Here is a 72,089-nt window from a genome sequence, read left to right as displayed (position 1 = left end):
AGGGCCTCTGCGTCCGGACAGTCGACTATCTGGTTTTTCTTTGTTAGGAACCGTGTCCAGAATTGTCTGGCCGATTCCTCTGGCTGCTGAATTATGTGGCTTAAGTCGTCGGCATCCGGCGGTCGCACGTAAGTGCCCTGGAAGTTGTCGAGGAATGCGGCTTCCAGGTCCTCCCAAGAACCGATTGAGTCTGCTGGCAAGATGTTAAGCCAATGCCGGGCCGGTCCTTTAAGTTTGAGCGGGAGGTATTTAATGGCATGTAGATCATCGCCGCGTGCCATGTGGATGTGAAGGAGATAATCTTTGATCCATACCGCCGGATCTGTTGTGCCATCGTATGATTCGATGTTTACGAGTTTGAAACCCTCTGGGATTTTATGATCCATTACTTCATTCGTGAAGCATAGCGGGTGTGCGGCGCCTCTGTACTGGGCTATATCACGACGCAACTCGGAAGAGCTATGTCTGTTGTGTTCGGCCCGACCGGATTTGTTGTATCCGGCGTGAAGATCATTGTCACATGTCGTAGGGCGCCTGCGCCATCCATAGATCGATCTTGTTTGTCTTGCCTTATCCTCCAGTATGTCTCGCAGGTCGGGCGCATTTTTCCGTGCCTTAGTTGAGCGGCGTCGGGGCATGGCTTGGGTGGAGGGCCGAGAGGCCTCTCTGTCGCGGCCGCGAGGTGGCCGGTCTGCCATGTCATGCGTTGGTGATGTAGGTGCTTCCTCCTCTGATCGGGGTAGTGACCTGCGCTTCGGGTAATTCTTGGAGGGGTGTTCGAGTTCATACTCTTCGGCCGCAAGGACTTCAGTCCATCTGTCAGCTAGCAAATCTTGGGCAGCTCTAAGTTGTTGCTGCTTTTTCTTGAGGCTGCTTGCCGTGGCTAAAAGCCTGCGTTTAAAATGCTCTTGTTCGGCGGGGTCTGATGGTATGACTAATTCATCGTCATCGAGGCTTGCCTCATCTTCGGAGGGAGGTGTATAGTTATCATCCTCGACCTCTCGGTCTGCCGCTCTCTCATGAGGGCTGGCTTCTCCATCTTCCTGTGCCAAATCTTGCTAAGGTGGGTGTTCTTCGGCGCTATCCGGGGTAGTATTATTTCCCGTGCTGGAATCACCGTTTTTGCTTTGGCGGGATTTAGAGCGGCGCCACTGACGCCGGTGCTTTGGCTATTTCTTGGGGGCGTCATCCCCAATTGTTCCATCGCCATCTCCATCTTTTGGAGTATCCACCATATATATGTCATATGACGAGGTGGCCTTCCAGCGCCCTACAGGTGCTGGTTCCTATTCGTCTCCTACATCGTCGTCCATGTCGTCGATGTCTTCGGAGCTGAAGTCAAGCATGTCGGTTAGATCGTCGACAGTGGCTACAAAGTGGGTGGTGGGTGGGCTTTGAATTTCCTCATCGTCCGTATCCCACCCTCGCTGACCGTAGTCCGGCCAGGGCTCTCCTGATAAAGAGAGAGACTTAAGAGAATTCAGGATGTCGCCAAAAGGCGAATGCTGAAAGATGTCTGCGGTGGTGAACTCCATTATCGGCGCCCAATCGGATTCGATTGGCAGGGGCGTGGGGGGTTCGTAGTCCGGGGAGGAGTCTGGATCCTCGGAGTCATGGGTCGTGCAGAATGCGGGGCTAGCGTTCAGCTCGATCGCTTTCGGGATCGTAGCCCCCGAGGTGACGTCCAACCGCTCGTCCTCGATTGGCGCAATAGGCTCCGAGTTTGGGGTCGGAACTGATGCGTGTGCGGCCTCCAGGACACTATCCGGGGGCAGAGCTAGATCATGCCTCTCGAGATAGTGCGGCGCGCTTGGCCGTGGCTCGAGTCCGTCGAAGATCAAGTCTCCGCGGATGTCAGCCGTGTAGTTTAAGCTTCCAAACCTGACTTGATGGCCAGGGGCGTAGCTTTCGATCTGCTCCAGGTGGCCGAGCGAATTGGCCTGCAGAGCGAAGCCGCCGAAGACGAAGATCTGTCCGGGGAGCAAAGTCTCACCCTGGACCGCATCGTTGTTAATGATCAAAGGAGCCATCGGGCCTAAAGGCGACGACACAGACGGAACTCTCAATGAAAGCACCAATGTCGGTGTCAAAACCGGCGGATCTCGGGTAGTGGGTCCTGAACTGTGTGTCTAGGCCGGATGGTAACAGGAGGCAGGGAACACGATGTTTTACCCAGGTTCGGGCCCTCTTGATGGAGGTAAAACCCTACGTCCTGCTTGATTAATATTGATGATATGGGTAGTACAAGAGTAGATCTACCATGAGATCAAGGAGGCTAAACCCTAGAAGCTAGCCTACGGTATGATTGTTGTATATGGAGTTGATTGCCTAAAGACTACAACCCTCCGGTTTATATAGACACCGGACAGGGTCAGGGTTACACAGAGTCGGTTACAATGGTAGGAGATCTTGAATATCCGCATCACCAAGCTTGCCTTCCACGCCAAGGAAAGTCCCATCCGGACATGGGACGAAGTCTTCAATCTTGTATCTTCATAGTCCAGGAGTCCGGCTGAAGGTATAGTCCGGCTACCCGAACACCCCCTAATCCAGGACTCCCTCAGTCATACTGGGCTTTTCATTTAATGGCGTACCCATTGGCTTCTGCGCCTCCACCACTTCGGCTTCCACATGTCAAGCGAACACGAAACGTCAGAGTACTTTTTGCACATACCACCCTGGCCATGTAAGAAGGGCGTCTATTTAAAGGGACTGGATCTCAGATCCCATTCCAGATCGAGCGGAAAAATCCTTAGAGCTTGCTAGGAGAAACCATTCCAGCATGGCTAGCATTCCCAGTTCTTCCTCCCACCCCCATGGCTACGGAAAAGGCGATTGGGGGAAATGCTCAGTATCCCATGGCCAGCTAAGTAAGCAAATGCAAGGATTCCTCCCCCCCCCCCCCGCCGTGGATCTAGTCCTTGTCCGGGCAGGATTAACCTCTTTTACGGGCGAAGCCCTAGCGAAAAATTTCCCCAATCCAGCCAGGGAGGAGGGGGTGTGCTTTACATCCTTCTTAATAAGAGGCGTCGGGTTTCCAATCCACCCCTTCCTCCGAGGTCTTCTGGAGTACTACGGGATCCAACTGCACAATCTCACGTTGGGCTCCATTCTGCACATCGCGGGCTACGTTGCTCTTTGCGAGCTATTCCTGGGCTGCGAGGCCCATTTTGAGCTATGGAGGAAACTGTTCTACCTTGTCCCTCACTTCCAGAAGGGATCTATATTTGAGGTGGACGGTGTCGAAATATGGCGCATAGCCGGGACCGGATACTTATCCGGCACACCTAAGAAGGCATCCGAAGAGTGGCCCCTCAGAGTGGTTCTATATTGAGGACGTCGCTCTCCCTGAGCCAGTCCGAATGGGCCTTCCCGAATTTACCAGTGCTCCATTGAAGAAACGCCACAGCTGGCACCCTCGGAGCCTCGAGGAGGAAGATAGTGTGGAAGTCCAACAATTAATGTGCAAGATAAGGACACTCACCCAGTCCAGATTATCAATAATTGAGGTAATGGCCACTTCCATAGTGCGAGGTGTTCAGCTGCTCCAATTCAGGGGGCTTCCCATGTGGCACTACAATGGGGGAGATGACGCCTCGCACTGTGGATGAAAGGGTGCGGACCGCCCTGGCCGCAATACTGGCCGATCTGTATAAAGGGGAGAAACAAGAGTTCACTCGTCTTACGCTCCGGGAAGGATTTTCTATGTACAATCCTCCTAGCTGGGTGAGTTTTAATCCCATCACTCTACTCAATCCTCACCCTGAGTCATGTTTAATTGGCATTAACCCTTCCATTTGTAACAGGAATGGCAGAAGGTTATAGCGGGGATCTATAGCCCCGCTCTGCAGTCGGAGAACCACAACCGGGACCTTGACCCCGGATACGAAGAGGATCCGGGCATATTTGTAGAGCTTGAGGAGGGAGTATTCTACCAGGCGAGCTATGATGGCACGGTAGTTCCAATCGTGGCCGACTATCATAGCCTCCTTCCTGCCTCACATGTAAGTAATCAGGAGACATCTCCTCTGAAAGGGCTTCCTCACTGTACCTTACCCACCGCACTATCTCGTGCTTCAAAGGGGAGGCGCTCGGCGCGCCATGATACACCATAGGCACTTCGTAAGAATGCGGCGCCTGCGCCAAACAAGTCGTCGAAAAGGAAGGCAGACGATAACATGGCCGAACCTTCATCGAAGAGGTATGGCTTTTTTTAAATATGCCTCCTGGTCGTCACATCAAACTGTGACATTATCCGCTGCATTTTATCAGTAAGAGCGTTCGCCGGACTATGTCCGGGGATCCTGTCGGTCGCGCCTCCACTAGTCAAATTCCAGACCCTGCCCTAAGGATGGGGGCTGACACGGGAGTGACGCTGGATTGTCCTTTCGCAGAGGATTCGGATGATATGTCCTTCACAAACTCTGAAGTGGAGAGCGCCATGAATCATCGGCGCCAGAGGGCCTCTCTTCACGACCCCGGTTTTACAAAAGAGGCATTTAATGCCTTTAGCTCGGCTGATGCATACATCCGAGCTGCTCGGGGCGGGCTTACCAGAGCCACGGACCAACATTTGAAAGATATGCGGGTAAGTACGCATTGTACAACCTTTGTAATCATATACCAGTAGCCCCCGAGACTTCAAGCAGTTGATACAACTGATTTAAGGATCATTGTATAATCAGACACTTACAGATAAAAACAACCTACTATCTCAAGAGTTGGAAATGTGTCAGACCTAGTTAGCTACGGCTACTACCGAATTGGAGAAATCCAAGGAGGCACTGCCTGGTAATGTTTCCCCCCATCAGAAAAAGTATAATCATATACCAGTAATATTAATTCTGTTGTGTTTCCGCTGGCAGGATCAGTATATCAACTAAGAGAGAAACTGAAAATCGCCCAGGCTGGTGAACAAGAGGCCAAAAGGCAACATGCAGCAGGTGAACGTGTGCTCACGCGGGTCATGGACGACAAGAACAAGCTGCAGGATTCCAACATCCTGATGGGCGAACAGCTAAAAGATGTACGAGCCCAGCTAGCTGACGCCGTCAAGGAGAATAGGAGGCTATGAGGTGGCATATTCAGTATGCTTTTGACCTTACCTTTATGTAATTCAGTGAAGAAATGGTCTTTCAGATTTATGTCTGCAGGTACGCTGACTGGCCGTCCCGAAGAGGAAATGTCTGGCTCTCAAGGCGACCTTCTGCAAGAGCTCTCCCAGCTGCACGAGCGAGCTCGGCAAGCAATGCGGAGCATTGCCAAAGCTTTGTGGTCATCCGCCTCTCCTCCAGGAAGTATGGAGGAGCTTGTGAAGCTATTCCAAGGAGCTCAGCGGCGCTTCCGATTATGGCAGATATTGGCCAGCCGAGAAGGTGCGCGAGAGGCCTGGGACATGGTAAAAACACGGTACACCAAGCTTGATCCGAATCATATGGCCCGGGTCAGACCTCGGGGGTTAGATGTAAAAGAAGTTCCAGTTAGTCTGGTATATGACCAAGTAAAGATAGCCGCCAAGTATTCCCAACAGGATTGTAAGCTAGATAACCTGTTGGATGACATAGAGGAAGAAGTCTTTGAGTCCAAGTGACTATGTGCTTCAATTGACAAATTTGTCCCTAGCCGGATTGTAAAACGATTGTCATGGCAGAGCTTTTCGCTTCGACCTCTGGACCCGAAGGCTCGGAGTGTTTCTGAATACCCGCTCAGTAATATAGACCAGGCATGCATGGAAACCAGGCGTAGGGGTCATAGTTGCTTGAACAGACAAGTTGTATCCGGCTAGCTATGTTATATTACATGTTGATTGTAAGAAACATCTTCCAGGGAGAATAGTTCCGTTAAGGGTTCCTTTCCCTGGGCGGATATGCATTAGTATGCATGTCCAAACTATGATTGAAAAATCACAGTATACATAACATCTGGGGGTTCATGGTGTGATGAAGGTAAAACGTCTTTAGTTCACCGACCGAATATTCCCTTAAGAACGCTAGCTTTCGGCTTCACCCAGTCTGAGGTACAAGTCCGGATGACCCGGCTGTAACAATCACAGAGGTGATCCCTTTTTGCCCTAGCCGAACAAACGGGAACATAGGGCATAAGCACAGGAGCCAGGCGACCCAGCTTGGCAAAAACTTAAGTCATAACAATGCATATAATGGCAAAGAAAAGGTACATATGCGGAAGAGGACACATATGTGTTGAGCTTGATGCTCGGAAAATAATAATAAGCTTCTATAAAAGAAGCCCCCAAGTATTATGAGTGTATACACTTAAGGATGTGCACATCAAAGGTGTGTGGTTTGGCCACACACGAGCTAAAGAGCTAGAGAAAAATTAAAGAGGGTAAAAAATGAAAACAAAGGGAGAAGAAGACGAACAAAGAGTACGGCTCTAGGCATAGAATCTTCGAACTCTTGCAGCATTCCACGGGTTCAGCTCTAGGCGATTGTGAGATGCATCACGAGTTCATGAACATTATAAGTCTTGGCCCACACCTCTTTGCTTTGATATCTGCGAGCCTGTTGTTGATAGAATGCAGAATGGGCCTTTGCAACGTCGCGCTCCTCCTCCAACGTATCTAGACTATCCTGCCGATCCAACTCGGCTTCTCTCTCTTCATACATGCGCACTCTAGGTGAGTCATGAATGATGTCGCAGGGCAAAACGGCATCTGCGCTGTACACCATGAAGAATGGTGTGTATCCGGTAGTGCGATTGGGCGTGGTCCGCAGCACCCAGAGTACGAAGTCGAGCTCCTCAACCCAATACTTGTCTGGTTCTTTCAGCGACCACACTAGCCTAGGCTTAATGCCTCTCATAATAAGACCATTAGCTCGTTCGACTTGACCGTTTGCTTGTGGATGATAGACCAAGGCGTAATCAAGCTTAATGCCCAGTTTAGCGCACTAGGATTTCACTTCATCGGCTGTGAAATTGGAGCCGTTATCGGTGATGATGCTGTGTGGGACACCATAGCGGTGCACGACAGCGGATATAAAGTCTATCACCGATCCAGCTTTGGCCGTTTTCACTGGTTTGGCCTCTATCCATTTGGTGAATTTATCTACCATGACTAGCAGATATTTTTCTTATGGCTTCCTCCATTAAGGGTGATACGTCTCCAACGTATCTATAATTTTTGATTGCTCCATGCTATTATATTATCTATTTTGGATGTTACTGGGCTTTATTTTACACTTTTATATCATTTCTGGGACTAACCTACTAATCGGAGGCCCAACCCAAATTGCTGTTCTTTTGCCTATTTTAGGGTTTCGAAGAAAAGGAATATCAAACGGAGTCCAAACAGAATGAAACCTTCAGGAATGTGATTTTCTCAATGAATGTGATCCAGGAAACTTGGAGTGTGCGTCAAGAAACAATAGAGGAAGCCACGAGGCAGGGGCGCGCCCTCCACCCTCATGGGCCCCATGTTGCTCCACCGGCGTACTTATTCCTCCTATATATATATATATATATATATATATCCACGTACCCCCCCCCCAAACATCCAGGGGCACCACAAAAACCTAATTCCACTGCCGCAACCTTTTGTACCCGAGAGATCCCATCTTGGGGCCTTTTCCGGAGCTCCGCCGGAGGGGGCATCGATCACGGAGGGCCTCTACATCAACTCCATGGCCTCTCCGGTGATGTGTGAGAAGTTTATTTCAGACCTACGGGTCCATAGTTATTAGCTAGATGGCTTATTCTCTCTCTTTGGGTCTCAATACAAATTTCTCCTTGATCTTCTTGGAGATCTATTCGAAGTAATCTTCTTTTGCGATGTGTTTGTCGAGATCCGATGAATTGTGGGTTTATGATCCAGATTATCTATGAACAATATTTGATTCTCCTATGAATTCTTTTATGTATGATTGGTTCATCTTTGCAAGTCTCTTTGAATTATCAGTTTGGTTTGGCCTACTAGATTGATCTTTCTTGCAATGGGAGAAGTGCTTAGCTTTGGGTTCAATCTTGCGGTGCTCGATCCCAGTGATAGAACGGTAACTGACACGTATTGTATTATTGCCATCGAGGATAAAAATATGGGGTTTATATCATATTGCATGAGTTTATCCCTCTACATCATGTCATCTTACTTAAAGCATTACTCTGTTCTTATGAACTTAATACTCTAGATGCATGCTGGATAGCGGTCGATGCGTGGAGTAATAGTAGTAGATGCATAATCGTTTCAGTCTACTTGTCTCAAAAGTGATGCCTACATACATGATCATACCTAGATATTGTCATAGCTATGCTCAATTCTATCAATTGCTCGACAGTAATTCGTTTACCCACCGTGATACTTATGCTCTTAAGAGAAGCCACTAGTGAAACCTATGGCCCCCGGGTCTATCTTCCATCATATTAATCTTCCAATACTTAGTTATTTCCATTTCCATTTATTTTACTTTGCATCTTTATTTATCTTTATCATAAAAATACCAAAAATATTATCTTATCTTATCTATCAGTTCTCACTCTCGTAAGTGACCGTGAAGGGATTGACAATCCCTTTATCGCGTTGGTTGGGAGGTTCTTATTTGTTTGTGTAGGTGTGTGGGACTTGAGCGTGATATCCTACTGGATTGATACCTTGGTTCTCAAAAACTGAGGCAAATACTTACGCTACTTTACTACATCACTCTTTCCTCTTCAAGGGAAAACCAACGCAGTGCTCAAGAGGTAGCAAGAAGGATTTCTGGCGCCGTTGCCGGGGAGATTCGCACCAAGTCAAGTCAAGCACAAATCAAGACATAGCAAGTACCCATCACAAACTCTTATCCACGCATTTCATTATTTGCCACTTGCCTCTCGTTTTCCTCTCCCCCACTTCACCCTTGCCGTTTTATTTGGCCTCTCTTTTCCCCTCTCCTTCCGTTCGCCTCTTTCTCCTTCCTGCCTTCTGGGTGCTCATTCTTTTTGTAATCTGTTGCCATCATGTCTGAAACTAGGGAGGTTATCATTGATAAGGATAATAATATGTAAAATTTTGATGCTATTGATGACCCTCTTGAAAATCCTACTATTTTACACACTAAAAAGTTTCGGATTGGTAGCGGTAATATTATTGGGAAGGGAGTTATCCAAGATTTCTTTATTTGTGCCGATGCTTTGCCTTCTATGGGCAGTTCTATTCTTCATAGAACTAGTAGTCTTGCGGACGCTATCGCCATGCTTGTAGTTGAACTTGAAAGACAATTTATGCACATGCATCCTTGCATACAAAGAATTTCCTAGAATTTTCTAACATTTGGCATTCTTCTGTTAAGCGTGCCGCTACTATCTTTTTGGCTCATGAATTCAGATTTATAAGAAGAGAGGCCAAAGAAATCTTTTCGCACTACTGGCCGTCCTCCCATAAAGGCAATCCTCTTTGATCAAGAGGAAATAATGCGTTTTCAATCTCTAGACTATGTTGCTTTTAATGAGAACCTTAGAAAAAAGGTTCGTACCAATGTTCTAGTTGATAGAATTTCCGAACTTAATAATGATTTTGCTATCCGAAATAATGACCTAGTATATTCTCTCGAGTGTAGGCTCACAAAGTTTTGTCAAAAGAACGCTTATAATGATGAATTGGTTGTGCAATATGAAGGGCCAAAGGAGGAACCTATACCTCCCAAAATTGATCTTGGGGACTTCTATCCCATTAAATTTAGCCCTTTTGACTACTTTTGCTTGCCTCAAGGAAAACTCACTGCTGAACATAGAGAATATGAAATGAGTTTTCGTGATCTATCCTATTATTATGCCAATACCTAGATCTATCTTCGCTTTTATGCCTAGCTAGGGGCGTTAAACGATAGCGCTTGTTGGTAGGCAAACCAATTTTATTTTTATTCCTTGCTTTTTGCTCCTGTTTAGTACTAAATAATTTATCCAGCCTCTGTTTTGGTTGTGCTTTTTGTGTTTAATTAGTGTTTGTGCCAAGTAGAACCGTTGGGAAGACTTGGGGAAAGTCTTTTTGATTTTGCTGTAAAAAACAGAAACTTTAGTGCTCACGAGAATTGCTGCCATTTTTATTTGGAAGGTGCTATTTAGTTAATTATTTTTTAAGATGATTAATACATAAATTCCTCACGTCCAGAAATTTATTTTAGAATTTTTGGGGTTCCAGAAGTTGCGCTAGCTACAGATTACTACAGACTGTTCTGTTTTTGACAGATTCTGTTTTTCATGTGTTGTTTGCTTATTTTGATGAATCTATGGCTAGTAAAAGAGTTTATAAACCATAGAGAAGTTGGAATACAGTAGATTTAACACCAATATAAATCAATAATGAGTTCATTACAGTACCTTGAAGTGGTGTTTTGTTTTCTTTCACTAACGGAGCTCACGAGATTTTCTATTTGAGTTTTGTGTTGTGAAGTTTTCAAGTTTTGGGTAAATATTTGATGGATTACGGAACAAGGAGTGGCAAGAGCCTAAGCTTGGGATGACCATGGAACCCCAAGGTAAAATTCAAGGACACCAAAAATCATAATCTTAGGGATGCCCCTGAAGGCATCCCCTCTTTTGTCTTCGTCTATCGGTAACTTTACTTGGAGCTATATTTTTATTAACCACATGATATGTGTTTTGCTTGGAGCGTCTTGTATGATTTGAGTCTTTTCTTTTTAGTTTACCACAATCATCCTTGCTGTACACTGCTTTTGAGAGAGACTCGCATGATTGGGAATTTATTAGGACACTCTATGTGCTTCACTTATATCTTTTGAGCTATATAATTTTTGCTCTAGTGCTTCACTTATATCTTTTGAGCTATATAGTTTTTGCTCTAGTTCTTCACTTATATCTTTTAGAGCACGGTGGTGGTTTTATTTTATAGAAATAATTGATCTCTCATGCTTCACTTATATTATTTTGAGAGTCCTTTATAACAACATGGCAATAATAAAAACTTTCATACAAGTGCATTGAATACTATGAGAAGTTTGATACTTGATAATTGTTTTGAGATATGGAGATGGTGATATTAGAGTCATGCTAGAAATACTTGTGTTAAAGTTTGTGATTCCCGTAGCATGCATGTATGGTGAACCGTTATGTGATGAAGTCGGGGCATGATTTATTTATTGATTGTCAGTGGTGGTCGGGGACGAGCGATGGTCTTTTCCTACCAATCTATCCCCCTAGGAGCATGCATGTAATACTTTGCTTTGATAACTTGTATATTTTTGCAATAAGTATGTGAGTTCTTTATGACTAATGTTGAGCCCATGGATTATACGCACTCTCACCCTTCCATCGTTGCTAGCCTCTCTAGTATCGCGCAACTTTCGCCGGTACCATAAACCCACCATATACCTTCCTCAAAACAGCCACCATACCTACCTATTATGGCATTACCTTAGCCATTCCGAGATATATTACCAAGAAACTTTCCTTCGTTCCGTTATTATGACACACTTCATCATTGTCATATTGCTTGCATGATCATGTAGTTGACATTGTATTTGTGGCAAAGCCACCGTTCATAATTTTGATACATGTCACTCATGCATCATTGCACATCCCGGTACACCGCCGGAGGCATTCACATAGAGTCATATCTTGTTCTAAGTATCGAGTTGTAATTTTTGAGTTGTAAGTAAATAAAGTGTGATGATCATCATTATTAGAGCATTGTCCCAGTGAGGAAAGGATAATGGAGACTATGATTCCCCCACAAGTCGGGATGAGACTTTGGACAAAAAATAAAAAAAAGGAAAGAAAAAAAAGAGGCCAAAAAAAGAGTGAAGGCCCAAAGAAAAAAAAATGAGAGGAAAAGAGAGAAGGGACAATGCTACTATCCTTTTTCCACACTTGTGCTTCAAAGTAGCACCATGATCTTCATGATAGAGAGTCTCCTATGATATCACTTTCATATACTAGTGGGAATTTTTCATTATAGAACTTGGCTTGTATATTCCAATGATGGGCTTCCTCAAATTGCCCTAGGTCTTCATGAGCAAGCAAGTTGGATGCACACCCACTTAGTTTCTTTTGTTGAGCTTTCATATACTTATGGCTATAGTGCATCTGTTGCATGGCAATCCCTACTCACTCACATCGATATCTGTTAATGGGCATCTCCATAGCCCATTGATACGCCTAGTTGATCTGAGACTATCTTCTCCTTTTTGTCTTCTCCACAACCACCATTCTATTCCACCATATAGTGCTATATCCATGGCTCACGCTCATATATTGCGTGAAGATTGAAAAAGTTTGAGAACATCAAAAGTATGAAACAATTGCTTGGCTTGTCATCGGGGTTGTGCATGATTTAAATATTTTGTGTGGTGAACATAGAGCATAGCCAGACTATATGATTTTGTAGGGGTAACTTTCTTTGGCCATGTTATTTTGAGAAGACATAATTGCTTAGTTAGTATGCTTGAAGTATTATTATTTCTATGTCAATATTAAACTTTTATCTTGAATCTTTCGGATCTGAACATTCATGGACATTAAAGAAAAATTACATTGAGAAATATGTTAGAAAGCATTCCACATCAAAAATTCTTTCTTTTATCATTTACCTACTCAAGGACGAGCATGAATTAAGCTTGGGGATGCTTGATACGTCTCCAATGTATCTATAATTTTTGATTGCTCCATGCTATTATACTATCTATTTTGGATGTTAATGGGCTTTATTTTACACTTTTACATCATTTTTGGGACTAACCTACTAATCGGAGGCCCAGCCCAAATTGATGTTTTTTGCCTATTTTAGGGTTTCGAAGAAAAGGAATATCAAACGGAGTCCAAACGGAATGAAACCTTCGGGAACGTGATTTTCTCAACGAATGTGATCCAGGAGACTTGGAGTGTGCGTCAAGAAACAACGGAGGAAGCCACGAGGCAGGGGGGCGTGCCTACCCCCCTGGGCACACCCTCCACCCTCGTGGGCCCCTTGTTGCTCGACCGACGTACTTCTTCCTCCTATATATATCCACGTACCCCCCAAACATCCAGGGGCACCATGAAAACCTAATTCCACCGCCGCAACCTTCTGTACCCGAGAGATCCCATCTTGGGGCCTTTTCCGGAGCTCCACCGGAGGGGGCACCGATCAAGGAGGGCCTCTACATCAACTCCATGGCCTCTCCGGTGATGTGTGAGTAGTTTATTTCAGACCTACGGGTCCATAGTTATTAGCTAGATGGCTTCTTCTCTCTCTTTGGATCTCAATACAAAGTTCTCCTCGATCTTCTTGGAGATCTATTCGATGTAATCTTCTTTTGCGGTGTGTTGTCGAGATCCGATGAATTGTGGGTTTATGATTCAGATTATCTATGAACAATATTTGATTCTCCTTTGAATTCTTTTATGTATGATTGGTTTATCTTTGCAAGTCTCTTCGAATTATCAATTTGGTTTGTCCTACTAGATTGATCTTTCTTGCAATGGGAGGAGTGCTTATCTTTGGGTTCAATCTTGTGTTGCTCGATCCCAGTGACAGAAAGGGAACTGACACGTATTGTATTGTTGCCATCGAGGATAAATAGATGGGGTTTATATCATATTGCATGAGTTTATCCCTCCACATCATGTCATCTTACTTAAAGCATTACTCTGTTCTTATGAACTTAATACTCTAGATGCATGCTGGATAGCGGTCGATGTGTGGAGTAATAGTAGTAAATGCATAATCGTTTCGGTCTACTTGTCTGGGACGTGATGCCTATATACATGATCATACCTAGATATTCTCATAACTATGCTCAATTCTATAAATTGCTTGACAGTAATTCGTTTACCAACCATAATACTTATGCTCTTGAGAGAAGCCACTAGTGAAACCTATGGCCCCCGGGTCTATCTTCCATCATATTAATCTTCCAATACTTAGTTATTTCCATTGACATTTATCTTACTTTGCATCTTATTTATCTTTATCATAAAAATACCAAAAATATTATCTTATCATATCTATCAGATCTCACTCTGGTAAGTAACCGTGAAGGGATTGACAACCCCTTTATCGCGTTGGTTGCGAGGTTCTTATTTGTTTGTGTAGGTGCGTGGGACTTGAGCGTGATCTCCTACTGGATTGATAACTTGGTTCTCAAAAACTAGGGAAATACTTACGCTACTTTACTGCATCACCCTTTCCTCTTCAAGGGAAAACCAACGCAGTGCTCAAGAGGTAGCAAAGGGGTCCTACCATATCAAGCCCCCAGACCGCAAAAGGCTAAGTAATGGGGATTGTTTGTAAAGCAGTAGGCGGCATATGGCTTTGATTGGCGAAAAGCTAGCGTCCAACACAGTGTTGGACAAGGTCCTGTGCATCTGTTCAGGCCGTCGGCCAAAAGAAACCTGTACGGAAGGCTTTACTTACAAGGGCCCGAGCCGCGGCATGGTGACTACCGAGACCAGCATGGATTTCACCCAGGAGCTGTCGTCCCTCTTCTTTGGAGATACATCTTTGAAGGACTCCGGTAGCACTTTTCTTGTAGAGCTCTCCTTCATGGACCTTATAGGCTTTTGAACACCGAACAATGCAGCGAGCCTCATTCTGATCCTCGGGGAGCTCTCGCCTATTAAGGTAGGCCAAGAAGGGTTCAGTCCATGGGGCAATTACTGCCATTATTAGATGGGCCGATGGTGTTATCTCGGTGGCTGAGCCCCCGACGATATCGGTATTGTGTTTGGAATCTGGGGGTATGATCAGATCCGGACTAGTGTTGTCGCTCTCATCCTGCCACACGATGGATGGCTTGAAGAGCCTTTCCAACAAGATGTTAGGCGGGATGGGGTCACGCTTGGCGCCCATGCGAGCAAGGACATCCGCCGCTTTATTGCTTTCTCGAGCCACATGATGAAACTCGAGTACCACGAACCGAGCTAATATTTTGAGTATGTCGTTGCGATAGGCCGCCATCTTCGGATCCTTGGCGTCGAAATATCCATTTATTTGGGATATTGCGAGATTTGAATCCCCACGCACCTCCAGGCGTTGTTCGTCCTGGTGGTAGCCATCCTAAGACCGTGCAACAAGGCCTCGTATTCGACTGCATTGTTGGAGTCTGTGTATAATATTTGGAGTACGTACTGGACTATGTCTCCAGTGGGGGACGTTAAAACGACGCCCGCTTCTAAGCCAGCCAGCATTTTAGAGCCATCGAAGTGCATAACCCAGTTGGAATATGTACCATACTCTTTAGGGAGTTCAGCCTTTGTCCATTCGATGACGAAGTCGGCCAATACTTGGGTTTTAATGGCTTGGCGTGGTTTGTATGTTATGTCGAATGGTAGGATCTGAATAGCCCACTTGGCAATCCGACCCGTAGCGTCGCAGTTATTTATTGTATCATTGGGTGGTACTTTGTAAGCCACCATGATCGAACACTCTTGGAAGTAGTGTCGTAGCTTCCGGGATGCCATGAAGACCGCATATGCTATCTTTTGGTAATGAGGGTACCGGGATTTGCATGGTGTGAGGACAGTGGATACGTAGTATACCGGTTTATGAAGTGGGAGCTTGTGTCTGTCCTCCTCTCGCTCAATGACGAGCACTGTGCTCACCACCTGGTGTGTTGCAGAGATGTATAATAACATCGATTCACCAACGTTTGGTGCGGCCAGGATTGGGTTGCTCGCTAAAAGAGCCTTTATTTCCTCTAGCCCGACCGTTGCCACTTCTGTCCACTCGAAGTGGTCGGTACGTCGGAGAAGGCAATAAACTGGCAATGCTTTTTCTCCTAGTCTGGAGATAAAGCGGCTTAAAGCTGCCACGCATCCAGCTAGTTTTTGGACCTGTTTAAGGTCTGTTGGTGTAGCCAATTGTGATAAAGCTCGGATTTTGGCTGGATTTGCCTCAATTCCTCTAGTGAAAACGATGAAGCCCAGCAGTTTTCTGGCAGGGACGCCGAAAACACACTTTTCCGGATTGAGCTTGATGTCATATGTCCGGAGGTTGTCGAATGTGAGACGCAGGTCATCTATTAACGACTTGACGTGCTTAGTCTTGATGACGACGTCATCCACATATGCTTCAACTGTCTTGCCGATTTGTTTCTCCAGACATGTTTGAATCATGTGTTGGTAGGTGGCCCGGCGTTTTTAAGCCCAAAGGGCATAGTGTTGAAGAAGAAAGGCCCGTATGGGGTGATGAATGCCATTGCGGCTTGATCAGACTCCTTCATTTTGATTTGATAGTATCCGGAGTATGCGTCAAGGAAACACAGTGAGTCGTGTCCTGGAGTAGCATCAATAATCTGATCGATGCAGGGGAGGGGGAAGGGATCCTTAGGGCAAGCCTTATTGAGGTCTTTGAAATTGACGCACAGGTGCCAGGATTTGTCCTTCTTTGGCACCATCACCAGGTTTGCTAGCCAGTCCGGGTGTTTTATCTCTCTAATGAATCTGGCCTCGATTAACTTGGCTAGCTCCTCCCCCATGGCTTGTCGTTTAGGTTCGGAAAAGCGCCGCAGTGTTTACTTGACCGGCTTATATCCCTTCAATATATCGAGGCTGTGTTCGGCCAGCCTGCGTGGGATTCCTGGCATATCAGAAGGGTGCCAGGCGAATATGTCCCAGTTCTCGCGTAGGAATGTTCGTAGTGCAGCGTCAACCATTGGGTCCAGCTGTGCCCCGATGGAAGTGATGTCTACTACACATCCTTGTTCTTGTAGACGTTGTTGGGCCTCCAAGTGCAGAGGTTTGTAGGACAGTAGCAAATTTCCCTCAAGTGGATGACCTAAGGTTTATCAATCCGTAGGAGGCGTAGGATGAAGATGGTCTCTCTCAAGCAACCCTCCAACCAAATAACAAAGAGTCTCTTGTGTCCCCAACACACCCAATACAATTGTAAATTGTATAGGTGCACTAGTTCGGCGAAGAGATGGTGATACAAGTGGTATATGGATAGTAGATAAAAGGTATTTTTAATCTGAAATTATAAAAACAGCAAGGTAACTAATGATAAAAGTGAGCGTAAACGGTATTGCAATGCTAGGAAATAAGGCCTAGGGTTCATACATTCACTAGTGCAAGTCCTCTCAACAATAATAGCATAATTGGATCACATAACTATCCCTCAACATGCAACAAAGAGTCACTCCAAAGTCACTAATAGCGGAGAACGAACGAAGAGATTATGGTACGGTACGAAACCACCTCAAAGTTATTCTTTCCAATCAATCCGTTGGGCTATTCCTATAAGTGTCACAAACAGCCCTAGAGTTCGTACTAGAATAACACCTTAAGACACAAATCAACCAAAACCCTAATGTCACCTAGATACTCCAATGTCACGTCAAGTATCCATGGGTATGATTATACGATATGCTTCACACAATCTCAGATTCATCTATTCAACCAACACATAGAACCTCAAAGAGTGCCCCAAAGTTCCTACCAGAGAATCACGACGAAAACATGTGCCAACCCCTATGCATAGGTTCATGGGCGGAACCCGCAAGTTGATCGCCAAAACAGACATCAAGTGAATCACGTGATATCCCATTGTCACCACAGATATCCACGACAAGACATACATCAAGTGTTCTCAAATCTTTAAAGACTCAATCCGATAAGATTACTTCAAAGGGGAAACTCGATTCATTACAAGAGAGAAGATGGGGAGGAGAAACATAAGATCCAACTATAATAGCAAAGCTCGCGATACATCAAGATCGTGCCAAATCAAGAACACGAGGGAGAGAGAGAGATCAAACACATAGCTACTGGTACATACCCTCTGCCCCGAGGGAGAACTACTCCCTCCTCGTCATGGAGAGCACCTGGATGATGAAGATGGCCACCGGAGAGGGATTGCCCCCTCCAGCAGGGTGTCGGAACGGGTCTAGATTGGCTTTTGGTGGCTACGGAGGCTTCTGGCGGCGGAACTCCCGATCTATTGTGCTCTCGGATGTTTTTAGGGTATATGGAGATATATAGGCGGAAGAAGTACGTCAGGGGGCCACGAGGGGCCCACGAGGGTGGAGGGCGCACCCAGGGGGGTGGGCACGCCCCCTGCCTCGTGGCCTCCTCGTAGATCCCTCGACGTGCACTCCAAGTCTTCTGGGCTTCTTTCCTTCCAAAAATGAGTTCCGTGAAGTTTCAGGTGAATTGTACTCCGTTTGATTCTCCTTTTCTTCGAAACCCTAAAACAGGGTAAAAACAGAAACTGGCACTAGGCTCTGGGTTAATAGGTTAGTCCCAAAAATGATATAAAAGTGTATAATAAAGCCCATAAACATTCAAAATAGTAGATAATATAGCATGGAGCAATCAAAAATTATAGATACGTTGGAGACGTATCAGCATCCCCAAGCTTAATTCCTGCTCGTCCTCGAGTAGGTAAATGATAAAAACAGAATTTTTGATGTGGAGTGCTACTTGGCATAATTTCAATGTGATTCTTCTTAATTGTGGTATGAATATTCAGATCCATAAGATTCAAGACAAAAGTTCATATTGACATAAAAATAATAATACTTCAAGCATACTAACTAAGCAATTATGTCTTCTCAAAATAACATGGCCAAAGAAAGCTATCCCTACAAAATCATATAGTCTGGCTATGCTCTATCTTCACCACACAAAATATTTAAATCATGCACAACCCCGATGACAAGCCAAGCAATTGTTTGATACTTGATGTTCTCAAACTTTTTCAATCTTCACGCAATACATGAGCGTGAGCCATGGACATAGCACTATAGGTGGAATAGAATGGTGGCTGTGGAGAAGACAAAAAGGGAGAAGATAGTCTCACATCGACTAGGCGTATCAACAGGCTATGGAGATGCCCATCAATAGATATCAATGTGAGTGAGTAGGGATTGCCATGCAACGGATGCACTAGAGCTGTAAGTGTATGAAAGCTCAACAAAAGAAACTAGTGGGTGTGCATCCAACTTGCTTGCTCACGAAGACCTAGGGCATTTTGAGGAAGCCCATCATTGGAATATACAAGCCAAGTTCTATAATGAAAGATTCCCACTAGTATATGAAAGTGACAACATAGGAGACTCTCTATCATGAAGATCATGGTGCTACTTTGAAGCACAAGTGTGGTAAAAGGATAGTAGCATTGTCCCTTCTCTCTTTTTGTCTCATTTTTTTATTTAGCCTTTCTTTTTTATGGCCTTTCTCTTCTTTTTTTATTTGGGTTCTTTGGCATCTTTTATTTATTTTCGTCCGGAGTCTCATCCCGACTTATGGGGGAATCATAGTCTCCATCATCCTTTCCTCACTGGGACAATGCTCTAATAATGATGATCATCACACTTTTATTTACTCACAACTCGGTACTTAGAACAAGATATGACTCTATATGAATGTCTCCGGCGGTGTACCGGGATGTGCAATGATGCATGAGTGACATGTATGAAAGAATTATGAACAGCAGCTTTGCCACAAATACAATGTCAACTACATGATCATGCTAAGCAATATGACAATGATGAAGCGTGTCATAATAAATGGAACGGTGGAAAGTTGCATGGCAATATATCTCGGAATGGCTATGGAAATGCCATAATAGGTAGGCATGGTGGCTGTTTTGAGGAAGGTATATGGTGGGTGTATGATACCGGTGAAAGGTGCGTGGTACTAGAGAGGCTAGCAAAGGTGGAAGGGTGAGAGTGCGTATAATCCATGGACTCAACATTAGTCATAAAGAAAAAATATACTTATTGCAAAAATCTACAAGTTATCAGAGCAAAGTATTATGCGCATGCTCCTAGGGGGATAGATTGGTAGGAAAAGACCATCGCTCATCCCCGACCGCCACTCATAAGGAAGACAATCAATAAATAAATCATGCTCCGACTTCATCACATAATGGTTCACCATACGTGCATGCTACGGGAATCACAAACTTCAACAAAAGTATTTCTCAAACTCACAACTACTCAACTAGCATGACTCTAATATCACCATCTCCATATCTCAAAACAATCATCAAGTATCAAACTTCTCATAGTATTCAACACACTCATAAGAGAATTTTTATTATTATTAATCTTGCATACCAAACATATTGGGATTTTAAGCAAATTACCATGCTATTTAAGACTCTCAAAATAATCTAAGTGAAGCATGAGAGTTCATCTATTTCTTCAAAATAAAACCACCACCGTGCTCTAAAAAGATATAAGTGAAGCACTAGAGCAAATGACAAACTACTCCGAAAGATATAAGTGAAGATCAATGAGTAGTTGAATAATTATGCAACTATGTGAAGACTCTCTAACATTTAAGAATTTCAGATCTTGGTATTTTATTCAAATGGCAAGCAAAGAAAAATAAAATGACATTCTAATAATGGCAAACATCATGTGAAGAAGCAAAAACTTAGGATCAACCGAAACTAACCGATAGTTGTTGAAGAAGAAAGGTGGGATGCCAGCCGGGGCATCCCCAAGCTTAGAAGCTTGAGACTTATTGAAATATTATCTTGGGATGCCTTGGGCATCCCCAAGCTTGAGATTTTGTGTCTCCTTAATTCCTCTCATGGTTATCATTATTATTTAAAGCATACGTGTCATCACAATAATCATCATAGATAGGAGGCATGCTTTCATCATAATAAATTTTCTCATCAAAACTTGGGGGACAAAAAATATCATCTTCATCAAACATAGCTTCCCCAAGCTTGTGGCTTTGCATATCATTAGCATCATAGTTATTCAAGGAATTCATACTAACAACCTTGCAATCATGCTCATCATTCAAATAATTAGTGCCAAACATTTTATAGATTTCTTCTTCTAGCACTTGAGCACAATTATCCTTTCCATCATACTCACGAAAGATATTAAAAAGGTGAAGTGTATGAGACAAACTTAATTCCATTTTTTGTAATTTTCTTTTATAGACTAAACTAGTGATAAAACAAGAAACTAAAAGACTCGATTGCAAGATCTAAAGATATACCTTCAAGCGCTAACCTCCCCGGCAACAGTGCCAGAAAAGAGCTTGATGTCTACTACACAACTTTCTTCTTGTAGACGTTGTTGGGCCTCCAAGCGCAGAGGTTTGTAGGATAGTAGCAAATTTCCCTCAAGTGGATGACCTAAGGTTTATCAATCCGTAGGAGGCGTAGGATGAAGATGGTCTTTCTCAAGCAACCCTGCAACCAAATAACAAAGAGTCTCTTGTGTCCCCAACACACCCAATACAATGGTAAATTGTATAGGTGCACTAGTTAGGCGAAGAGATGGTGATACAAGTGGTATATGGATAGTAGATAAAAGGTATTTATAATCTAAAATTATAAAAACAGCAAGGTAACTAATGATAAAAGTGAGCGTAAACGGTATTGCAATGCTAGCAAATAAGGCCTAGGGTTCATACTTTCACTAGTGCAAGTCCTCTCAACAATAATAGCATAATTGGATCACATAACTATCCCTCAACATGTACCAAAGAGTCACTCCAAAGTCACTAATAGCAGAGAACGAACGAAGAGATTATGGTACGGTACGAAACCACCTCAAAGTTATTCTTTCCAATCAATCCGTTGGGCTATTCCTATAAGTGTCACAAACAGCCCTAGAGTTCGTACTAGAATAACACCTTAAGCCACAAATCAACCAAAACCCTAATGTCACCTAGATACTCCAATGTCACCTCAAGTATCCGTGGGTATGATTATACGATATGCGTCACACAATCTCAGATTCATCTATTCAACCAACGCATAGAACCTCAAAGAGTGCCCCAAAGTTCCTACCAGAGAATCATGATGAAAACATGTGCCAACCCCTATGCATAGGTTCATGGGCGGAACCCGCAAGTTGATCACCAAAACATACATCAAGTGAATCATGTGATATCCCATTGTCACCACAGATATCCACGGCAAGACATACATCAAGTGTTCTCAAATCTTTAAAGACTCAATCCGATAAGATTACTTCAAAGGGGAAACTCGATTCATTACAAGAGAGAAGAGGGGAGGAGAAACATAAGATACAACTATAATAGCAGAGCTCGCGATACATCAAGATCGTGACAAATCAAGAACACGAGAGAGAGAGATCAAACACATAGCTACTAGTAAATACCCTCAGCCCCGAGGGAGAACTACTCCCTCCTCGTCATGGAGAGCGCCGGGATGATGAAGATGGCCACCGGAGAGGGATTGCCCCCTCCGGCTGGGTGCCGGAACGGGTCTAGATTGGCTTTTGGTGGCTACGGAGGCTTCTGGCGGTGGAACTCCCGATATATTGTGCTCTCGGATGTTTTTAGGGTATATGGAGATATATAGGCGGAAGAAGTACGTCAGGGGGGGGCACGAGGGGCCCATGAGGGTGGAGGGCGCGCTCAGGGGGTGGGCACTCCCCCCTGCCTCGTGGCCTCCTCGCAGATCCCCCGACGTGCACTCCAAGTCTTCTGGGCTTCTTTCCTTCCAAAAATGAGTTCCGTGAAGTTTCAGGTGAATTGGACTCCGTTTGATTTTCCTTTTCTTCGAAACCCGAAAACAGGGTAAAAACAGAAGCTGGCACTAGGCTCTGGGTTAATAGGTTAGTCCCAAAAAAGATATAAAAGTGTATAATAAAGCCCATAAACATTCAAAACAGTGGATAATATAGCATGGAGCAATCAAAAATTATAGATACGTTGGAGACGTATCAGGAAGCTGTCTTCTTAGGGTTCATCGGGTGGACTTGAAATTTCACTATTTCGTCTGCTGGTTTGAAGGAGGTGGATTTGGGACGCTTATCAAGGATTACGTCGTCCCTATCCACCGTAGTGTAGTGCGGTTAACTCTTCGGCCGCGAGGGCCTCACACAGTGCCTCGAGGGACAGGGATGTTGTTTTGTTTTCGGCGCGGAGGGCTATGCCCGGGTCACTAGAAAGAGTGATAATACCGTTGGGCCCGGGCATCTTGAGCTTCATATACCCGTAATGAGGTATATCTTGAAAGCGTGTGAATGCATCTCGCCCCAACAGGGCGTGATATCCATTGTTGAAAGGGGCCACTTAGAAGGTTATCTCTTCAGACCGATAGTTCTCCGGCGTGCCGAATACCACGTCAAGTGTAATTTTCCCCGCGCATCGTGCCTCCTGGCTGGGAATGATCCCTCGGAAAGTCGTATTACTATGCTCGATGCGGCTCTTGTCTATTTCCATTTTATTCAGTGTGTCCTCGTAGATGAGGTTTAGTCCGCTGCCGCCATCCATGAGCACTTTAGTGAGCCGAAAGCCATCCACAATTGGGTTGAGGACCAAGGCGGCTGGTGCCCGGACTAACCGGATTTTTGGTTCGTCACTGGCGTTGAAAGTTATGGCCATGTCGTTCCAGGGATTTATTGTTGTGACTTGGCAGACTTCAGCGAGGTCGCGGAGTGCCCTCTTGCGCCGATTGTTTGGAGGGAAAGTATCAAAGACTGTCAATACTCTGTGGTCGTCATATTCCAGGGGGAGTTGCTCCGCGGTGTTTTTGGTGAGGATATCCTCGCCGCTATTGGCCACTTGCCGGATTATCCAACATGCTCTAAGGTTGTGGGTTGGTATGGTATCGGGTGCCGTGTGTATTTTGCATGGCCTATCGAGCCATTCCTCCAGAACGGTTCCGCATCCCGTAATGGGTTTAGTTTTATTTACTATGGGTTCAGGTGCCCTGCGAGCATCCATTTTTCTCGCCCGAGGGGTTGGGTGGAGACCGGTGGCTCCCAGCGAGCTGTTTGAGTTTTCAAGGCGCTTTCCATTGCGCGGTACTTCTGAACTATAGTTGCCTAGTCCGTGAAGTGTAATACGCGACGGAGGTTGATGGCGTTGAGGATTCCTTCTTCCATGCAATTATTGTAGAATACTGAAATCGCGTCCTTGTCGCGACAATCTTTAATCTTGCCTTTGACAAGGAGGAACCTAGCCCAAAAGTGATGGACTGTTTCCTGAGATAGCTGTCGTATGCACGTGAGGTCGCATATATCCGGATGACCGGAATTTCTTGTTGAATATTGCATTTGGTGGGTGGGTGGCTTTAAATCCGAACCCTAACCCAATTTGGAGCCTGGAGTTTGAGAGGCTTCCGAGCTTATTAGTTCGGGTTCCGGGATGTCAAATGATTTTCCGGGCCCCACGCCCGATTCTTGATTTGGATGGCTTGGAGTGTCGTTCCATAGATAGGTATCCGGCTCTTCAATCTCAGAAATCCGAACATAGTTCGTCTTCAGCATAGGGGAAGAATTATTGTTTTGCTCTTCTACGACCGCTATCTGATGGGTGATCGGCGGAGATTTGATTTCTCTCTGATCAGGTTTAAGCCCAATCTGATCATAGTTAGTAGCGACCCCCATGGCGGTGATGCGATCCAGGAGTTCGTTTAAAGACGACCACTCCGCCGGATCCATCTGTTTGGAGTTTGGAGTATTCGGAGTCAACACGGAGGCGATTTTCGATGACCCGAGAAGTCATCGTCAGCTTAACGGCCGAACGGGCGGTCATGGTAAAGCCACCCAGCCAGAGGGTTTGGCCTGAGGCCAGAGCTCCTCTGGAGGTGATACTGTCTTTGATAACGAGGCGAGCCATCAACCCTAACTTCGACGTCATAGTGGAACTCTCAATGAAAGCACCAATGTCGGTGTCAACACCGGCGGATCTCTGGTAGGGGGTCCCAAACTGTGCATCTAAGGTCGATGGTAACAGGAGGTAGGGGACATGATGTTTTACCCAGGTTCGGGCCCTCTTGATGGAGGTAATACCCTACGTCTTGCTTGATTGATCTTGATGAGTATGAGGATTACAAGAATTGATCTACCACGAGATCGTTGTGGCTAAAGCCTAGAAGTCTAGCCTATATGATTGTGATTGTCTCTATGGACTAAACCCTCCGGTTTATATAGACACTGGAGGGGCCTAGGGTTATACAAGGTCGGTTACAGAGAAAGGAAATAATACATCCGGATGCCTAGCTTGCCTCCCACGCAAAGGAGAGTCCCATCCGGACACGGGGGGAAGTCTTCTATCTTGTATCTTCATGGCCAAATAGTCCATCCCATGTCACACAGGCCGGACGCCCGAGTACCCCTTAATCCAGGACTCCCTCGGCTCTCATATGCATTGTTGTTGATCTAACAGAGAGCCCATATTACCTTGTCTTCTCCTTTAAATAAATGTTTGTAGATTCTAGCTTAGTCCGATGCACGTGCACTATTATCATTTAGCCACATCGTTCGGTCATGCAAGTGAAAGGAAATAATGACCATATATGATGAAATGATTGAGATGAGGAAAAGCTGGTATGAACTCGAGCTATCATGTTTTTGTAAATATGATTAGTTCATCGTTCTTGATTCAGCCTATTATGAATGAAACATTTTTGCAATGACAATTTGAGATTATAGTTACTCATGCCATGCTTAATTGGCTAGGAGTTTATAATGGTTTACCTTGCGTGCCAACATGGAAATTAAAATGGTTGTGATGTAGTATGATAGGATGCTATCCTCCTTTGAATGATTCGAGTGGCTTGACTTTGCACATGTTCACGCATGTAGTTGAAACAAAATCAACATAACCTCTATGATATTTATGTTCATGGTGATTTATATCCTCCTCATGCTTGCATTCAATGTTGGTTAATCTCACTGCTTGTTTATGACTGATGTCGCTCTCTACTTGGTCGCTTCCCAGTCTCTTTCTAGCCTTCACTTGTACTAAGCGGCAATACTGCGTGTGCATCCACTTCCATAAACCCCAAAGTTATTCCATATGAGTCCACCATACCTACCTATATATGGTATTTACCTATCGTTCCAAGTAAAATTACATGTGCCAAATTCTAAACCTTCAAATAGTAATTTGTTTTGTATGCTCGAATAGCTCATGTATCAACTAGGGCTGTAAATATCTTCCATGCTAGGTGGGTTATTCTCACGATGAGTGGACTCCGCTCATCATTCACGAGAAAATGGTCGGTAACCAGGATGCCCAGTCCCTTTCTTAAAGCAAATCAAATAAAAATAATTGCAAACAAAACTCCCCCGGGATTGTTGTTAGTTGGATGGTACCCGTTGTTTCAGACCAGCCGTGGAGTGTGTTTGTTGGTGGTGGGGAAGTATAAACTCTACCATTCTGTTCGGGAACCGCCTATAATGTATGTAGCACGGAAGATACCGAGATCTCTTAGTTGTTATGTTGACAATGAAAGCATACCGCTCAAAATATTATTCCGCTCTATTTCAAAACTCGACCTCTGGCATCTCTACAAATCCCTGCTTCCCTCTACGAAGGGCCTATCTATTTACTTTTATTGTTGAGTCATCATCCTCTTATAAAAAGCACCAGTTAGAGAGCACCACTATCATTTTTATGCATTTTTATTAATTTATATTGAGTATGACTGTGACTGGATCTCTTTTACCATGAATTACAATGTCTAGTCAGTCCTTGATCCTCAGGGGTGCTCTGCATTTATGTTTTGCGTGCTCAGAAAGGGCTGGTGAGATACCATCTTGTTATATCATATCGTGATTGTTTTGAGAAAGTGTTGTCATCCGAGGTTTATTATTATTGCTCGCTAGTTCATTATTAAAGGAAATATGCCCTAGAGGCAATAATAAAGTTGTTATTTATATTTCCTTATATCATGATAAATGTTTATTATTCATGCTAGAATTGTATTAATGATAAACCACAAGTATAGGGGATCAATTGTAGCCTCTTTCGATAAGTAAGAGTGTCGAACCCAATGAGGAGCTAAAGGTAGAACAAATATTCCCTCAAGTTTTATCGACCACCGATACAACTCTACGCAAGCTTGACGTTCGCTTTACCAAGAACAAGTATAAAACTAGAAGTACTTTGTAGGTGTAACGGGATAGGTTTGCAAGAATATAAAGAGAACATAAATAAAAACTAGGGGCTGTTTTAGGTAAAGAAGCAATAAAGTTAGTATAGCGAGTGTAAAGTGGTGGTAGGAGTTGCGAAATTGTCCCTAAGCAATTGACTATGTTACTAGACCGATATCAAGTTTTATGTGGGAGAGGCCACTGCTAGCATATCATCCCTAACTTGGAATTCTATGCACTTATGATTGGAACTATTAGCAAGCATCCGCAACTACTAACGTTTATTAAGGTAAAACCCAACCATAGCATTGAGATATACTGGTCCCCCTTCAATCCTGTATGCATCAATTTATATGCTAGGTTGAAGCTTCTATCACTCTTGCCCTCCAATACATAGTCCTATCAACATACAACTAACCCTATGGTGTGATCCACACGTGCGCTCATATGATGGGCACCAAAGGACAGCAACATAACCACAAGAAAATTAAACCAATCACAGCAACTCACCAATTACCGATAGGACAATGAAATTCTACCGAGACATCATAGGATGGCAACACATCATTGGATAATAATATGAAGCATAAAGCACCATGTTCAAGTAGAGGGTACAGCGGGTTGCGGGAGAGTGGACCGCTGTAGATAGATGGGGGAAGGTGACGAAGATGTTGGTGAAGATGACGGAGGTGTTGGTGTAGATCGCCGTCACACGATGATGGCCCCGGCTGCGCTCCGACACCACCGGGAGAGAGGGGGAGAGAGCCCCCCTCCTTCTTATTCTTCTTCCTTGACCTTCTCCCTAGATGGGAGAAGGGTTTCCCTCTGGTCCGTGGCCTCCATGACGGCGGAGGGGCGAGAGCCCCTCCAAGATTGGATCTGTCTCTCTGTCTCTCTCTGTTTCTGCGTTCCAGATTCTGCCCTTTCACCGTTTCTTATATTCCCGGAGATCTGTAACTCCGATTGGGCTGAAATTTGGACACGATTTTTATCCAGATATTGTCTTTCTTGCGGAGAATGAAGGGCACCGACCGCCTTACGAGGTGGCCACGAGGGCCTAGGGCGCGCCTGACCCCCTGGGGTGCGCCCCCTGCCTCGTGGCCCCCTCGGGCATCGTCTCGCATTGATTCTTCTTCCCAAAAATCACATATATTCCAAAAAACTCTCCATCAGTTTTTATCCTGTTTGGACTCCGTTTGATATGGATTTTCTGCGAAAAAAACATGCAACAAACAGGAACTGGCACTGGGCACTGGATCAATATGTTAGTCCCAAAAATAGTATAAAAAGTTGCCAAAAGTATATAAAAGTTGTAGAATATTGGCATGGAACAATAAAAAATTATAGATACGACGGAGACGTTTCAGCATCCCCAAGCTCAATTCCTGCTCGTCCTCGAGTAGGTAAATGATAAAAAAAATTATGTGGAATGCTACCTAGCATAATCTTGATCATGTAATCTAATCATGGCATGAATATTAAGACACGAGTGATTCAAAGCAATAGTCTATCATTTGAAATTAAGACAATAATACTTCAAGCATACTAATAAAGCAATCATGTCTTTTCAAAATAACATGGCGAAAGAAAGTTATCCCTACAAATCATATGGTCTGGCTATGCTCCATCTTCACCACACAAAATATTCAAATCATGCACAACCCCGATGACAAGCCAAGCTATTGTTTCATACTTTTGACGTTCTCAAACCTTTTCAACTTTCACACAATACATGAGCGTGAGCCATGGATATAGCACTAGGTGGAATAGAATATGATGATGGAGGTTGTGTGGAGAAGACAAAAAAGGGAGAAAGTCTCACATCGACGCGGCTAATCAACGGGCTATGGAGATGCCCATCAATTGATGTCAATGCGAGGAGTTGGGATTGCCATGCAACGGATGCACTAAGAGCTATAAGTGTATGAAAGCTCAAACTGAAACTAAGTGGGTGTGCATCCAACTTGCTTGATCGTGAAGACCTAGGGCACTTGAGGAAGCCCATCGTTGGAATATACAAGCCAAGTTCTATAATGAAATACTAGTATATGAAAGTGATAACTCAAGAGACTCTCTGTATAAAGAACATGGTGCTACTCTGAAGCACAAGTGTGGTAAAGGGATAGTAACATTGTCCCTTCTCTCTTTTCTCTCATTTTTTTCATTTTTTTCTCCTTTTTTTATTTTTTTCTTTTTTTTGTAGGATTCTTTGGCCTCTCTCTCTCTTTTTTGGGCTTCTCTGGCCACTTTTATTTTGATAACCTCACATGGGACAATGTTCTAATAATTATGATCATCACACTTTTATTTACTTACAACTCAATATTACAACTCGATACTAGAACAAAATATGACTCTATATGAATGCCTTCGGTGGTGTACCGGGATGTGCAATGATCTAGCGTAGCAATGACATAAAAAAGGGACAAGCCATGAAAACGTCATGCTAGCTATCTTACGGTCATGCAAAGCAATATGACAATGATGCTCAACTCATTTATATGAAGATGATGGAAGTTGCATGGCAATATATCTCAGAATGGCTATGGAAATGCCATGATAGGTAGGTATGGTGGCTGTTTTGAGGAAGATATAAGGAGGCTTATTTGTGATAGAGCGTACCATATCACAACATTTGGATGCGCAGGCGAAGTTTGCACCGACTCTCAAAGTGAGAAAGGGCAATGCACGGTACCGAAGAGGCTAGCAATATGGAAGGGTCAGAGTGCGTATATTGACTCAACATTAGTCATAAAGAACTCACATACTTATTGGAAAAATCTATTAGTCATCAAAACAAAGTACTACGCGCATGCTCCTAGGGGATAGATTGGTAGGAAAAGACCATCGCTCGTCCCCGACCGCCACTCATAAGGAAGACAAGCAATAAATACCTCATGCTCCAACTTCGTTACATAACGGTTCACCATACGTGCATGCTACGGTAATCACAAACTTAAACACAAGTATTTCTACAATCCACAACTACCCACTAGCATGACTCTAATATCAACATCTTTATATCACAAAACTATTGCGAGGAATCAAACATATCATATTGAGTGATCTACAAGTTTTATGTAGGATTTAATGACTAACCATGTGAATGATCAATTCATGTCATCTCTCTAAATAGATATAAGTGAAGCAAGAGAGTTAATTCTTTCTACAAAAGATATGCCCACGCTCTAACAAATATAAGTGAATCAAAAGAGCATTCTACAAATGGCGGTTTTATATGTGAAGAGAAACATGCAATCCAAACTTCAAATGATATAAGTGAAGCACATGAAGCGTTCTATAAAGCCATACTCAAAAGATATAAGTGAAGTGCAATGAGCATTCTATAAATCAACCATGTACTATCTCATACCAGCATGGTGCATCAAAGGAAAGTGAAAACTAAATGCAAAAGACGCTCCAAGATTTGCACATATCGCATGAACTAAACGAATCCGAAAACATACCGATACTTGTTGAAGAAATATGGGATGCCTTCCGGGGCATCCCCAAGCTTAGACGCTTGAGCTCCTTGAATATTTACTTGGGGTGCCTTGGGCATCCCCAAGCTTGAGCTCTTGCCTGTCCTCCTTCTCCTCACATCGAGACCTCCTCGATCTTCGAACACTTCACACTACAAAAAAAGACACATCCGTGACATTTTGGGCCGAATGAATTTTTTTTCTGTCATACATATGACACTTCTATGACGATAATTGTGACAAAACCTAGTATCATCATATATGTGGTGGGCTCCTACTTCTATGACTAAAAATCATGACAGAAAATGGGCTTTTCGTCCTGGGCGGGCCGGAGATGCAGCTGCATGACATTCTTTGGGCCGTCCATGACGGAAAAAACCGTGGTAGAAGCGAGGGCGAGGAAAATTTCAGGGAGTTCCCGGTTACGGTGGGAGGTCAGGGGCCGAGTGATGCGTGTTTCTCTCATACACGTACGCGCGTGTGTGCGAGGCGTTGGCTCTAACTGAACCCGAGCGAGGCGTTGGGCTCTAACTGAACCCGAGCGATTGCACTGCAGGCTACGCGTTACTGAACCTGAGCGATCGATCAGTGGCTGTTAACTGAACCCGATCGAGCGATTCCTTTGCTACTGCTGCTAACTGAAGCCGATCGATTGGATGAACAGTGAGTGTTGCGGGGGGGGTTGGATGAACAGTGAGCAGTGGCGTTGCCTCTGGATGAACTGGACCCCGTGGTGTGGAGGGCTAGATGAACAGTAGATGATGGAGGGGTGCCCGTGGAGGGGTGGTTGAACAGGACCTCGTGTTGTGGAGGGCTGGATGAACAGTAGACGGTGGAGGGGTGGTTGAATAGTAGCCGGTGGAGTAGCGCGCGGTGGAGGCTGGATGAACAGGAGCCCGTGGAGGCTGGAGGAGGTCGACGGTGGAGATGAACAGTATCTCGTGGAGTCCCGTTTTCTGGTACACCACACCCCTCCCGATGAACAGGACCCCCGTTTCGACCATAGGAGGTCCGTTTCGTCCATTTTGCGGTATGCCACACCCCTCCCGATCAACATGACCCCCGTTTCAACCGTAGGAGGTCTGTTTCGTCCGTTTTGTGGTACGCCACACCCCTCCCAATCAACAGGACCCCCGTTTCGACCGTAGGAGGTCCGTTTCCTCCATTTTGTGGTACGCCCCATCCCTCCCGATCAACAGGACCCCCGTTTCGACCGTAGGAGGTCTGTTTCCTCCGTTTTGCGGTACGCCACACTCCTCCCGATCAACAGGACCCCCGTTTCGACCGTAGGAGGTCCGTTTCCTCCGTTTTGCGGTACGCCACACCCCTCCCCATGAACCCGACGCATTCCGTTGCCTCCCCATGAACACGATGCATTTCGTTGCCTCCCCATGAACACGACGATGACGATGTTTCTCCGTTCCGACCCAGCCATGTACACGATCCCTCGTCGCATGTATGTGCGAGTAGGCGTTCGAGACCCTGCCCGTATGTACGTACGTGGCTGTATTTCTTTCTTGCACCCTGTCCGCTGTACGTAGGTGTACATGCTACGTGCGCGCCTCTACTACGACACGTACGCGCCTCTACTACGACACGTGCGCGCCTCTACATCGACCAGTATATATGTACGAACATGTTCGCGACCAGAATGACAACGCTATGTACGCTTCGACCAGGTGGGTCCTGACTGTCAGCCACTTCCTTGCCTGCGAAGATGTAGCTGGTGGGTCCCAGCAGTTAGGGGGGCGAATCGTTTTTTTTTGCCCGGACGCACTTCCTTGCGTGCGATGATGTAGCTGGTGGGTCCCAGCAGTCAGGGGGCGAATTGTTTTTTTTTGCCCGGACGCACTTCCTTGCGTGCGAAGGTGTAGCTGGTGGGTCCCAGCGTCAGGGGGGAAACGTTTTTTCGGGAAATACGGTGGCCCATCGGGTGGGTCCCTGCTATCAGGTGGAGGAATCATTATTTTCCGCATAATAAGGAGGCACTTCCTTACTGCCGCCGTGGACCCAGCTGTCAGCCTCTCCATGTATAGTCCACGTCCGATGGAAGTCATTCCTTGACCACGCCGCGCCAAGAGCACCAGGGCGGTGGACGACGGCGAGGCCTAGGAAGGGGACGACGCGGAGCCGGTGAAGACGCGGCAGTGGATGCCCACGCGGAGAGGAGTATGAGGGTTCACTCGTTCCTGCGGTGTGAGGCTGCCGTCGCCGCAGGGCTTGGCCAGCAGTGGGAATAATAGGGGGCGGTGAGGCCTCCGTGGCAGCACAGCCGGCCACGGGAGGCAGGAGCAGGCGGCATGACCGGCGCTGCTTTGGGCGGCAGGAGCAAGAAGACCAGAGGTTGAAGAAGGACTACGGCCGTTGGATGGACATCGTATGGTCACTGGAGCTAGAATCGTTCATATTGACTAAGTTGACAAAGCCCTCCGTCCCCGTCAACTTAGTAGGCCCACAAGTCAGCCTCCCACCAAGGTGGGTCCCAGCTAGCAGGGGGGTATTCATTTTTTGTGCGTAATAAGGAGGCACTTCCGGTGGGTCCGAGCTGACAGCGGGGGGAACGTTTTTTCGTGAAATACGGTGTCCCGTCCGATGGGTCCCAGCAGTCAGGGGGGAAACGTTTTTTTTCTTGAAATAAGGTGGCCCGTCCGGCGGGTCCCCGCTGTCAGGTGGAGGAATAATTATTTTGCGCGTAATAAGGAGGCACTTCCTTGTGGCCGCCGTGGACCCAGCTGTCAGCCTCTCCACGTACAGTACTCTTCCGATGGAAGTCGGTCGTTGACCACGTTGACCAAGCCGCACCGAGAGCACCAGGGCGGTGGACGACGGCGAGGCCTAGGAAGGGGACGACGCAGAGCCGGGGAAGACACAGCAGTGGAAGCCCGCGCGGAGAGGAGTACAAGGGTTCACTAGTTCGGCTGCGGTGTGAGGCTGTCATCGCCGCAGAATAACAGGGGGTGTGGGTGAGTGGAGGGATGGCCTGGCCAGTGGTGGGAGTAGTACGGGGGCGGTGAGGCCTCCGTGGCAGCACAGCCGGCCACGGGAGGCAGGAGTAGGTGGCACGACCGGCGCTGCTTTGGGCGGCTGGACCAAGAAGACCAGAGGTTGAAGAAGCACTATGGTCATTGGATGGACATCGTACGGTCACTGAAGCTAGAATCGTTTATATTGACTAAGTTGACAAAGCCCTTGGTACGCTCAAACTTAGTAGGTCCACAGGTCAGCCTCCGAAACAGTGCGCCCCAGATGTCAGGGGGAGGAATCATTTTTTGGGCGGCCGAAGCTAAGAATATCCGAGAATGAAGAAGAAGCACGACATCCGTGGGATAGACATCCAACGGCCACTGCTGCTAGAACCATGTGTTGACTATAATAAGTTGACAAAGCCTTGCATACGCGTCAACTTATTTTTTTAGGGGACGCGTCACTTAGTAGGCCCACAAGTGTGTGGCAGAGAACTTATAGTCCATTTGCGTTTTGTAAGAATGTACAGCCCATTTTTGAATTCTAATGGAATTTACAACGCCTCATTTACAGTTTGTTAAAAGTACAACCCATTTTCTAGCTAGGACAACGATTAATAATTTCAACCAACCGTTGAAGACAGAATTCAATAAAATTTCCCACATTTTGATGGGATCCGAAATATTTTTATCCCGAAATTTCTAGTCAGATTAAATATAAATTTGTATTACGTAAAAATCCAACGAAACATTGCGCGAGCAACAATGAAAATTTAAGATTTTCAAAATCCATAAATAATATTTTATAAACTAATTGCGTGTTTGGTGCATTTTTTATAGTTACTGCCCAGTTTTTATAATTACGTTCCATTTATTATTTTTAAAGCCCATTTTCCTGTTAAGCCTAATGCATCCCTCCTAGGAAAGATTTACAGCCCAGTGGAGCGGAGAATAACAAGTTGACCTTGCCTGGGTATTCCTCAAAAGACGTATAGCTGGGCTAGCCTTTTTCATCTCGAAAAAATTAGTATCTGGGCTAGATATCTGGCCTGGGCTAGACGGGCCACAGCCCGCCCAGTTAATACCCTGCTCTCCTCTGAACAACAACGTAATCATCGCCAAGAAAAACTCTGCAGTGCTCACGCCTCAAAAAACACAAATACTACTCGAGCTGCCTGGTCCCAGCTGTCGGCCGCACCTTGTGAAATTCTCTTGTTTATATTGACTGCATAGGTTGACAATGGTGTGGGACCGTGATGTCAGGAAACCAGGAGAAAGCAAAAAAATATAGTTGTACATAATAAGGAGGCACTTGCGTACATACGGCTATGGCCCTAGTGAGTCCCTAGTGTCATCCAGTCAAAATAAAGTCATCTCCTGAATCCTCATGTTCATTGACGATGTTAACAATGCTCAGCGCCACGGCGAGCGCAACAACTCAAAGGAGAACGGAGAGGGCCTCGCGGGCCCTACGGATGGTCTGATACAGCGCCCGCTGCTCATTCAGGAAACTGAGACGACATGAAATGGTAAGGCCGCACTTGGGAGCTCTGGTTTATTTCAAACCTGTATTAACATACAAGTGTAATTTACTCGTCATCGGAAACAACGCATAAAATATAGGCGTAATGAAACCAAGGGCCCGAGGTCTGTAAGTAAAACCGGCGGGTTACGCGTGTAATTTGAGAGACCAGTGTATATTTTACGAGCACTGCTATATGGACGACATTACCAGACGATACATGCACGACATGCGTAGCATGCCATCCATGGGCAAGGCTGAAACAGCAGCTAACGGCTGGATTAGCAATCGTCCGAGTGTCGTTCTGCGTTTTTATCGTGTGTGAAGTACTTCCGATATTTTACTAGTCGAAATCGACCAACCAAGCGCCTTCGCCCAAGACCATCTGCTTTAATTTACAAGCGGTTTTGGTTGGAAAACGACGATCCAATCACGGCCTAATATCATGAGTTGGTCGGAATATCATATGGTTTCACGTCTAACCTACCCGACTTGTCGTATAGGCTATGAATGAAACATCAGACGATGAACTTCTTAAGCACGAAAACAACAGAAGAGGATGATCTTCTTAACAAGAAAATCACTGGCATTAGATCGACGTGCAAAACAATACGAAACATTATTCTCAGGAGGCACGGTGAACAGCTCGTGATGCCGCATGCCACAACATTCCAAGCTCAACTTTGCAATCAAACACAAGGCCTGACATTACATAGACAATATTCAGAACAAACTCTTAACACAGGAATATCTCAGCAGAGTAACTATTTACTTCTAAACTGAACACATGAATAGGAAAAACACTCGACGCTGCTCACAGCAAGGGCGTCCCACTCAAACATATAAAATGCATGTCTTCTGGCTAACATCAATGAGCAAATTTTGACAAGGTTTTCCAATTCCAATATATTAAACTAATGTCTTCTTGCTAACATCAATGATTAAACTTTGACAAGCTTTTCCCATTCAAAATATGTAATGCCTACGATCCTGGAGTCCTGTCGTAGCTTCTTGTACTTGTTTGGGAACTTTTTGCCCAGGGCACTCCACGTGTTGTTAAATTGCCAATGGTCTCTGCAGACTAGTCATGTCACCGATGTCTAATAATACTCTGTAAAGCTTCTCGGTCATTCCTTCTGTAATGTAGCGCAAACAGTGACTGCTTCTTTCTGCAAAGTGGAACGACCAACTGGACCCAGTAATGCAGCAATTTCCCTTACACATTGGCTCCTTTTGTGCAGTTCAACTAAAATTGAAGTCATAATAAAATCGAGCTTTAATTTTCATATCCCTGTGAGCAACAATAGGTATAAGGGAAACAATTACTGAGAAATAACGGTTGATGACTTGTACTCCCAAAAGAAAAGCATCTACTGATCTACTTTATCTTAATGGGAAACAAAGCAGGAGAGTAGCAATTCTCCATCAGTGTGATTCATTCATATTGACTAAGACATTATCTTAACAATGACTTGTTTCAACATGTATAAAGAACGACAAAGCAGAAAAGTCATTCCTAAAACAATGCAACTGATTCATTTTAATAGAGACATTATCTTAACAATACCTTGGTTAAACATGGAGAAAGAACTACAAAGCAGGATAGTACCATTCCTAACAAGTGTTGCAGTTTTGAACTAAGATTCAGTAGTTAATTAATTCTGAGAGTGGCATTGCTTAATTTTACCAGCGGCATTAGATTAACGAAAAGCATAAACAGTTCCAGGGGAGAGTGGGCGCAACAACAGTATGTGCTTCCATCTACTTATAAAGGGGGTGATGCAGAGTTTGTTGTAACAAAGCAACAAGCATCATGTCTGGGTTGGTCCCATTTTTGTTCACTACTTAATGGGAAAAGACAGCAATACAATAGCTTAAATTCAACATTTATTTAAAACAGTACCAATACAAGTAGCACAACATCTCAGAGCACACTGCACAATCATGTGGATGAAGGCATGTACTGACCTTTCATGAGACGGACAAGATAAAATACGAATCTGCCAACACGAATAGGAAATCCAATCTCGTTTTGTGCAGTTGCACTGAAATCAAGCAAAGTGTTTCATGTAGCGAAGCAAAATGTCGCAATAGCAACAAGTTGAACAGATATTCCTATTTAAACAGAGGCAAAAAAAGGAATCAATTATTGGCTAATAAAGGAGGATGAAACATGCGGCCACAAAAATGGTAATCCCACCAATCCCTAACAAGTGTTGCAGTTTTGAAATAAGATTCAGTAGTTAATTCTGAGAGTGGCATCAATTACTGGCTTATAAACGGGGTGATGCTGAATTTGTTGTAACAAAGCAACAAGCATCATGTCTGGGCTGGTCCCATTTTTGTTCACTACTTAATGGGAAAAGACAGCAATGCAATAGCTTCAATTCAACATTTATTTAAAACAGTACCAAAACAAGTAGCACAACATCTCAAAGGACACTGCACATCATGTGGTTGAGACCAAGAATTGAAACAACTCGCCACGAAGACTGGAAACAAATCTCGATCTCCTTTTGTGCAGGTCCACCAAAATTAAGCAAAGTCACCGGTGTGACATTCAAGTTGAACTGCACAAAACACTCTTAAAACATAAGTGTTTCGAGTAGCGAAGCAAAATGTCGCAATAGTAACAAGTTGAATCGATACCCCTGTTTTAATAGAGGCAAAAAAGGAAAAAATTACTTGCCGATAAAGGAGGATGAAACAAACGGTGATAGAAAGAAGCATCTAACTTATCTTGGATGGAAAACAAAGTAGGACAGTAGCATTTCTAAAACGGTTGCATTGATTCATATTAACAGAGACATTCTCTTGAAACAACATTCGTTAAAAATGTAATTTACTTTTAACAGTGGCATTGCTTCAATTTTCCGGTGGCATTCTTAGATTAACAACAGCAAAATAGCTGTATGGGACATGCCAGCACCATGTGCGTCCACACGTATAAATGGGCGATGCAGAGTATGTAGCCAAGAGGCATATATGCGCTGGTCCCATATTTGTTCTCTTTGAACCTTCTTCCTATGTGAGGGCAGCAAATCTAGTCCTGCGCAAACTACCAACCCCCTAGTTTCTTTCCCCTTTCAACAAAGAGATCGGTTCCTTACAGATGTGTGTAGTGGGTTACCCCCTTTTTCCCTTTTCGACCTACAAAGCGGCTGATAGCCAGTCTATACTACTTTCCGCCCTTCCTTTCCTCATTGAACCACGTCCTAGATTCTTGCTCCAGCCCACCACACCCTTCTTTCCTCTTTGAACCAAGACCTAGATTCGACTACAGATTGAAAACGATCCACATGCAGCTAGAGCAACGACGGTTTCAAAGAAACTTATACCTTAAGGTCGTCGGGATGTGGCAAGGCGTGCGACAGGAGGCCGGATCTTCCCACACTACGTACAGCAGCCAACAAGAAGGGGTCGGTGGCCCTCCCGCAGAGGCACTGGGTGAAAGATAACATCGCAGCCGGTAGTGGATTGCCTCCCTCGCTAAAGGCAATAGAGTGAACATTGCACCTCCTCCCCTTCCCGGTGCGACGGGATACGGACGCCTCCTTCACTAGCTGTGAGGGGGGAAAGAGAGACAAGAGGCCAATGTAGTCTTTTTTAGATTTGGTGAAGAGAGGGTGAGAGACTGTGAATATAGCAAACCCTAGCAAATGAACGCTGGGCCTCCAGCATGTAACATATATGTAGTGCGGCGAGCGTGTGGAGAGTGCAAACCCTAGCGAACACGCGCTGAGGCACCCACTTATATATATATATATATATATATATATATATATATATATATATATATATATATATATATATATATATATATACTACTGTAGTACAGACTAAGCTCTGGTGCCTTCACTGCACCAGCATTTCTTCATTTAACCAGTGATAGTACTACCACCATATGGACAATGACCGCACAACCACCATGTACTTTTTGTCGAAACAACATGTATACCTCCACCGAGGCATAAATCAGGACAACTATTCGAGTGGCATTTCCTCTATAATAGTACTAGTAGGTGATGTTGGACCAGCCGACGAACCCTAGCTACTATGCATGGGGAGATAGGGAGTAGTCGCATAGAGGAAAACCCGCATGCAGCAACCTGGGGAGCTGGACCAGTACAAGAAGTTATACCTCAGGTGGGCGAGATGTTGTTTAGGCGGGCGGGCGGGATCTGCCCACATGACGGCAGCGAACAAGGGCGCGGAGGATCTTCGTCCGCACCAGCGCCGGCTCCGAGAGGACGGTGCACATCGGCTTCCTCCGTCACCGACGGCGACAACGTCAACGCTGCATCTCCTCACCTTCCGCAGCGTACAGGATTCGGCCGGATCTGTGACCACCGGTGAGGAGAGAGATAGAGTGGACACTGTCATCTTGTTTTGATATGGAGAGGGTGAGAGAGCGAGACGCGAGAAACTCTATCAAACAAGAGGCTATAATGGAGTAAAAAATCTCTCCGTGGCAGTGGTTTTAAATAGAATACACGCGTTCCCGGAAAAAAGAAACGAAAACTGGCGGACAATTTTTTAAGGGTCTGTCTAGGACACATCTAGATTGACATAGTAATGTCACATCTAAGTTGATGTCCACTCTGTTTGTGGTCTATTTTTTTCCTAGTTTTTTTGTTTCTTGTTGCTACATTATATACTTGTGGGAGCATAGATGTGATATCCTTAAATAACATCTAGATGTGAATTAGACAAACTGATTTTCTAACATACCAAGAAAGAAAACTCGATCAAAAACACGCCCCCGCTTCCAGGTCGCGAGAGTCGTCGCGCACACACACATAGACATAGACATGCATATCCGTGTTTACGTAAAATTCCATTTCCATCTCCATCTCCAATCATATTTGTCCAACTGGCACATTATTTACATTGTTAATTATATACGCAGCAATATTAACGTACATCATCTCTTGTTTGCGCACGTCCGGACCGCTGCCATGGCTGGTCCTGACCAACCTGTTGGTGGGAACGACACCTATGGGATCACAAGAATCCCTAGTACGGTTTGCGGGGCGCGGGGTCGTGAGAAGAGCGGACCAAACAGATAGTACACAGCTTGTTTATCCAGGTTCGGGCCGCGAGGATGCGTAAAACCCTACTCCTGCTTTGGTGGATGTATATTCCTGTTCTTGAGCTAGCTCTGGGGCATTAGAAGCTCCAAAAAGCCGAATCCTTCTCCTGGTCGCCTCAGGCCTCCTTTTATAGAAAAAGGGGTTGCCACAGTGGCACGCAGGAGGTGGAAAGGGTACAGTGATGCGAGGTTATCCCTTGCATTACATGACAAGGCGCATTTGATGCGTCTTGCTTAGGTGTCCTTGCTTTATCGGGGACGGGGGAGAAACCTGTCTCGTCCATCGCCGCTCCTTCTTGTGTCGACACATGCCCTGGCCAGCGACGCCTGTGATGCCATGTAGGCAGGCAGGCAGCTGAGGTGGCGCAGTGGAGGGTCTTCACGAAGATCTGCATGCTGCCACGTAGGTGCTTGCCCAGCTGGTTGGGTCGGCAGCCGCATGCGTACGGTGGTGGAGGTTTAGTCGGCGTGGGCCTAATGGTGGCCCTGCGGATGTTCTTGGAAAGGGCCTTGTCGGGGCGCCTGCTGTCATCCCCGGCAAGGCGCTTGCTGGGGGCCTTGTGGTCTTCCTCGGCTGGGATCCCGCCAAGGGTCGTCATCTTCTATTGTACGTATCTAATCTTAAATGTCTTCACAAAGATCTGCATGCCACCACGGGGATGTCTCCCGAATCCTTGCCCCATGGGGGCAGTGGACTCAAGGGTGATTTGCTCCGTAGGCGTGGGGCGAGTTGCCGCGGCAAGGGTCTTGCCGGGGTTGCTAAAACTGTCTCCCGGCGAGGATCTTGCCGGGGGAGTCCGCTTTGTCTCCTTTGTTCTTCGTGGTTTTTTCCTTGGCGTCGTCCTAGTTCCCTTGAGCTTCGGTCTTACCCTGGCTCACCTCCCTTGCCTTGCTTGGTGTGGTGGTGCCCGCGGCCTTGACTGCCCGTGCACATTTATAGGGGTACAAAAAAAGTGTAGCCCTCTTTTTGTACACCGACAGGAGCCCCCGGGCCTGGGCCACACATAAGCGCAATGTGTTGTTGGGCTAGGCCCAAAAACGGTGCGCGGGCAGGCGGGGCGGTTTTTACCGCGGTAAGATTCTTCGCGCGTTGCGCTTCCCACGACTCGTGCGCGTGGCGCGGCGTGGGGAGGTGGGCGTGACGTGGGCAGCATGGGTGGGGTTGGTCTCTGCACGCATGCGTCACATCGTAGTAAAGGGGCGGTTCGTGCCTTCCCCATAAACGGAGGGAGGCGTGGAGGCGCGACCCATTTACTGAATGGAGCTGAGGTGCGGTCTTCAAGGCGTCCACTCCCCACGATCACGGGGTGTGTGTCGGATTTCGGGTTCCGGCAGACCCTTGAGGTTCGAACGCTGGGGTGCGCGCGGAGATTTCGCCTTCTACCTACCTGCACCCCTCCGCCTCGCTAAGATCTAAGCTATGGAAAGAACAGCACAAGAGACACAGGGTTTATACTGGTTCGGGCCACCGTTGTGGTGTAATACCCTACTCCAGTGTGTGGTGTGGTGGATTGCCTCTTGGGCTGATGATGATGAGCAATACAAGGAAGAACAGCCTCGCGAGGGTCCGTTCTTGGCTGGGGGTATGAACTGCTAGGAGGAGTTCAGTCGCCCTTCTCTCTCTGTGTGTGTGATGCTACTCGATCTGATCCTAGTTAGTTTCTCTCTTCTTGATTGCCCCTCTACCCTGGGGGTGGCTAGTCCTATTTATAGGCAAAGGCCCTGGGCCTCTTCCCAAATATTGAGTGGGAAGGGTGCCAACAATTGGCCATTTTGAAGGGGAACATCTGGTACACTTATCCTGACTAAAGTTGCTCCTCGTCTGCCAAAGGCTCTGGTGGTGACGCTGGCTTGGGCTCCACAATGACTTCCTCCCTGCCGTTGGACTGGTCTTGGTCTCGTTGCACCGAAACGGGTGCCTTTGCTTGATGCTCTCGCCCGCGCTTGCTCCCTTTGCACCAAAGAGGAAAGGAGGACACTGTGCGGCTGGCGCCCGCCTGGCGCCTTTGGTTGTCATGGCTTGCATCACGGGCACCTCGCGAGGTACCCCGCCTTGATCTCTCCGCCTCCTCGCGAGCCAGCCTGATTAGTCCGTGCCTGAGGAAGTTCCGTGTCATCCGCCTCGCGAGGCTTGGCCCCTCGCGAGGGTCTTGGGTCTGTGTTGATGAAGATGGGCCATGCTGGGGCCCCCTTTGAGCCACGCCGCGGGCCGCAGGCAGGCAAGTCTGGGGACCCCCGTTCCCAGAACGCCGACAGTAGCCCCCGGGCCCAAGGCGCGCCCGGACTTGGCTGTGTAGGAAGGCGAAAGGGCAAGAGCGAAGCGCCGCGGGCCCTAACAGCCTGCGGCCTTGGGCGCTGCGTGGCGGTTGATTGGACGTGGGCGGCACTGTTCCCCCACGCCCCCTTATTTTGCGCCATGCTAGGCGGACTCGTAGTCGTACACAGCCGCTCCCCTTTCTGTTGCTCGAGCGCCCTCTATCCTTCCTCCTCTCGAACTCCAGCTTCTATTTTCAACCCAATCTCGAACCTTCCCCCCCCCCCTTCCCATCGCCATGGCTCCGACGAAGAAGGGAAGAGGGAAGAAACCCATGCCTCCGCCTTGCTCGCCGCTGTTGGCGGCCCCCGCCGAGGGCCTGGGCAAGGTCAGCTCGGCCCTGGCCACTATCTTGAACGAATGCGGGAGGACGATGGCCCGGCCCGCGTCCCACTTCTCCATCGACAAGATAGTCACCGAGGTCCACTATTTTGCCGACGCCCTGTGGGCGGGTTTGGTTCCCCCCTTTTCTGATTTCTTCAATGCCATGCTTTCCCACTATCAGATCCACATGATGCATCTGGGTCCTGAATCCATCATCCTCCTTTCGGTCTTCGCCTTTGTTTGCGAGGCAATGATGGGCATCCTTCCTTCGGTTGCCTTGCTGCGCCACTTCTTCTCTCTGCGCCTTGTCGACCCTACCCAATGCTGGGCGTGCGTGAGCTTCATTGCCGCGTCTGAGACAGCAGCCTCAGGGATTGACTTCAAGCTCCCTCTGCCCGCGGCTGGGTTCTGCGAGCGGTGGCTGTATGTGGATGCAGGGTTGCCCAGCCCCCTGCTATCGGAGCCAACTTCGCCTGCTGTCCCCAATTCAGGCTGGGGCCAGGAGACACTTGAGATCCCCCGGCTCGTCTTCGTCTGGCACCGCTTCGCGTTCTTGAGGTCGCTTGGCATGACAGCGCCCAAGGTGGTGAAGGAGTTCCTGCTTCACCGCATTGCTCCTCTCCAACGCCATTCCCACCAGATGTGGGCCTTCAGCGGGCGTGATGATCGTATGAGGCTCCAGGAAGAGGACCTAACGCTTGAAGTGCTGAGGACAGTGCTCTTGATCCTGACTGGGGACCCCAACCCTGGCAGCATCCAGCAGGGAGGGGCCTTGCTGTACCTCTGCCAGAACAGGGGCGATTTTGTGAATCAGATGCCTATCTTTGATTAGTGGGGGTCGCGCCCCGCCGGCCTCCGGGGGCCTCGCGAGAACCCAGTGATGGTGACTAACCTTCCAGTCGGCCAAGGCGACTCTTCCTCGGGTGGCGGAACAGGGAGGCGTGAGGCGCCAGAGGCCGAGGGGGCTCCCGGCGGGGTGACAGCGCCGGGAGATGCTCATGAGGGAGCAGCTCTTGGGGCCCGTGCCGCTGAGACTAAGGGCGGCAAGAAGCTGCCCTCAGCGCCCTGTGACTGAGGCCCCTGAGGTTCCAGCCGCTTCTCTTGGCGAGGCGACTGGCAATGCGCATCAGGCAGGCGCCCCTGACGCGGATCGCCTTGACGCTTCGTCCTCGTCGCAGGTTGATCCCTGTGCTCAACTCTTGGGCCGCTTCCGCATGGAATTTGAGGCCCTCCGGAAGAGAAGGGAGGCCCTGGGCGACGATTACCCTTGTCGCCTGCTGAAGCGTAGGAAGTACTTCGCCAGTGATGAGTAAGCCTTCTCCTTTTCTAGCTCCCGATCCTTCTGTTGCTTTTACTGATCCTTGCTCCGCAGGCCCCTTCCAGCCGAGCTCGCGGAGATGGCTGAGGTGCCATCCCCCTTGGCTTCGCTCCCTCTACCGTTCTCAAGCTCTCCGAGCAGCAGAGCCCTTGTGGTGAGGGCGATCGGAGAGGCGAACCGTCCCGAGGCGCATCGAGGCCCTGCGCACCTCGTGATCCTCCTTTGCGGGCCTTCTCGTGGCATAGCCAGCCTGCCGTGGGCTTCTCGCCTGGTTGTGGACTGCGACTGGCTGAGGCGCTCCCTGCGCTCTTCATCTGGGGACGGGCTGGCTCCAGGCCGGGCTTCTGGCGTGGCGTACTCGGCCGCCGCGAGGGTGCCAGCCCCCAGCCCCCTGCCCGAAGGGGGAGTGCTGATCCGTGGCCCCCAGTGCTTGCTTGGGGCAGATGATGGTGTGGAAGACGTGCTCGACCGCGCCCGGGAGCGTCGCGCTCTTCGCCAAGGAATCCTTCGAAGGGCGGCTGACGCGGTGAGCCTGCTTGGTGAGGAGCTTGCTTATGAAGACGCGCGCCTTGAGGCCGAGGGCCTGCGCCTGGCTGCAGAGAGGCGCGAGCTGGAGGGCGCCATCGCCCTTGCGCGTAATCAGCGTGATCTTGACGACAAAGAGGCCAAGGCGTCGCTGGTGGCCTCTCGGGAGGCCTGATCTTGGGCCGCTGAGGAGGCCCGGGAAGCTGACTGGCGGGGAGAGGCGGCCGAGGAGTGGGCTCGGGAGCTCCTAGCCTGGTGCCACTCACTGGAGGAGCAAGTGGAGCTGCGCGAGGCAGCCCTCGCATCGATGAAGGTGGCCTCTGGCGACCCAGCAGAGCTCCAAAAGCGTGAGGAGGCGTTGACGCTGGAAGCCGCCGAACGTACCCGCGAGTACGAGCGTCTGGAGACGAGGGAGCGCTTGGTGACCCAGGCAGATGATGATGTCACTGCACTGGAAGCCCGTGTCCTGGAGGAGGTCGGACGTCGGGTGGCGATGGCGCGCTTGGACCTCGAGCGCAAGTCCGAGGAGAGGATGGGGTTGATCCGGGCCGAGGCTGAAGGTAGGACTGCTGCCTTGAGGGCCAAGCTAGAGGAAGCGACGCGGCGGGCCGATGCTCTTCAGGACGCCCTTGAAGTAGCGCAAGGGGAGTCAACCACCTCCGAGGCCGAGGTGCTCCTTCTTCGCCATCGGGTGGAGGAGGCTGAAGCCGTCGCGCGCCAGAATGCGGACGAGATATGTCAGCGGCGTATCCTGGAGCATGAGCACGGCCCCATGCTCACCACGCTCCGGGAGAGAGCCAACACAGCCTTGGGCAACATCTATGAGGCGGCTGTTGGCGAGCCGCACGCAATCAACTACGCCGGCAACCTTCAGTTCTTCACCGACGTGGTGACGCGGCTGGAGACGCGGTCGGTCAGGGCCGACAGGTTGGTGGAGGGGAGAAGCCGCGCCCTGCTCGGGCGCGCCTTTTCTCGCGTCTTTAGCCATCTCCGAAACATGGATCCCCACTTCGATTTCGACGCCGCCATCGCCCCAGTCCCCCAGGCCGTCCGAGACGACCTGACGCACTGGGTGGAAGACAATGTGGATGCTCTTGTCAGGGCCTTTGCTTCAGACGACGACGGCGTAATCGTGGCTGCCGACGGTGTGGTGAACGGCCCTGACGCCGCTGGCGGCGACGCAGACAGCGATGGCAAGTCCAGCGACGCCAGCAACGGTTCAGGTGGTGCTCCTGAGGATGCATTGGGGGATTTATCCGACTGATCATGCATCGTTCCTATTTCCTTACCCTGCATGAATAGAACTCAGGTTTTGGCCTGATGGTTGTGAGGGCATTTTGGGAGGGGAGCCCCTCATGTAAAACTTGTGTTCATCATATTAGTAGATGTTACATTGCACATGCGCCCGCGCCAAGTGGTTGGCTAAGCGACGCGCTGGTTTGCTAGTTTACCTTCGTCCCGTGCGGGCCCTGAGGTAGCCTGTGGGAGGCTGTGGTGTCCCGAGTGTTCCCTGATCGAATCCGTAGGATCTGCAGTAAAAAACCCTCCTGAGAGGACGCGGCGGCGCCAGTCTGGGCTGCGCGCAAGCTAGGCCTCACCCGGCTCGCGAGGGGCTCACGAGGAGAGGCAGCTGAGGCGAAGTGGTAATCAAAACGTGAGAAATTGCTCGAACGAGACTAAGCACCCCTTCCCCGAACACACACAAATCTCAAATTCGAATCCAACTTGAATCCAGCGGGGGAAAGTGGCAACCAAAGGGAAAAGCAATGAAAGCAGACAAAAGGCCGCGTCCGGCACCTAATGTAGTCTTGGACGTCTTCTCACCAGCGCGGAGCTAAGTGCTGCCACTAGGCGTGGGAGGGAGCCCCAGGGCCTGAGGCCGGCACCCCTGAGACTCCGGGGCGTGTACAGCCCCACTCATTATTACGTGAGAGTGTCACGGGGCGGCGAGCTTCACAGGCACTGGGCCTTCTTCACAGGTACCGGCCTTGCTTCATATCGCCAGACGAGGGCCCCGCCTTGCGCCACACTCTAGTGCCATCAACGACGACCGGAAACCAGGACGCCGCCGATGGGGTAGAGCGGTCGCCAGCGGTTCCCCCGACGACCACGGGTCCTCCGCCAGGGGCAGGCCCTGAGGCACCTCCCCAGCAGAGGGCCTACCTCCTGAGAACACCTTGCTCCGAACGCCGTGGTGGTGATGTCGGATCTCGGCCCCTCTCCTACAGCCCCTTGCGCCCTCCTCCCGAGGGGTAGGAGACTGTGGGAGCGGGGCAGCTGCTCGCTGTGGTGACCTACACCTCCTGCGATCCATGATTAGCGTATGCCTTCTCCTGAGGAATTAGCAGTACCTGATAATCGTTGCCTCCAGCATGGCCAGTGGGACCGTCCCAGGGCTCCTGGAAGGGCTCAGCTTCTGGCGCCTCGTCCCCCCAGCTTGGGCTGAGGAGCGAGCCTTGTTCGCCCTCGTGAGGGTGTCCTTGGTACATCATGAGGGGCACGTATTCTTCTGGCGCCGTCATCCCGAAGGCCGCGCCGTAGTGCTCCGCGTGCCACGTAGTCCTGCTTGACGTGCCCACCGTGGGGTGGTAGCGCGGCTGTCCACTTGGGCCGTGGGTCGCGTTGAGTCCTTCTTCTTCGCGGACCGGGAGCGGGGGCAGCGCCGCCGCCGGTCCGGTGCCAACAGCTTCGCCAGTGTTGGGGTAGCCTTGGAGCCCGCGGGAGCGTGCGGAGCACCCGCGCAGGCCGCCCTGGGCTTGAGATGGGAGCTCGGTCCAGAAGGGGTGAGCCCTCGAGGCGGCGAAGCCCAGGAGCTCTGCCACCCGCTCCAGCAGCACGTCGCGGCCGCCCTCCAGTAGCCTGCACTGCAGCAGCTCTCGGGCCACCGTAAGCGCGGCCCTTGAGTTAGCCTGCTCCCGGTGGGTTTACGGTGTCATGGTCGCGGCGTGATAGGAGGCCCTTGCTGCCGACCGCGCCTGCCGCGGTGTGAGAGCTGTCGAAGCCTGTCCGCGTCGCCCGTGGGCCGCAGTGCCCTGCGGACCGCAAGCTGTCTGGGGCACGGGGTCGCCTGAGGCGAGCGGCTCTGCGCGGGCGGGCCACGCCGCCCATGGATCTAGGTTGCCCGCCTGGTCGCCGGACATGGTGATGATGATGCGATGGGACACGAAGCGGTAGAAGGTGGATTCCGGCGCACCCCTACCTGGCGCGCCAAATGTCGGATTTCGGGTTCCGCAGACCCTTGAGGTTCGAACGCTGGGGTGTGTGCGGAGATTTCGCCTTCTACCTACCTGGTGAAGGAAATATGCCCTAGAGGCAATAATAAAGTTATTATTTATTTCCTTATATCAAGATAAATGTTTATTATTCATGCTAGAATTGTATTAACCGGAAACATAATACATGTGTGAATACATAGACAAATAGAGTGTCACTAGTATGCCTCTACTAGACTAGCTCGTTAATCAAAGATGGTTATGTTTCCTAACCATGGACAAAGAGTTGTTATTTGATTAACGGGATCACATCATTAGGTGAATGATCTGATTGACATGACCCATTCCATTAGCTTAGCACCCGATCGTTTAGTATGTTGTTATTGCTTTCTCCATGACTTATACATGTTCCTATGACTATGAGATTATGCAACTCCCGTTTACCGGAGGAACACTTTGTGTGCTACCAAACGTCACAACGTAACTGGGTGATTATAAAGGTGCTCTACAGGTGTCTCCAAAGGTACATGTTGGGTTGGCGTATTTCGAGATTAGGATTTGTCACTTCGATAATACACATCACATAAGCCTTGCAAGCATTGCAACTAATGAGTTAGTTGTGAGATGATGTATTACGGAGCGAGTAAAGAGACTTGCCGGTAACGAGATTGAACTAGGTATTAAGATACCGACGATCGATTGTCGGGCAAGTAACATACCGATGACAAAGGGAACAACGTATGTTGTTATGCGGTCTGACCGATAAAAGATCTTCGTAGAATATGTAGGAGCCAATATGAGCATCTAGGTTCCGCTATTGGTTATTGACCGGAGACATGTCTCGGTCATGTCTACATTGTTCTCGAACCCGTAGGGTCCGCATGCTTAAGGTTTCGATGACAGTTATATTATGAGTTTATGAGTTTTGATGTACCAAAGTTTGTCGGTGTCCTGGATGTGATCACGGACATGACGAGGAGTCTCGAAATGGTCGAGGCATAATGATTGATATATTGCAAGCCTATATTTGGATATTGGAAGTGTTCCGGGTGAAATCGGGATTTTACCGGAGTACCGGGAGGTTACCGGAACCCCCCGGGAGGTATATGGGCCTTAGTGGGCCTTAGTGGAAGAGAGGAGAGGTGGCCAGGGCTGGGCCGCGCGCCCCACCCCCCTAGTCCGAATAGGACAAGGAGAGAGGGGGCCGGTGCCCCCCTTCCTTCTCTCTCTCCTCTTTCCCCCCTCCCGAATCCTATTCCAACTAGGAAAGGGGGGATCCTACTCCCAGAGGGAGTAGGACTCCTCCTGGCGTGCCCCTCCTCGCCGGCCACACCCCCGCTTAGATCCTTTATATATGGAGGTAGGGGGCACCCCTAGAGACACAAGTTGATCCACGTGATCATATTCTTAGCCGTGTGCGGTGCCCCCTTCCACCATAGTCCTCGATAATATTGTAGCGGTGCTTAGGCGAAGCCCTGCGACGGTAGTACATCAAGATCGTCACCACGCCGTCGTGCTGATGGAACTCTTCCCCGACACTTTGCTAGATCGGAGTCTGGGGATCGTCATCGAGCTGAACGTGTGCTAGAACTCGGAGGTGCCGTAGTTTCGGTGCTTGATCTGTCGGGCCTGAAGACGTACGACTACATCAACCATGTTGTGCTAACGCTTCCGTTGTCGATCTACAAGGGTACGTAGATCACACTCTCCCCTCTCGCTGCTATGCATCACCATGATCTTGCGTGTGCGTTGGAAATTTTTTGAAATTACTACGTAACCCAACAGTGGTATCAGAGCCAGGTTTTATGTGTTGATGTTATTTGCACGAGTGGAACACAAATGAGTTGTGGGCGATATAAGTCATACTGCTTACCAGCATGTCATACTTTGGTTCGGCGGTATTGTTGGACGAAGCGGCCCGGACCGACATTAAGTGTACGCTTACGCGAGACCGGTTCTCCCAACGTGCTTTGCACAAAGGTGGCTAGCGGGTGAATGTTTCTCCAACTTTAGTTGAACCAAGTGTGGCTACGCCCGGTCCTTGCGAAGGTTAAAACAGCACCAACTTGACAAACTACCGTTGTGGTTTTGATGCGTAGGTAAGATTGGTTCTTGCTTAAGCCCGTAGCAGCCACGTAAAACTTGCAACAACAAAGTAGAGGACGTCTAACTTGTTTTATCAGGGCATGTTGTGATGTGATATGGTCAAGACATGATGCTAAATTTTATTGTATGAGATGATCATGTTTTGTAACCGAGTTATCGGCAACTGGCAGGAGCCATATGGTTGTCGCTTTATTGTATGCAATGCAATCGCGCTGTAATGCTTTACTTTATCACTAAGTGGTAGCGATAGTCGTAGAAGCATAAGATTGGCGAGACGACAACGATGCTACGATGGAGATCAAGGTGTCGCGCCGGTGACGATGATGATCATGACGGTGCTTCGAAGATGGAGATCACAAGCACAAGATGATGATGGCCATATCATATCACTTATATTGATTGCTTGTGATGTTTATCTTTTATGCATCTTATCTTGCTTTGATTGACGGTAGCATTATAAGATGATCTCTCACTAATTATCAAGAAGTGTTCTCCCAGAGTATGCACCGTTGTGAAAGTTCTTCGTGCTGAGACACCACGTGATGATCGGGTGTGATAGGCTCTACATTCAAATACAACGGGTGCAAAACAGTTGCACACACGGAATACTCAGGTTATACTTGACGAGCCAAGCATATACAGATATGGCCTCGGAACACGGAGACCGAAAGGTCGTGAATCATATAGTAGATATGATCAACATAGTGATGTTCACCAATGAAGCTACTCCATCTTACGTGATGATCGGACATGGTTTAGTTGATTTGGATCACGTAATCACTTAGAGGATTAGAGGGATGTCTATCTAAGTGGGAGTTCTTTAAGTAATATGATTAATTGAACCTAAATTTATCATGAACTTGTACCTGATAGTATCTTGCTTATTCATGTTTGATTGTAGATAGATGGCCCGTGTTGTTGTTTGGTTGAATTTTAATGTGTTCCTTGAGAAAGAAAAGTTGAAAGATGATGGTAGCAATTACACGGACTGGGTCCGTAACTTGAGGATTATCCTCATTGCTGCACAGAAGAATTACGTCCTGGAAGCACCGCTAGGTGCCAGGCCTGCTGCTGGAGCAACACCAGATGTTATGAACGTCTGGCAGAGCAAAGCTGATGACTACTCGATAGTTCAGTGTGCCATGCTTTACGGCTTAGAATCGGGACTTCAACGATGTTTTGAACGTCATGGAGCATATGAGATGTTCCAGGAGTTGAAGTTAATATTTCAAACAAATGCCCGGATTGAGAGATATGAAGTCTCCAATAAGTTCTATAGCTGCAAGATGGAGGAGAACAGTTCTGTCAATGAGCATATACTCAAAATGTCTGGGTATAATAATCACTTGATTCAATTGGGAGTTAATCTTCCAGATGATTGCGTCATTGACAGAATTCTCCAATCACTGCCACCAAGCTACAAGAGCTTCGTGATGAACTATAATATGCAAGGGATGAATAAGACTATTCCCGAGCTCTTCGCAATGCTGAAAGCTGCGGAGGTAGAAATCAAGAAGGAGCATCAAGTGTAGATGGTCAACAAGACCACTAGTTTCAAGAAAAAGGGCAAAGGGAAGAAGAAGGGGAACTTCAAAAAGAACAGCAAGCAAGTTGCTGCTCAAGAGAAGAAACCCAAACCTGGACCTAAGCCTGAAACTGAGTGCTTCTACTGCAAGCAGACTGGTCACTGGAAGCGGAACTGCCTCAAGTATTTGGCGGATAAGAAGGATGGCAAGGTGAACAAAGGTATATGTGATATACATGTTATTGATTTGTACCTTACTAATGCTCGCAGTAGCACCTGGGTATTTGATACTGGTTCTGTTGCTAATATTTGCAACTCGAAACAGGGACTACGGATTAAGCGAAGATTGGCTAAGGACGAGGTGACGATGCGCGTGGGAAATGGTTCCAAAGTCGATGTGATCGCAGTCGGCACGCTACCTCTACATCTACCTTCGGGATTAATATTAGACATAAATAATTGTTATTTGGTGCCAGCGTTAAGCATGAACATTATATCTGGATCTTGTTTGATGCGAGACAGTTATTCATTTAAATCAGAGAATAATGGTTGTTCTATTTACATGAGTAATATCTTTTATGGGCATGCACCCTTGAAGAGTGGTCTATTCTTATTAAAACTCGATAGTAGTGACAGACATATTCATAGTGTTGGAACCAAAAGATGCAGAGTTGATAATGATAGTGCAACTTATTTGTGGCACTGCCGTTTAGGTCATATCGGTATAAAGCGCATGAAGAAACTCCATAGTGATGGGCTTTTGGAACCACTTGATTATGAATCACTTGGTACTTGAGAACCGTGCCTTATGGGTAAGATGACAAAAACACCATTCTCCAGTACTATGGAGAGAGCAACAGATTGTTAGAAATCATACATACAGATGTATGTGGTCCGATGAATGTTGAGGCTCGTGGCGGATATCGTTATTTTCTCACCTTCACAGATGACTTGAGCAGATATGGGTATATCTACTTAATGAAACACAAGTCTGAAACGTTTGAAAAGTTCAAAGAATTTCAGAGTGAAGTTGAAAATCATCGTAACAATAAAATAAAATTCCTACGATCTGATCGTGGAGGAGAATATTTGAGTTATGAGTTTGGTGTACATTTGAAACAATGTGGAATAGTTTTGCAACTCACGCCACCCGGAACACCACAGCGTAATGGTGTGTCCGAACGTCGTAATCGTACTTTACTAGATATGGTACGATCTATGATGTCTCTTACTGATTTGCGGCTATCGTTTCGGGGATATGCTCTAGAGACGGCCGCATTCACGTTAAATAGGGCACCATCAAAATCCGTTGAGACGACGCCTTATGAACTGTGGTTTGGCAAGAAACCAAAGTTGTCATTTCTGAAAGTTTGGGGCTGCGATGCTTATGTGAAAAAGCTTCAACATGATAAGCTCGAACCCAAATCGGAAAAATGTGTCTTCATAGGATATCCAAAGGAAACTATTGGATACACCTTCTATCATAGATCCGAAGGCAAGACTTTTGTTGCTAAATTCGGAAACTTTCTGGAGAAGGAGTTTCTCTCGAAAGAAGTGAGTGGGAGGAAAGTAGAACTTGTCGAGGTAACTGTACCTACTCCCTTATTGGAAAGTAGTACATCACAGAAATCTGTTTTTGTGACACATACACCAATTAGTGAGGAAGCTAATGATAATGATCATGAAACTTCAGAACAAGATACTACTGAACCTCGTAGATCAACCAGAGTGAGATCCGCGCCAAAGTGGTATGGTAATCCTGTTCTGGAAGTCATGCTACTAGATCATGATGAACCTACGAACTATGAAGAAGCGATGGTGAGCCCAGATTCCGCAAAATGGCTTGAAGCCATGAAATCTGAGATGGGATCCATGTATGAGAACAAAGTATGGACTTTGGTTAACTTGCCCAATGATCGGCAAGCAATTGAGAATAAATGGATCTTCAAGAAGAAGACGGACACTGACGGTAATATTACTGTCTACAAAGCTCGACTTGTCGCAAAAGGTTTTCGGCAAGTTCAAGGGATTGGCTACGATGAGACCTTCTCACCCGTAGCGATGCTTAAGTCTGTTCGAATCATGTTAGCAATTGCCGCATTTTATGATTATGAAATTTGGCAGATGGATGTCAAAACTGCATTCCTGAATGGATTTTTGGAAGTAGAGTTGTATATGATGCAACCAGAAGGTTTCGTCGATCCAAAGGGAGCTAACAAAGTGTGCAAGCTCCAGCGATCCATTTATGGACTGGTGTAAGCCTCTCAGAGTTGGAATAAACGCTTTGATAGTGTGATCAAAGCATTTGGTTTTATACATACTTTTGGAGAAGTCTGTATTTACAAGAAAGTGAGTGGGAGCTCTGTAGCATTTCTGATATTATATGTGGATGACATATTACTAATTGGAAATGATATAGAATTTCTAGATAGCATAAAGGGATACTTGAATAAGAGTTTTTCAATGAAAGACCTCGGTGAAGCTGCTTCCATATTAGGCATTAAGATCTATAGAGATAGATCAAGACGCTTAATTGGACTTTCACGAAGCACATACCTTGACAAAGTTTTGAAGAAGTACAAAATGTATCAAGCAAAGAAAGGGTTCTTGCCTGTGTTACAAGGTGTGAAATTGAGTCAGACTCAATGCTCGACCACTGCAGAAGATAGAGAGAAAATGAAAGATGTTCCCTATGCTTCAGCCATAGGCTCTATCATGTATGCAATGTTGTGTACCAGACCTGATGTGTGCCTTGCTATGAGTCTAGCAGGGAGGTACCAAAATAATCTAGGAGTGGATCACTGGACAGCGGTCAAGAACATCCTAAAATACCTGAAAAGAACTAAGGATATGTTTCTCGTTTATGGAGGTGACAAAGAGCTAATCGTAAGTGGTTACGTCGATGCGAGCTTTGACACTGATCCGGACGATTCTAAATCGCAAACCGTATACGTATTTACATTAAACGGTGGAGCTGTCAGTTGGAGCAGTTCTAAACAAAGCGTCGTGGCGGGATCTACGTGTGAAGCGGAATACATAGCTGCTTCGGAAGCAGCAAATGAAGGAGTCTGGATGAAAGAGTTCATATCCGATCTAGGTGTCATACCTAGTGCATCGGGTCCAATGAAAATCTTTTGTGACAATACAGGTGCAATTGCCTTGGCAAAGGAATCCAGATTTCACAAGAGAACCAAGCACATCAAGAGACGCTTCAATTCCATCCGGGATCTAGTCCAGGTGGGAGACATAGAGATTTGCAAGATACATACGGATCTGAATGTAGCAGACCCGTTGACTAAGCCTCTTCCACGAGCAAAACATGATCAGCACCAAGGCTCCATGGGTGTTAGAATCATTACTGTATAATCTAGATTATTGACTCTAGTTCAAGTGGGAGACTGAAGGAAATATGCCCTAGAGGCAATAATAAAGTTATTATTTATTTCCTTATATCATGATAAATGTTTATTATTCATGCTAGAATTGTATTAACCGGAAACATAATACATGTGTGAATACATAGACAAACAGAGTGTCACTAGTATGCCTCTACTAGACTAGCTCGTTAATCAAAGATGGTTATGTTTCCTAACAATGGACAAAGAGTTGTTATTTGATTAACGGGATCACATCATTAGGTGAATGATCTGATTGACATGACCCATTCCATTAGCTTAGCACCCGATCGTTTAGTATGTTGCTATTGCTTTCTTCATGACTTATACATGTTCCTATGACTATGAGATTATGCAACTCCCGTTTACCGGAGGAACACTTTGTGTGCTACCAAACGTCACAACGTAACTGGGTGATTATAAAGGTGCTCTACAGGTGTCTCCAAAGGTACATGTTGGGTTGGCATATTTCGAGATTAGGATTTGTCACTCCGATTGTCGGAGAGGTATCTCTGGGCCCTCTCGGTAATACACATCACATAAGCCTTGCAAGCATTGCAACTAATGAGTTAGTTGTGAGATGATGTATTACGGAACGAGTAAAGAGACTTGCCGGTAACAAGATTGAACTAGGTATTAAGATACCGATGATCGAATCTCGGGCAAGTAACATACCGATGACAAAGGGAACAACGTATGTTGTTATGCGGTCTGACCAATAAAAGATCTTCGTAGAATATGTAGGAGCCAATATGAGCATCCAGGTTCCGCTATTGGTTATTGACCGGAGACATGTCTCGGTCATGTCTACATTGTTCTCGAACCCGTAGGGTCCGCACGCTTAAGGTTTCAATGACAGTTATATTATGATTTTATGAGTTTTGATGTACCGAAGTTTGTTCGGTGTCCCGGATGTGACCACGGACATGACGAGGAGTCTCGAAATGGTCGAGGCATAAAGATTGATATATTGGAAGCCTATATTTGGATATCGGAAGTGTTCCGGGTGAAATCGGGATTTTACCGAAGTACCGGGAGGTTACCGGAACCCCCCGGGAGGTATATGGGCCTTAGTGGGCCTTAGTGGAAGAGAGGAGAGGTGGCCAGGGTTGGGCCGCGCGCCCCTCCCCCCCTAGTCCGAATAGGACAAGGAGAGAGGGGGCCAGCGCCCCCCTTCCTTCTCTCTCTCCTCTTTCCCCCCTCCCGAATCCTATTCCAACTAGGAAAGGGGGGGAATCCTACTCCCGGAGGGAGTAGGACTCCTCCTGGCGCGCCCCTCCTGGCTGGCCACACCCCCCCTTAGATCCTTTATATACGGAGGCAGAGGGCACCCCTAGAGACACAAGTTGATCCACGTGATCATATTCTTAGCCGTGTGCGGTGCCCCCTTCCACCATAGTCCTCGATAATATTGTAGCGGTGCTTAGGCGAAGCCCTGCGACGGTAGTACATCAAGATCGTCACCACGCCGTCGTGCTGACGGAACTCTTCCCCGACACTTTGCTGGATCGGAGTCCAGGGATCGTCATCGAGCTGAATGTGTGCTAGAACTCGGAGGTGCCGTAGTTTCGGTGCTTGATCGGTCGGGCCGTGAAGACGTACGACTACATCAACCACGTTGTGCTAACGCTTCCGTTGTCGATCTACAAGGGAGCGTAGATCACACTCTCCCCTCTCGTTGCTATGCATTACCATGATCTTGCGTGTGCGTATTTGAAATTACTACGTAACCCAACACCTGCACCCCTCCGCCTCGCTAAGATCTGAGCTATGGAAAGAACAGCACAACAGACACAGGGTTTATACTGGTTCGGGCCACCGTTGTGGTGTAATACCCTACTCAAGTGTGTGGTGTGGTGGATTGCCTTTTGGGCTGATGATGATGAGAAATACAAGGAAGAACAGCCTCGCGAGGGTCCGTTCTTGGCTGGGGGTATGAACTGCTAGGAGGAGTTCAGTCGCCCTTCTCTCTCTCTCTCTCTGTGTGTGATGCTACTCGATCCGATCCTAGTTAGTTTCTCTCTTCTTGATTGCCCCTCTACCCTGGGGGTGGCTAGTCCTATTTATAGGCAAAGGCCCTAGGCCTCTTCCCAAATATTGAGCGGGAAGGGCGCTAACAATTGGCCATTTTGAAGGGGAACATCTGGTACACTTATCCTGACTAAAGTTGGTCCTCGCCTTCCAAAGGCTCTGGTGGTGATGCTGGCTTGGGCTCCACAATGACTTCCTCCCTGCCGTTGGACTGGTCTTGGTCTCGTTGCACCGAAACGGGTGCCTTTGCTTGATGCCCTCGCCTGCGCTTGCTCCCTTTGCACCAAAGAGGAAAGGACACTGCGCGGCTGGCGCCCGCCTGGCGCCTTTGGTCGTCATGGCTTGCGTCACGGGCACCTCGCGAGGTACCCCGCCTTGATCTCTCCGCCTCCTCGTGAGCCAGCCTGATGAGGCCGTGCCTGAGGAAGTTCCGTGTCGTCCGCCCTGCGAGGCTTTGCCCCCTCGCGAGGGTCTTGGGTCTGTGTTGATGAAGATGGGCCGTGCTGGGCCCCCCTTTGAGCCACGCCGCAGGCAGGCAAGTCTGGGGACCCCCGTTCCCAGAACGCCGACAGTGGGGAGAGGTCGCCTCACCCATCTCTTCGGTTCTGCACATCCGCCACGTGTCTCCCATGCGCTTGGGGTGGCAAACGGTGGAGGCGGGAAACCAGGCCGTCGTTGGTTGGGGCAGCGGGTCGGTCCTGGCTCCCTGCGCCTTCCGTATCTCGATTGGCCGAGTGGGGCGGCCGAGCCCCAACCCCGCTCCTTTATAAAGAGCGGGAGGGGGGACGTCGTCCCGCATTCTTTCATCTTCTTATTCCTTCAGCTTCTGCTCCTCCCTTCCATCCGTCATGGAGAGAGGGAATCCCGGTCCTTCAACGGTGGCGGCGAGGGTCGCCGCTCGACAACGCGTCCCTCCTTCTCCTGCGCCTGCGGTGGTAGAGCCAGCCGCGAGGGGAAGGGGGAGGGGGCGAGGCCGGGGCGCTCGGGGAAGAGGAGGACGGGGTGGCGCGCCGGCCTCGCCTCCGCCAGCAGCTCCCCCTCCAATGGAGGGCCATGTAGGGGATGACCCTTATGAGTTCTTCGTCAGGCTGCGCCGGCCGCCGCGCCGTCGCCTTCATCTCCCGACTCCATTTGCGCGGGAGATGGAGCTGGATCCTCCGGAGTCATTGCGGCTGCACATGAGGGGCTGCGGGATCAGTGGCACGCGGGTCCGCGTCGACTTCCCCACTCCTCACGTGATGTATCTTCGTCGGGGATGGAAGACGTTTGCTCATATCCACAGCTTGACGGAGGGGCTCACTCTCCATTTTAAGCTGATGGAGGGTGGCCTTCTCTCCGTCAAGGTCTTTGGGAACTTTGGGACTCGTACAAGGTGCTGTGTGGAGAGCTCTTCTGATAGTGAAGACTCCTCCTCGGGCGGGAGTGACGAGGAGGACAGCGGCAGCGACAATGAGGGCGGCAGGCGGCAGGATGACAGGTCTGACTAGGTGTCGGGTGCCGCTCCATGCGGCACCGGCGACCCCATCATCCGTGTCGCCGGCTCCTTGAACTTCTCGGGGTCGTCTCCTTGGGCGGCTGGCATTGGGAGGTTGCGGAAGAGGAAGAGGGCAGGCGGCAAGGCCATCAAGTCGGAGTACACGGGCACCGACGCCTTCGACGCGTACTGACGTCCTGCCGCCTCGTCTTCGAGCTCTACTTCCGGCGCCGCCATCACCACCCAGCCTTTGGACGGCCACCAGGATGTTCTCCCTGCGTCTTCTGCCACCCGTAGCTCGCCTAGGTGCTCCTTTTGCCCTTCTCGCCTCCTTGACTGCCTCCTGAGGAGAGAGACAAGAAAGGGATTACGGGCACCTTATCTCTTTTTAGTTTGTAAGCCTTCGGGTCTTTGTTGAATTTAAAACTTGTAATCCCTTCATTCATGTTTTTCATTCCCTACGGACTGTACCTGAGTGGAATGTTTTTAACGAAAAAGGGATGCTTGCCGGGTCATTTGTTTGCGGGTGGAACCCACGACAAGGAGTAAATCCTTGATATCTCTAAGATAAACACTTTCTCGCCCGGCAACATGACTTGCCGTCTCCCCACTTCGCTCGACCTTTCTCACGCCTTTGGCAGACGCAGGGATGAGGCGGGTTCAGGATCCTTGTTTCATCCTTTCGCTGCCATGACTACGACCAAACTTGGTCCCAGGAACGAGCCCTAGGGCCTAGAGTTAGGGGAGCACGGTAGCTTAAGGAAAAACGAGGTTTCACATACCTCAGTCCATAATGGAATGCATGATAAGGGATGAAGAACTTATCTGAAGCTGCAGCCCTCGGCAACCCTGGTTTGCCGTGGGTGAATCTTTGCTCTTGCAGCCCCCGGCAATACTGGCTTTCCGGGGCCTAGATGATGGTCTGTTCCTTTTTTTTCAAGTGGTTCGACAAGGATATCTGTGTGTCCTATGAACCAAAGAAGACAAAGTAAAGACAAAGAGACGCACACTCGACATCTAAGCTAGGGGTTAGTCGCCGCTAAGCACTATCAATTCTAACCAAGGACGAGACTCGACCTAGCATGCATGCTATAACTTAGGGCGCCAGCGCTTCATTTATTTATGCTCAGGGTCTACGCCTGGCTTTGTACAAAGGGTTACATGCGTCATCGGCAAGGATCGTACAAAAGGTGGCTTGCCGGGGGGGCCGGCAAGCCGCGCCTCATGGGTAAAACTTGCGAAGAAGCTCAATGTTCCAGGAATTACTCACCGGAACGGCATCTTCGGTCTCCAGGCAGACTGCGCCGGGCCTGGTGACTCGTACTACCCGATAAGGGCCTTCCCACTTTGGCGTCAACTTGTTGGAGTTCTTGGCCAATTGAACGCGCCAAAGAACAAGGTCGCCTTCCTCAAAGCTTCGGGCATGAACCTTGCAGCTATGGTAGCAGCGCAAGGCTTGCTGATAGCGCGCTGCTCTCACAGCCGCCCGAAGACGATCTTCCTGAAGGAGCGTTGCGTCATCTTGCCGCAATTGCTCTTGCTCAAGCTCGTTATAAGCGAGTACTCGAGGTGACCCGTATATGAGTTCCGTGCGGAGAACTGCTTCTGCCCCATATACCAGGGCAAAGGGTGTCTGGCCGGTGGCTCGATTTGGTGTCGTTCTGATTGACCAAAGAACCGCCGGCAATTCATCAATCCAGCGTCTTCCACTCTTGTGCAGTCTGTCAAAGGTCTTTGTCCTCAGGCCTCGCAGTACTTCAGCATTTGCCCTCTCATCTTGACCATTGCTTTGTGGGTGAGCAACGGAAGCGAAACAGACCTTGCTGTTGAGGTCTTGAATATATTGCATGAAGGTGTGGCTTGTGAACTGCGTGACGTTGTCGGTGATGACCCTATTAGGTACACCAAAACGGCACACCAGTCCTTTGAAGAACTTGACGGCTGACTGTGTTGTGACCTTCCTCACTGCTTCCACTTCTGGCCACTTTGTGAACTTGTCGATTGCAACATACAAGTACTCAAAGCCCCCGACAGTGCGGGGGAAAGGGCCCAGTATGTCGAGCCCCCAGACCGAGAAAGGCCAGGAGAGAGGAATGGTTTGAAGGGCTTGAGCTGGCTGATGAAGCTTCTTTGAATGGAACTGACACGCTTCACACCTGGTGACTGGTGTCGTTGCATCCTGGAGGGCAGTGGGCCAGAAGAAGCCTTGCCGAAATGCTTTGCCGGCAAGGGCCCTCGACCCTATGTGGGATCCACATGCCTCCATGTATCTCCGCCAACAGCCCCAGTCCTTCCGCTCGAGGGATACACTTCAATTTCACACCGTTCGGCCTCTTTCTGTACACGACGTCATCGACGAACTAGTACATAGTAGAGCGATGGGCTACTTTTTCCGCTTCTTCCTGCTCCTCAGGAAGTTCCCCTGTTTGGAGGAATCGGACGGTATGTTGTGCCCAGGCTGGAGCCTGGGGCTCGACGGCAAGGACTAAAGGCATTTCCCCCGCTATAGGAGCGGTTGTCTGCACGACAAGAGCTTGATGCTCCGTCGGAGCTAGCCGTCCTGTGGCGGGCTCAGTGCCTCTGGCAACATCCTTGCCGGCGGCTTCGGGGAGCTCGGCGGGAAAGTACTTGCTGGGCCCTGATTTTCTCCTCTTGTTCTGCTCTGTTGATGGATCAACGGATGGCTGAGTTAGCCGAAGCACAAAGGTACCTGGTTCCATAGGTAGCTTTAGTACATCGCGTTTTGACAGGTAATCAGCGATGTCATTCTCCGCCCGGGGAACGTATTCCGCATGTATGCCGTCAAAACGCTCCTCCATCTTTCTCACTTCATCGACGTAGGCCTTCATCAACGGGCTCTGGTAATCCTTGTTGACTTGCTTGACTACAAGTTGCGAGTCGCCTCTGACGACGAGTTTCTTGATTCCGAGGTCCGCCGCGATCCTAAGACCGGCAAGCAGCCCTTTGTACTCAGCCGTATTGTTTGTTGACACCTCCCTGGGGAAGTGCATCTAGATCACGTACTTGAGGTGCTCTCCGGTGGGCGCGACAAGCAGTACGCCAGCCCCGGCGCCCTGTAAGGAGAAAGCTCCATCAAAGTACATGATCCAGTCGCAACTTGCCTCCTTGCCGGGGAGAGCAGTCTCTTGGGCTTCTTCGTCAGGCGTCGCGGTCCATTCTGCAACGAACTCCGCCAGGACTCGGCTTTGAATCGTCGAGCTACTTTCAAACTTGAGGCCAAAGCTGGACAGTTCCAGTGCCCACTCTATGATTCTTCCCGTCGCGTCTGGATTGTGCAATATCCGTTGCGGAGGGAGGCGAGTGACGACAGTGATTTCGTGCGCCTGGAAGTAGTGACGCAGCTTCCCCGAGGCCATAAGAAGGCCGAACAGCAGTTTCTGCACACCGGAGTACCTTGATCTAGCCCCTTGCAGGAGGGAACTAACAAAGTAGACCGGGTGCTGCATCATTTTCTTCTTCGGCGGCACTCCAACTGGTTGTGTTGTCTCTGCATCAGTGGCATCGGGCTCTGTCGCTGCCATTACCTCGTCATCAATTTCTCTCTGCGCCACTAGTGCGGCGCTGACCACCTGGTTCGTTGCCGCCAAGTATAGCAGCAACGGTTCCCGTGGCCTAGGCACAACTAGTATTGGCGCGGAGGAGAGGTACCTCTTCAAATCTTACACTGCTGCTTCGGCTTCTGGTGTCCACTCCATCGGGCCCGCCTTTTTCAAAATCTTGAAAAAGGGAAGGGCGCGCTCGGCGGACATGGAAATAAACGTGCTCATGGCGGCAACGCAACCAGCAAGCCGACACACATCCTTGACTCGCTTGGGTGCTTCAATCTGCTCTATAGCTTTGATCTTATCCAGATTGGCCTCTATCTCGTGCTGCGACACAAAGAACCCGAGAAGCTTGCCGGACAGGACGCCGAAGACGCACTTCTCAGGGTTCAGCTTGAGATTGATCTTGCGTAGGTTTGCAAATGTTTCTTGTAAATCTGGTATGAGGGTTGCCCTGTTCTTGGTTTTGACCACTATATCATCCATATAAGCTTCCATATTTCTATGGAGCTGGGGTTCAAAACCAATCTGGACCGCCCTTGCAAACGTTGAACCAGCACTCTTCAACCCGAAAGGCATCCGTATGAAACAATATGTACCACATGGGGTGATGAATGCCATTTTCTCTTCGTCTTCTCTTGTCATGAAGATCTGGTGGTAGCCGGAGTAGGCATCGAGGAATGACAGCAGATCACACCCAGCCGTGGAGTCAACAATCTGGTCGATGCGCGGCAACGGGAAGGGGTCTTTGGGACAAGCCTTATTGATATCTATGTAATCGATACACAACCTCCACTTCCCATTTGCCTTGTGCACTACCACTGGATTGGCCAACGACATTGGATGGAGCACTCCTCTTACCAAACCCGCTGCTTCCAGTTTCCGGATCTCCTCTGTGATGAACTCTTGTCGTTCCAAGGCTTGCTTTCTGACCTTCTGCTTGATGGGCCGCGCATGAGGACAGACAGCAAGGTGGTGCTCAATCACCTCCCTGGGAACGCCGAGGATGTCGGATTCTTGCCATGCAAACACATCGACATCCGCCCGCAGGAAGGTGACGAGCGCGTCTTCCTATTTGTCATCAAGGGCGGAGCTTATGGTGAAAGCCCCTCCCGTGCCATCCTCCTTCACAGAAACCTTCTTGGTTCCCGGTGGTGTGGCCCTGGATTTCTTGTTTCTGCCGGTGGAGCTCTCTGGCACGTCCTCGACGGGAGCACTACACTCCAAAGAGGTGTGCTTGCCGGAGTGGGTGCCTGAGGTCTCACCGGTCCTCTTCTTTTTCTTTCCTGGGGCTCCAGCGGCAGGAGCAAGCGCCTTAGCAGTGGCAGCTGCTGCAACTGCTTGTTGGTAGAGTTGGTTAGCACAAATTAGCGCATCCTTCTTGTCTGATGGGACAGTGATGATCGTCACAGGCCCCGGCATCTTCAGGGTGTTGTAGGCGTAATGTGACGCCGCCATGAACTTGGCCAGCGCTGGGCGGCCAAGGATCCCGTTGTAAGGCAAGGGGATCTTGGCAACGTCAAACACAATCCTTTCTGTCCTATAGTTCAGATCACTCCCAAAAGTCACGGGCAACGCGACCTTTCCCTTTGGTTGACTTCTTCCCAGGTTGACCCCCTGAAACGTGCCCATCTCTTCGAGGTCTTCATCAGGAATCTGCAGTTTCTCGATCACGGCAGGCGAGATTAAGTTCAGGTCGGCCCCACCATCGACTAGCATCTTTGTCACCTTGAGGTTGCGCATTGTTGGTGAAACCAACAATGGAAAGCACCCGACTGCAGTAGTGCGATCAGGGTGATCCGCGGTGTCAAAAATGATAGGTGTGCCAGACCACTTCAGCGGCCTTTGGGCATCAAACGACGGCTCTGCCGCTGTAATCTCACGCGCCCACTGTTTAAGCTGGCGGTGAGAGGTATGCAGCGAGGCGCCGCCATCGACGCACATGGCCTCTGTAGCTTTCTGAAATTCTTGGTCACCAGACTCATCATCCTCTTCGTGATCATCTCTTCTGGCTTTTGTCACGGCCCCGGGCAGGCTTCTCCTGCTGTTTATCTTTGCCGCGACGGCCCGCCTGGCCGTCACGCTTCTTGTCGGACCCTTCAGCACCGTCCTGGCCTTTCTCCTTGTCCTGCCTCTCATATTCAGCCCTCTGCTTCTCAGCAAGGAGCTCAACCTGTCGGCAGTTCTGGAGATCATGGCCTTTGGTGCGATGGATCTTGCAGTATTGCTTGTCGGAGTTTCCTGGCTTCTCGGCAGCCGCCAAGGCCCGGCAGGCGACACATCCGGCAATTTCCTTGCCGGGGTCATCTGCCTTGGGTTTTTTGGCGGAGCCGGCGTCGTCAGATCCCTCGATGGCAAGCACGGCTTTACCTTTGCGCTTCCTATTGCGGCGCCGGCCTTTCTTTGCCGGGGCGGCATTATCCTCATCTGAGGAGTCGGTTTCCACGCCGGCATCTTCGTCGGGGTACTTCCTTCCCTCTTCAGCCCGGGCACATCTGTCAGCAAGAACATAGAGTTCTGCCACGTCTTTCACCTTGTTCATTGCCAGCTCTTCGCGCATCTTGCGGTTACGCATGTTCTGATGGAACGCACTGATGATGGCGGCGGGGTGAACATCAGGGATATTGTACTGTACCCGGTTGAACCTCTGTATATACTTGCGCAGACTCTCGCCTCCCTTCTGGGGAATGACATGCAGGTCGCTTGCTTGGCCATGGGCTTGGTGGCCTCCAGTAAAGGCGCTAACAAACTCATGGCACAAATCCGACCAGGAGGAAATAGAGTCTACCGGCAAGTGCATCAACCACGACATGGCGTTGGGTTTAAGAGCCAATGGAAAGTAATTCGCAAGCACCTTATCGTCGCGGGCTCCGGCAGCTTGCATCACGATGGTGTAGATGCTGAGGAACTCAGATGGGTGGGTCTTGCCGTTGTACTTCTCGCCAATGTCAGGCTTAAAGGTGCGGCGAGTGGGCCACTGGAACTGCCGCAGCTCACGGGTAAAAGCCGGACAGCCTACCTCGTAAGGTAGGCCTCCAGGGCTCTCCGGGGTCGGGTGGTTTGCAGCAGGCCCTGCTCGCCTGTCTGACTGGTGGCGCGCTTCGCGCCGGCGCTCGATAGTGGTTCGAGCGTCTTCATGGGCTCGTTCCTGAAGAACTTGGCGCTGGTCACAGTGGGTCTGTGGGTCAGACGATGCTATGGAAATGTCGTCGCCCGTGACATCGCGACGAGCCGGCGTCCGCGGTATCGGATGGGGAAGAGGTGAATGCACCGTGGTTGCGGCGCCGCCGGCCTTTCCGCCACTGGTGCGTGGGACTCCATCGAAGCGTCAACCCGGGGGCCCCACCGGACTTGGTTCGTCTTTGTTGGCCACCGCAACAAGGCTTCGGATAGTGGCTCTCCATTTGTCGAGTTTCCCCGTAGTGCGAGGAAAGTCGAGGAGCAACTGCGTGCACGCCAGGGCCTCTGCTGGCGTCGGTGGAAGCGGAACCTGCACGGTCGCATGTCGTTGTCACCAGTGCTTCGGCGAGCGGGCAGGTCTTCTACGTCCCAGGAGTGGTGCTCGGGGCTCTTCCCACGGCGACGGTCGGGATCTTCGGCGTGATGGCGCCGGCATGTGAGTCTTGGAGGCCCTTGCGTCGCCTTCAGGTGGGGCGGCGATGACCTTGGAAGGCCCCGCTCCACCCGCGGAGGGCCTGGCTCCGCCTTTGGATTTGGCGATGTGTGGCCCGTTACCAGGAACACAAACATCGCCGCCTCCCAAACTCTGGCTGTTGGGATGGCGTTGATGTTCGCGAGTAGCTCCCCGGGTCCTTTTTGCGACCGGTCCACTGCTCGCCCGCGTCGGGACGGGCTATCCGGCTTCTGACTGGCCAACCGCCACCGTCGTCTTCTTCTTGGGCGCCATGATGATCAAGAAGCGTCGAACTAACTGCTAACGCCGATTCTCACAACTGCGCCCCCTACCTGGCATGCCAAAGATGTCGGTGGGAACGACACCTATGGGATCACAAGAATCCCTACTATGGTTAGCGGGGCGCGGGGTCGTGAGAAGAGCGGATCAAACAGATAGTACATAGTTTGTTTATCCAGGTTCGGGCCGCGAGGATGCGTAAAACCCTACTCCTGCTTTGGTCGATGTATATTCCTGTTCTTGAGCTAGCGCTGGGGCATTAGGAGCTCCAAAAAGACGAATCCTTCTCCTGGTCGCCTCGGGCCTCCTTTTATAGAAAAAGGGGTTGCCAAAGTGGCACGCAGGAGGTGGAAAGGGTACAGTGATGTGAGGTTATCCCTCGCATTACATGACAAGGCGCATTTAATGCGTCTTGCTTAGGTGTCGTTGCTTTATCGGGGACGGGGGAGAAACCTGTCTCGTCCGTCGCCGCTCCTTCTTGTGTCGACACGCGCCCTGGCCAGCGATGCCTGTGATGCCATGTAGGTAGGCAGGCAGCTGAGTTGGTGCAGTGGAGGGTCTTCACGAAGATCTGCATGCCGCCACGTAGGTGCCTGCCCAGCTGGTTGGGCCGGCAGCCGCATGCGTACGGTGGTGGAGGTTTAGTCGGCATGGGCCTGATGGTGGCCCTGCGGATGTTCTTGGCAAGGGCCTTGCCGGGGCCCCGGCAAGGTTCTTGCCGGGGCGCCTGCTGTCATCCCCGGCAAGGCGCTTGCCAGGGGCCTTGTGGTCTTCCTCGGCTGGGATCCCGCCAAGGGTCGTCATCTTCTATTGTACGTATCTGATCTTGAATGTCTTCACAAAGATCTGCATGCCACCACGAGGATGTATCCCGAATCCTTGCCCCATGGGGGCAGTGGACTCAAGGGTGATTTGCTCCGTAGGCGTGGGGTGACTTGCCGTGGCAAGGGTCTTGCCGGGGTTGCTAAAACTGTCTCCCGGCAAGGATCTTGCCGGGGGAGTCCGCTTCGTCTCCTTTGTTCTTCGTGGTTTTGGCCTTGGCGTCGTCCTAGTTCCCTTGAGCTTCGGTCTTACCCTGGCTCACCTCCCTTGCCTTGCTTGGTGTGGTGGTGCCCGCGGCTCTGACTGCCCGTGCACAGTTATAGGGGTACAAAAAAAGTGTACCCCTCTTTTTGTACACCAACACAACCCGAACCCTCTTCATCACCCGCGCATGCTTCCCGCCCGAAACGGTCAGTGCCGCATTCATACCCGGCCAGAGCGGACGCGACCTCTCACTGGCGCCGGCGTTGATGCGGCACGCCGGCCGAGAGAGCGCCGCCCGCGCCGCTTCCGGGTGCACGCGGCTGCTCCACGTTCAAAGGTCGCAATAGCCGGCTACAACATGCATGTAAAAAGTTCTTGGGACTCCGTGCTACAGCTAGTTGTCCTCCCCAACTCGTCAATCTCTTCCAGTAGTGCTAGTACTCCATGGCGCGATCCGTCGACAAGCAGGCGGGAAAGTTATCGTATACTCGGTTTGCGATGAGTGGCATGCCGAGCGACCGTGTGGGGTCGAGCCATGGAGGTGGGTGAGACACGAACACGACTGACGTGATTTAAACGTTGGTTTTGCTCGATGGCGCGATCCAATGAAACGAAACGTTGGTTTCTCTCCGTTTCCATTTTTTCTCCGGAAAAACGGAAACTTTCCACTCCATTTTCATTCCTATTCCAAGGTTGCCCCATTACAACATTCCATTAAATACAAAGGAAAACTAACACGCATGCTGATGCATCTCAATGATTCACAGATCGAAGCCAATATTTACTTCACAACTAAAGAAAAAAGTTGTGAGAGCGTGTACGAAAGAAAAACTACTGATGGGGTCACTACGACTTAAACCCTAAACCCTAAACATGATTTAATTTCCTGGCCAGGTAGAACCTGTCGAAGGAAAGATGGCTGGCACCCTCGGATCATACGATGCTTTTGTGCAGTTCCACTAAAATTGACCTGAGCATCCCTGATGGCAAAGATATTGAAGAAGTGTGATTAGAATAATAGTACTGGCACTAGTTCATGAGACATAAAATCATCACAAGTAGAAGCCGTAGAAGTAGAGAAAGATCGACATGGAGATGGAGCCATGGCAGTGGAGCAAGCCGGCTCCAAAAGGAAGATGGACTACCTGGGACGCCGGGCTGTAGCTAGAAGGGCGGTTGGGACGCGGCATCGGACCATACCGCGGTGACCCCCGATTGGGACGCACCGACTGTGGGTTTTCTCCCTCACTGATGTCGACCGCGTCTACGCAAAACATTGTTCCCTTCCCCAGCTGTGGGATCAGGCCCGTCGTTCTATGCTTGTGAAGAGAGCAACCTAAGCAAGCAGGCTTGTAGCTTAGGCTCCTGCTAGTGTATATATAGTGGTTTTCTTTTTCTCTCCATATCAACCATTTTATATTGCGTACGTGTCATTCAAGAGTGAAATGATGGTTGCTTCTTCCGACTAACTTACCGTGTGATTTGATTGCTCCTTAGTGGCCCCTACATGTACCCCCCCCCCTACGTGTATGCAACAGTCACATGTACACATGGACACAAAAACGCGCGCGACGCCCTAATGCATGCATGTCCGAGCACACGACGGAATACACACGGTCACGCTCAAGTGCTCAACCTACACGTGCATGCACACACATACTCAGTCAAGGTGAGCTAGTGACCGTATAAACACTGGAATATATATATATTGAGCGCAATGAGCGTATTATGAAGTCCACTGACCGTATTTTTATAAATATACAATGAAAGACAGTGTATTTATCTCATTTGAAATTAAGCCATATTAACCGGAGAGGAGGCAGTATGGACTAGCATTACTTTGCCGTGTCCCGTCAACTTGCCGAATGAGGAGAAGGTTGCAGGACGGGAGAAGCTTGCGTGCGGTGGCTCGCAGGACAAGGAGAAACTTTTGACTAATGCAAGCTCTCCCTCGCTCAAGCGGTGGATGTGCAACAGTTAATTCGGTGTCAGATTGCCAGAAGCATACACTATACTACTAGTGCTATTATTGTTCGACTTCCTGAATAGGCGAACAGCCAAGCGCAAAGTTTACTAGTACTACTACTATAGTCTATAAAGGTACGTACTATACTGGTACTAGGAACCGGATGGAGGAGCGTCTGCACTCTTATTATAATTTTAAAATGTGATAAAGCAATCTTCAACACATTTGGTTCTCTTTGAGGGTTCTTGCATGTGATAATGGAAGTTGATTGCATGGAACACTCATCACAATTCTCGCTTAATTCTGGCTCATATCCTGTTACAAATAGTAGTGCTCGGTAATATTTGCTCTTTTTTGTTATTCAGCATGTAAACAGGTCAGCAAACCTTGCGGTGCATCTTCATGCGAACCGTGCTTGCTGCACTTTGAATGTGGCCGAGAGCTGGCTTGATGAAACACCTCGCTTCCTACTTCTTTTTTTGCGGGGTACCTCGCTTCCTAGTGACCAGTGTCTTGGCTGATCGTCCTAAGAATGCTTATATATGAATAAAGCTCTCTCATTTACCCGCAAAAAAGATTAAGCCATATTAACCGGAAAGGAGGGAGTATGGACTAGCACTACTTTTTGGTGTGTCCCGTCAACTAGCAGAACAAGGAGAAGCTTGCAGGACAAGATGAAGCTCGCTTACGCCTTTTGACTAATACAACCTACCCTCGGTGGACATGCATCAGTCCATTCGGTGTCATATTGTCAGAGGCATACACTATAGTACCAACATGCGGAGTACCATCATTGTTCGACTTCACGAAGAGGCGAAGAGCCAAGCGCAGTAGTACGAGTAGTACTACTACTAGAACCGCATGGTGGAGCATCTGTACTCTTATTTTTTATCTCTGATAAAGTACACGTTTATTCCGGAGAAGGGCAGAAACCGGCAGCCCAACATGTAATGAATGATATCAATCAACCAACCATGCTCGAATATATCTTGGCCTCCGTGCGAGCCCGTCTGTGTGTTCTCGCTCCTCGTCTCTCTCAAGGAGCAGTGGGTTGGCTGTTTGCCGTCAATTGAGATCGGTTTGCTCACACTCCTGTCCCACATGTCAGTGATATGCCAAGAGGAAGTGCATTGACCGACTGGCCATATGCGTACTTGGTTTTGCACCTTCGTACTACTCCTCCCTCCGTCACAGTTTACAGGGCACGCTTCATTATGATGCATTTCTCTCAATGCATTTCCACCACTAGAGAGACTTTAGACGCGTTTGGTTTAATGCTCAATTAATTAGGGTGTGGTAACCGTAATCAAGTCCACAATTTTCTCTCCATGTATTGTACTACTACGGAGTGGAGTAAGTGCATGCATGTGTGTACCCGGGGTGGAAGCACTGCATGCATGTGTGTATGCATTATTCCCTCTAGTAATAGACGTCATGCTATAACTACCAATGCTATTTTTCAGGCCGATCGCTAGTCGCCTTGGTCCCACAGATTTTTTTTTCTTTTTTCAGAAGCGTGCTGTATAAACAGTGACGAATGGAGTAGTATGAGCGGATTCAAAGAAGAGCGTATTGATGGTTGCTTCTTCAGAGCAACTTACAGTGGGAAAGGTGGGGCTTATGATTTGACTGCTCATTACTCACTATTAATGCGGCGCAACGACCGGGCTGAGTATCCCATGCGGTTGTGCACTACCCCCTCGGTTCTTAAATATACTCCGGAGTATTTGTCTTTCTAGAGATTTCAACGAGTGACTACTCAAATATTTGTCTTTTTAGAGATTTCAAATGGACTGGCACATATGGATGTATATAGACATATTTTAGAGTGTAGATTCAGTCATTTTGCTCCGTATGTAGTCACTTGTTGAAATCTCTAGAAAGACAAATAGAATATTTAGGAACAGATGGAGTACACATACGAAGCAAAATGAGTGAATCTACACTCTAAAATATGCCCGTTTGAAATTTGTAAAAAGATAAATATTTAGGAATGAAGGAGTATAATTTTGTGCATGGCACATGGGCCCGAATGATGAAGAGGCTTCTAGCAATGCTATCAAGCTTCCATCGTTTGTTTACATAATTGACATACTATACAAATAATTTTCCAGCGACATGAAATTGTACAATGGTGTGAGCTTTCAGCTTTTGTTTCGCGTGTCTTGCCATCGATGCTCTTTCGGAAACAATAAAAAACTAACTTCCTTGCTAAAGCATGTCAATTATTAGCAGATCAGAGCTAATAATTACATCACAACTGAAGACAGAGTTGTGAGAAGGTGTTAAATTAAAATTGATCCATGCTTTCATTGGCAGCAACGTCCCCCCAGCTCTGACTTAATCAACAAGGCATGTTGGGAAAAAAGTAGCTGTCTGGAGCATGCAACATTCCGATCATTTTGTGCAGTTCCACTAAAATAGAGCTGAGCATCCCTGTTCCAAAGATATTAAGTGTTATTATGATAATAGAGGACTGCTGATGAAACAACAAACACACAAATAGAAGTAGGTCACCTTTGTGGTCTCTCTTAAGACTAACTAGTTGGAGAAGATTAGGCTCGGAGTTGGATGACGAGGATAGAGCAAAACCAATCTCCCTTTGTGCAGTCGCACTGAAATGTAGAGACGTTGCCCATGTGACATTTTAGTACAATTGCACAAAACACTCTTATGAAAAAAGTGATTTGTGCAGTTCACCAAAAGGTCACAATAGCAACAAGGTGAAATGGATAGCCCTGTTTGCAAAAAAGAGGTAGAAAGGAAACAATTACTGGCCAATAACAGTTGATGACACATGCGACGACAAAAAAGAAGCATATTCCTTGTCCTAAGGGAAGATAACAACACGGTTGTGTTTGTCTAAAACGGTGTGAGGACGAGAATGCAATATGGAAAGTACGCCGGACGAGCTACGTTTTGGGCAAAGAACTATGGAAGATCCACATGCAGCGACGTGGGAAGACGGGCAGTGGAGCAAGGCCGGAGGGGATACCTGGAGGTCGTTGGGATGTAACTAGGTGAGCGGCGGCGGGCGGAATCTGCGAGCAGGTGGCATAGGCCCTGCCGCCCGGAGCTTGGTCAGAGAGAACGGCGTGTACCGCAGATCGGGATGTGCTGCCTCGGCGCCGTAGAACAGAGAAACGATGCACTTCCTCCCTTTCCCCCGGCGGACGGGATGGGGCCGGATCAGTGACCAACGGTGAGAGAGTGAGAGGCCACTGCACTCCCTTTCCCCCGGCGGACGAGATGCAGCCGGATCAGTGACCAACGGTGAGAGAGAGAGAGAGGCCACCGCAGCCTTGTGTGAGATACTCTGAAGAGCGACAAACCAGGCAGGCAGGCTCCATTGTATATAGTGAGCGGACTACCTTTTTCTCCATAAAAATCGTTTTATATTTTGTGTACGCGCCATTGAGCGCTATAACTTTATTTAAAAATAACGCGGCAACGCATCAAGTCGAACTTTGTTTCGTGCACGCGTGGTACACGACCTCCCTAGGTAAACAACCGCTACAGGCGTTCAAATTAGCACGTGGGCTGCCATTTCGTAAAGAAATGAGCTCCACCGTGTACCCGCGCGGA

Source organism: Triticum dicoccoides, chromosome 4A (genome assembly GCF_002162155.2).
Source record: "Triticum dicoccoides isolate Atlit2015 ecotype Zavitan chromosome 4A, WEW_v2.0, whole genome shotgun sequence".
Taxonomy (NCBI): Eukaryota; Viridiplantae; Streptophyta; class Magnoliopsida; order Poales; family Poaceae; genus Triticum; species Triticum dicoccoides.
This window is presented reverse-complemented; position numbering follows the sequence as displayed.